We start from the raw sequence: 70,414 nt of genomic DNA, 5'->3' as shown, positions 1-70,414 counted from the left end.
AGAACACTGTTTTATAACTGCACATTAACCATGGTAATTCCATGCTGTACCGCATGGAACCCTGAATAAAGTTGAAATGTTAATTAAAGAACTCTCAGCAGAGAAAGACAGTCTCAGAAAAAATCACTTTTTTTGACCACTAGGAAACATCCAACTTCCAAAATATTTGTTAACAGCTGCACTTTCAGCTGCTGTGCTCTCACCTTTAGCCCAGCTGCTACATGAGGAGGTGTGTCCACAATCTGTCTCTCATCAGAGGAGCTGCCTCGTTTCAGGTCAATCACTGGAGCAAGGACTGTGGTTTGTTTTGTTCTCTGACTCTGCAAAAATCACCAAAACACACAATGTCTAAAAAAAGATAAAGCAGTTTTCTAAAAATCACCCTACTTGATACACTTTGCAGTGGTAGGTGAATGGTCCAAGGTTTTGACTGGGACCAGAAACACACTTTAAAAATCCATCCAATCACTTCAGGTGAGTTTGAATTGAGTTAGTTTCTAAGAAACTCTGATTCATTCCAAAGATCTACTGTTCTTCCCATTTACCATCAGATAAAGTATTTTAATATCTTCTGAACTCTTGAATTTTCTAATCCTATCCTACTCTTCTGTTAGGCTATGGATACACTGCACATCAGTCACATGGACAAAGAATATAACTAATACAGCAGCCAGTAAATTTCATCCATGCAGTTTGTTCCAATTATCAACTAAATCCTGCCCCCAATTTCAGCAGCATAAACTGCGATTAATTGCAGTCAAAAAAATGCTGTGGTTACTTAATTATCTGGAATCAGTGCTACTACTGCTTCTTCTTTTAATTAAGAAGTCTCACCACAGAACCTACACACCCCAAAGAGCACCTGTGTCCTGAACCAAAATATCAACACTGCTCAAAGAAAAAGGGTGAAATAAAAAGAAGCAAGACAGCAATAAAAAGAGAAAATGGCTCTGTCACAGTCTAATAAGAATCAGCTTGCACTCCTCCCTTTCATCTACTCTGGAAATACTTGCTGTAAAAATTTCTGATACATAATGATTTGCAGGTTAGCACCAAGAGCCTTTTAAATAACAACGATAAAATGATCTGAACATGTAAATAACCAATCACAGTGTGACCTCTACTTATATTAAAAAAAAAAATTATAAAGCTGAATCTCATTATCTTTAAAGCTAAACTTCAAGATCAGCTTTTGGCTCTGCTGGTTAAAAGCTCAGAGGTTTGCAGCACATACATCAGTGCTTCTTTCAGCTTTAATTTTGCAACACTCCCTCTAAGAGACATCAAAAATAATGCTTTTTTCCCTTCTTCCCCTTCAGCTTTGCCAGGGTCTTTGCTACAAACTCACAGACAAATGCCAGCAAAGTTCCCCCAGATCAGTATTCTGAGGTCACAAACACAATGCACTGAACACGAAAGAAGTCTGAAAAACAGGAAGGAAAACCACAAAGGGACTGTACCTTTGCTTGTGTGAGAGCTGCTTTCTTCACCTGCAGCTGAGACTGCAGCAGTTTGAAATTCTTGGACCAGCCTTCTGTTTTGGAATCGCTGGTCTCAACCCCCAGGTCATCGTAAAGTGACATTTTCTCTTCAATTTAAAACTGAAAAACAAAAAAACCCCAAAACCTCCAGATGACACCACAAACCTATTTCCAGCTTATTTGCTAATAGTTTGCATATATGGATACAGCACCTTTTATTGACTTCTCCCTAAAGCCAGAGAAAATTGACTTGCTTCTGGCTAGTGGTCAATACACACATCTAGAGCAAAGCTGTATAAAAGTAACAGTTTGAAAGGGAATGAAAACTGTTCAAGAATTAATTAACTTAATCCTTCAGTGGAATATGAACAATTCAGGCTCAACAACAAGAAGTTTACTGCAAAAATAAAAAGGAGGTTTTGAAGATTATTAAACATCTGGCCTCGGGATGAAACACAGCAGGGGTTATAAAGGCAGAAATTCACAGGATGAGGACAGGGTGTTGCAGGAATTCCCACCTGCCACAGAGCAGGGGGATTCTGGCAGCAGGAGTGATGCTGTCCAGGAGGAGACAGGATGCACTGGGGCAATCACAGAATCAATCAAGTTGGAAAGGCCCTCTGAGATAATCGAGTCCAACCTGTGACTGACGACCACCCTGTCACCCAGACCACGGCACTCAGTGCCACATCCAGTCTTTTCTTGGACATCTCCAGGGATGGGGACTTCACCACCTCCCTGGGCAGTCTGTCCAACCCTTAACCACCCTTTCTAATAAGAAATTCTTCCTAATGTCCAGCCTGAACCTCCCCTGCCGCAGCTTGATGCCGTTTCCTATTGTCCTGTCGCTTGTCACCTGTGAGCAGAGCCCGACCCCCTCGCGGCCGCCCCCTCCTCGTCAGGGAGTTGTGGAGAACAAGAAGATCTCCCCAGAGGCTCCTTTCCTCCAGGCTGAGCCCCCCCAGCCACTCCTCCTCAGACTTGTGCTCCAGGCCCTTCCCCAGCTCCGCGGCCCTTCCCTGAACAACGCAGGGATGTAAGGATGAACGCAGGAAGGGCGCAGTCACCGCGGGGAAGGACAAGGGAGCGAGGCACAGGGGCTGCCCCACGGTAAAAGGAAGGGTGGGCTGCGATCTCCGCGGCTCCGGGCACAGAGGGGGCGAAGCAGGCCCTGACGCCCCCCCCACCTTCCACACACGCCCGGACCCCTCCGAGGAGCCGCTGAGCGTGGCACACCCGCCCTGCCCTCCCTCCCCACACCCCGCGGGGCCCGGAGCCGCCTCCCCACACGGCCGGGCCCGGGCCCGGGCCCGGCCCCGCCACTGACCCGTCCCGGCGCCGCCGCCGCCATGAGCCGGCGCTGAGCACGCCGGGAAGGGCCGCGCCTGCGCGCTGCGCCCCGCGCCGCCGCCGCGCCAGCGCCCCCCGGCGGCGGGAGGAGGGAGCGGCACCGCCGCCATTGCCGCCCCTCAGAGCCGAACCAGGGCGGACCTGAGGGACTGGAAGGGACTGGGAAGGACTGGGAGGGATTGGGAGTGCGGCACGGCTGCTCCCGGGGGTTGGGACAGACGCGGCAGGGAATGGAGGAGCGGGCTGGAATGCTGCCCCCGCCTCCGTTGCCCTCCCAGTGGCGAAGAAGAATGCCTGCCCGAAGGACGAGAAGCCCAGGTTCCTTCGCGTTCTCACAGCGCACGTCGGGCGGCATCTGCGCTCGGAGCTTTTATTTAAATCCTCGATTCCCTGAACCACGGACAGCGTCCGAAGGAGGCCACGGGGATGGGGAAGCGTCCGGAGGGGAAGCCCTGAGGGCACTTGAGGGAGAAGAGGAGGCTGAGGGAGGACCTCGCTGGAGTCTTCAGCATCCTCCTGCGGGCAGGGAGACAGGCTCTGATCTCTGTGGTGACAGTGACGGGAACCGAGGGCAGGGCTCTGTTTATGCCCATCACTATTTGATGATGCAAGTGAACATGCAAGACCGTCTGCAAACCCAAGCACAACTTCCAGCCCTGAAGCCGATCTGGCACCTCAGCCTGAAAATATTACAAGCACTATCTCTGTATTAATCGGTCTTTATCTCCAGAATTGCTTCCGATTGTGCTGCTGTGCAGTTTATTTCCCCGTGGTTAGCTGACAAAATAAATAAAGATACTACTTCCCTTCCTACTTAGGTTGTTCTCTATTAACCCAATCCTTCTAAACACTTTTACAGATATGTTTATTTTCATAATGACAGTGAAAGCTTCTTAAATATAAGAAGAAATTATCTTCACTTTATTTATAGAGGATCGCCCAACATCTTCCTATGGTTTCTTGCTTTAGCAATGCCTGCATTTTTTGAAGGAAGGATTGATACAATTCAGATATCTGTAACCTTGTGGAAGAAAAGGAAAAAAAAAATCAACAAGGCACTGCTTCAGCGTAAGAATCCCACTGAGAAAAGAACTATGTATCCTATGTTGAAGGAATCAAATAATCAAATAATTAATTGCATCAAAAGGTACTGAGAGAAATCCCTGTGGATTGAAATGTCACAGAAATATCACAGCATGACAGCCACTGGGAGAAACTCTAAGGAGATTAGAGTCTGCAAAGGTGGAAAACACGAGCGCAACAGGAGATTTCAGTTCCTCCTCAAAACAAGTCATAACAGGGAGGGTAAAAGTTGAATTATCAGACCTGTAAATAACTACCTATTAAAGCCATGAATCAGATAAGTCACAGGGGGAGAAGCAGCTCTTTGTTAAGACTGAAAAGTGCATTAGGCATAAGTCAAAACCGAGCCATCACTGTTTGTAATAATAGCCACAATGTATTTGTACACACCCATTTAGGAGTAAAGGAGCCAAGAATCCTTCTCATTAAATTCAGGGAGGCTGCAGGCAGATAAACCTCACCTTGCTGCCAAGGTCTCAGACAGAGTAGAAATGGAGGAGAAATATGTGAGGTCATCCCCTGCACTACATATCTTGAAGGTGGGTTAATTGTGCCTGAAACCTCCTTTTCAGCTACATCTGCAAAGATGGGGAAGCACTGGCCAGCTCTGTGCCTCCTACAGACCCTCACAGATGTTGAAGTCTGATCTTCCAGCTATTTTAATTTTTTTTTTTCCGTTTGTATTTCAAACCTTTCCATGTTGGTGCTTTTCCTCTTGAATCCCACTCATGACTGGTGTGTCACCAGTTCTACTTCTGTACCTGCCTTTCTAATCTCATGTGGCTCTGTCTTAACGTTTTCTGGCAGCTCTTTTCTCCCAGCTTCACAAATTTCTCATCATTTTGAGACGAGTTTGATGCAGCTGCGTCTCCTGAACTAAGAGAGGAGATGGGATTAATTACAGGAAGGTCCAAAAAGCTGTGGATAAACTGATTTTCCCACTGTGAGAAGAGCCACCAGCCTCGATTGGAACCCCTCATTGTACCAACAGCCCACCTGGAAAAGGTGAACAGCCAGGGTGGTGAAATCTGCTGCAAATCCCGATTTTTTCAGAGTAATCAGCCAAAAGCTGGAAGCAAGAAGTTGCAGAAGGATGGCGTGACACTGGCTGGGGGATGAGATGGCAGATGGGACCCAGTGTTAATGAATGCAAAGCAATGCACACAAGAGAAAATAGAACTAACAAAACACACACAGCGGCAGCACTAAATCAGCTGCTTCCATTAAGGAAAGAGATGCTGCATTCATTGTGGATAATTTTCCAGAAATGCCTACTTAGTGAAGGAAGGAAGCAGGAAAGCAAACAGGCTGTTGGGAAGCATTAAAATCTTAAAAAAGGAAAAAGTATCGTCATAAATCCAACATGCACATGCACATTTGAGTGGCCACCTGCACTCCTGGGTATCTTATCCTCTCCAAGAAGCAGCAGTGCAATAAAAAAAACTAAAGAAATCAGATGTGTTGGGTGAAAAGAGGCAGCTGAAGGGGACCCTGGAAGAATCAAGCACCCAAAATGGTCCAGAAGAGGTAAATAGGGAGTTCTCATTTTTCTCTCTGATGGCGGTCTCTAAGAATGTGTAAAATAAAGCAGTGTTGGGATGGGGGGGAAAGCAGCCTATAAATATCTCATTTCCCTAAAGCATTGGTAGCCGTTTTTGGTGGATGTGGATGTTTTGTTTTATGTTACAGATCTCGTCTGAGGGTGAGGGCTGCTAATATGCCAAAATGGCATTAGAGGGCAGTGCATGGCAACCTAACTGGAGTTTTCGGGGTGGCTGTGAGAAACCACCCTTCAGAACCTCTCAGGATCAGGACAACAGAGCAGCTCCCACGCACACAGGTGGGAAATGTTGGGGACCAGCACGTGGCACAAAAGCAAAACATGAGGGCTGATCAGAGCAGTGTCAACCTGCTCAAAAAGTAGTTAAATCCCATTAAATGGTGGTTTTCCAGGCAATGGTGGAGATCCCAAGCAGAGAACCAACCCTGCTACACACCACACTTTTAGTGGTGACCCAGGCAGAACCTCCAAACCTTTCTGGATTTTTTTTTTTTTCCCCCTCAGAAAATCCTTGCTGTTGTCCTCCTAATGATCTTCAGCTTTTCCCACAGGGCAAAATGAAATATGGGGAGGAAAGTCCCGTTGGAAAACTTGTCCTGGTTTGGGAAGATTGGTTTAGGTTTGCTGCCTAAAAAAAAAAAAAAAAAAACAAACCAAACTTCAAGGAGTAGCAACCTGAAGGAATTGAAAATGGTTAGAAAGGCATTTAAATATTCTTTCTTCTACTAAGCTGAAAACGTGTCTGTGAAAGCAGTGAAGGAAACAGTGCCTTTTGTCATATATAGAATGACCCAAACCCCCAGAAAATTGTGGGGGTTTTCCCCCTATTTTACTTCACATCTTCACCTGGTTTCATAGTTTGGCTGAGTTCCATAACTAAAATGAGTAAGAAATGTCTCAGAACAGAAACATTTCAGCACAGATGAAGTTTCCAACACACATACTTCAATATTTTTGATGACAGCTAAAGAAATTCCATTGCTTTTGACACTGCACAGGGAGTGTTTTCATTTGGCCAGCCATGGAAAGGAAAAACATGATTTAAATGAGGAAATGACCATTTTGTCCTACCACCACTGTCTCAAGCTTGTTTGAAGAAGCGAGAAAATGTCAAAAACATAGCACTGAAAATATTACACATGACTGGACTCAGTACATGTGGGATATCTGCCATCACCGAGGAAAAAAAGTGTGTTGCTCTGCTACAAGAAGGATTTGGATAAGAAATTATTCAGAACTCCCATGTTAGCCACACAGTGGTTCTCTGTGCCAAAAATGCAGGTTTCTTACATGCTAAAAATCCCACGGCCTGAGAAACTGGATGGGTTTCAGGAGGTTTGTCTTTTTGGGATTCTAGAAGATCCTGAGTTGAAAGGGACCTACAAAGATCTGAATTAAGAACCATTGCTGGGAGTTGGACTCAGTCATCCCATCTTAAAATGTTCTGTGATTCTGTGCTTTTATGAAAATGAAGGGAATGGGGCGAATCAAACCTCTGTTGCATTGGTCACCAGTTTTTAAACTAATAACTGAGAAAGATACTAGAATCCAAGGCAAACAGTGAGGGAGGATTTGGAAGGGAAGAAGAAAATCAACTTTACAAACATCTGAATGAAAACTCCGTCCAAATTTACAGGTAGTCTTTTTGGACTGAAATAAAATTCTGCATATGAGACAGAATTCTAAGAACTGTGGGTTGTTACAGAGCGGAGCGACATCGCTCTGGAAATGCTTCTCTCTGGTGATTCACAGATATGTGAGGTTACCCCTCCACTTGCTCAAGATTTATATCAAGTTCTCATGAACTGATATAAAGCTGAACCACTGTTTTCAGCTGAAAACAGCTGAGTCCAAGAACTTGAAGTTCAAAGAGAATTCTCTGCTGTCCTGTCGTGGTGGCTGTCTTGACGTTCTTGGCATAAACAGAGCTGTTTGGTGTTAAAAGCACATTGATGGGCACTGAGATGCTCATGGATAGTAACAGGTTGCCCAGAGAGGATATGCAGTGTACATTCTTGGAGGTTTGCAAGTCCCAAGTGAATAAATCCAGGTGGGATCTCATTACCAGCCTTGTTTCCAATCTGAACTGTCTGATGAGTCTGTGATTATTTCAGTGGCTTTGTTACTTGCTGTACTTCTCAGGAGAGATGAAGGAGAAGATTTAGCATCCAGACTTGCTCTGGATTTACTGTCCAAATGATCTGAGCACTGTGAAAATGTCAAAGCGAGTTCTCCTCCTCCATTAGGGATCCCCAGCTTTTAAACAGAAATTCAGCTTATTTTCCATGGAGAATTTTGTGCTGGGATGTGGCCTCATTTGTCTTTTTGTGTGGATTTCTTCCCATGTGGATCATGTGCAGCATCCTGGACCCTGAAGTGTGTCCAGTGACATTGATATTCCAGATGAATTTTTGAAGATAAGTCAGATGTTCAGAATCTGTTGAATGAAGAAATGCTGGTTTAGGGTAGTCTTAGAGGACTTACATGCCAACCCTTCCAGATTGTGTCTGCCACAGAGGTGCATGATGCCAATAGAGACAGGAGCACTGGAAAATCCTCATCCCTGACCAGTCTGGTCTAAGGGATATGACTCTGGTTTAGGATTTGGAACTTCCTCAAGCCCCAAGCAGCATTTTCCAGCTGTTTAGAAGTTACACTTTCCACTTCACAAGAGGACCATGTATATGGATATACACACTCAGAGATGTTGTCTTCTACAATTATAATATAATTAATCTCATCCAAGTTTAGCTTTCTAAAACTGAGATGCCAAATAAGTTTTCAAGCACGGGCTGGGGCCAGGTGGTCAATCATCTCTAGAACACAATCTTTGGTAAAACAGTTTTCTAATTTACTGGGACACTTTCCATATTCCACTTTATATCCTAGGACTTCTTTTTGGTCATAGTTTTAATTTTATGGAAATGCATAATTGTTTGCCATGCAGTTTTTATTAACTTTACAATTCACAAGATGCTGCTCGAGTAAGAAACAAAGAGCTGTGTGTTTCTTCTGAGTGTATATCTCATTCAAGGCAGAAAAGCTTTTATATGTTATAAAATAACCTGATGACTGGAAGTTAAAACAAGATTAGGAACAAAGCTTGATTCTGATTTTTTTTCTGGGTAGGATTTCTTGCCTCTTCCTTCAGAAATATTATCCTGATTATTGCAAAGGGGCTGATACTGGACTACCCTCACAGGTAATGTAGCCCAACCTGTCAACTCTTATATTTCTTAAAAACACAAAAGCAGTGTAGCCAGAGATAGAGTCCTCTAAAGTCCTTGATGATCTGATTCCCACCATGGATCAGATCATTGTATCATGGAAGGTAAATGATGGAAATTGAACACTGAGCTTTCATCTTTTTCAATCTGACAATGTTCACCATGTGCCTTGTTTTTCCTTCTACACTCATTCCAGTGCCCTAACCATAAATGAGCAGTGGCCAGATGTGAGCATTGTCCATCCTTCCGTTCCTGAAAAACAAGGAAGACATAAAAAATACCCACCTCAAACTTACTCTTCAGGTAAACAGCATTATCTCCACCATCAGACGAGACCACATGTGCGTAAAAGGATGTGTTATCAAAAATATCTGTAATGGTGACCTTAAAAAAGTACAAGAAGTGCTAATGAATTTCTTGTTATTTTAGAAAGGGACTTTCTTCTCCGTTGGCGCAGAGAGCTTCCTGAGGCAAAAACAAATGAAGCTTTTCTCTCTTTCTTTTTAAATGTAAGGTAGAAACATTTTGACTAAACTTCTGCTCTGTTGTTTTCTAGTTATTCAGAGTTAGGAGATGTTTTCAATGATTCTTCAGCCCAGAGAAGAGAAGGATCTGGGGAGAACTTCAGACAGCCTCCAGTACCTAAGCAGTCTCCAAGAGAGCTGGAAAGGGACTTTGTGTGAGGGCATGGAGTGACAGGACAAGGGGGGATGGCTTTAAACTGACAGAGGACAGCATTAGACTGAATATCAGGAAGAAATTCTTTACTGTGTGTGTTTGGTGAGCTCAGGCACAGTTTGCCCAGAGAAGCATTTCCATCCCTGGAAATGTTCAAGGCCAGGTTGGATCAGGCTTGGAGCAAACTGGGATAGTGGAAGATGTCCCTACCCATGGCAGGGGAGTGGAACAAGGAGATTTTTAAGGTCCCTTCCAACCCAAATGATTCTGTGATTCTAAGACAGAGTCCTCTCTTAGCTCAAAGACTGCACATGGCATCAAGCAGGAGAACATAGAGACGTCTCTGCAGTTAACATGAAGGTTTTTATCAAGAATTTATTGTAATCAAGGGTTTACAGGTGTTGGGCAGGGAGAAAGCCAAGGAAATTACTTCCCCAATCCACATTTGGAGTTAGTGGAGGAGCCAAAATTAGGATGAGGTGCCCTTAGGTCTCCTCTGGGCTCCTTCTGATTCTTGTTGGCAGCGGGTCCTTCTCATGAAGTTCTCCCTCTCTTAGCTCCTCTGGTTTCCCATGTATCAGAAATCCCCATTTGTCGGTTATGATTTCTCATTTCAAAGCCCCACACTGGAGCTGGATGTTGCCAGAATGGAGCATTCCAAGGGCAGAGCCAGGCTATGCCACCATGGGGAGCTCACAGCATTGCCTGGGACAATCAGTGAGTGCCAGCAGCCCTGCTCAGACAATGTCACTTTTTGGGGAGTGTGAGAAGCTGAGGTTTGGCTGTGCATGGATGTTTGAGATGCCACAGCAACCAGGGCAAACCCAGTTGCATTAAAATGGGTGCAGTTACTGTCTTTGTGAAAACATTTAATTTTTGAATTTTCTTGATCCCACTAAAGAGAGATGATACAGATGTAATCATGTTGGTGAGTACTGAACAGCCAAGCAGGTAGATACTATAATTCTATTATGATTTATTTTTTTTCATATTATCTTTCATCTATTCTTTTATTGTCTAAGCTGCACATATCTGGCAGAGCATCTAGGGTACTTTCCACTTCTAACTTTAAATGACCTGACAAAAACACTCCAAATTGAGAAGGTTCAGTGTACGGCTTTTATTAGTCACATCACATATTTCAGGTTTTCCACTTTCTCACCGTGAAAACGGCTAATGAGATTTTTTTTGAGTGCTACTCTTTGTATCATGCAGGTGACAGATATAATGAAGATGGTCATGAGGGCATCTGAGCGAGGGGCAGTCTGGCTGATAGGAAGTAAATCAGCCTTGGAAATTGTCCTCTCTTTGTTCCTTCAAGTGACATCAGCCTCTTTGTGACATGGGGACATGTGAAACTCTTTACCCAAAATAATCTCACTTTCAGAGACTTATTTAATAATTCTCTATATTAAAAATATGCTGCAATTCAAACTATTGAGATGAGGGAATGTTGCTCTCTGGGAACTAGAAATAAAGAAATGTAGAAGTTGGAATCATCGACCTTAGGACAGAGTCTAAAATTTTGAGATTGTTTAATGCTCTCTTCAGAAGACTGTATAGGGTTGTCCCTGGTTATCCCCATGCAGTGATCAACATAAAGGGGACTTCAGAAGGGCTGCACTGCAATAATCAGAGGCATCAATAGAGAAGAGGGTGAGTGTTCATCCAGAAAAGATATAAAAGATCCCACATGTTGGGTTTTTTTTATCTGATTTCCTGCCTGCGGTGTCACTGTACCCTTTCAAAGCACAAGACCATCCCACACATGATAGAATTCTGCTGGATGAAGGTGACCTCCAGCAAAATTTGAACATTTTGTGCAGTTGTTAAATACAATCAGATTTAAAACCAATTGCACTCACCATCTGAGCTCAGCATTTTGGGGTGAGGACCCCTTTTCAGCACTGAATGTCTTTAAGTTACAATAAGCTTTGTCCTGATCTCTGGGAGAAATTTTGAGGCCGTTTACCCCACATGAATGATTGCTCTGCAACTTCTAAAGCCAACCACCAGGGCAGTTCCCTCAGCTGGATGGATGCAGGTGATGAAATAAGGTCTGGCTGTATAATGTGGACAGTTTAATTCCGTAGGGTCAGAGGAGAACTTCCTCAGGGTAAGAGTACTTGTGTTGAACAGCCTGATATATAGCTGCTGTTTTCTTGGAAGTACAGCTCCAGGGCATGAAATATGAATTGCTTTATGGAAATAATTCCTGCATTTCATTAGCATGCTTTACAGTCAGCTTGATCCTGTGCAGGTCACCTTCCCCTTTTCTTTTCCTCCCAACAGTAGAGAGGCATTCATCCATTAGAGGTGTTGAACAGAAGAGGTGTTTGGACTCATGTGGACATCTTGGACCTTTCCATGCTACAGGTTTGCCAGCTGCAGTCCATTGCTTTCACCTTTAATTGCATTACCCTTCAAGAATGAAGCTGTCCAGAATTCAGCCCCAAACCTGCTGTGCTCCAGCATTTCTAACCTGTGCACAAGAGTCAGAGAGATGGTGGAGTTGGTGACAGGATCTGGATCTAGGACAGCTGACAAATTTCTAGCTCATCTGATCAAAGAGGTTAAACCTGATGGTAAGGAGGCTGTTTTTGCCAAGGTCTCTAAGCACTGGGAGACTGTTATGGACACTAAAGCAACACAGGGCAATGTTTGGTGCTAATTGCAGCAGGCAGAGTCTGTTCGTGGCAGTTGAATGCCAGGTGGGAGGTTTGGTGGGTATCCTCAACCCAAATGTGACATCTGCAGCATTTGGGTGTTCATAGCCAGTGCAGAGGAGCAGCCACTTCACAGTGGAGCTCATTTCACCCCAATGCAGACATCAGAAATAGGTCATCTGAGCTGCTGCTTCTCCTCTGCTTTCACCATGACAGCAGATGGGTGACTAACTCAAAAGTCTGTGTCTACACCAACACCTCATTAACTGAGAATATGTGAAAACCACCTTGTTCCAAAATTCTTGTCTCATCTTATCTCAGCAGCTGAGCTCCCTCAGGAGAAAGAAAGTGCCCTGGAATCCTCCACAGGCCTATCAAGTTACTCAGAGCTTTGCACCTCAAACATCCATCATCCCATGGTCAGGGAGACCTTAAAGCAGCATTCCAGAATCTAAAGGAGGGAGAGACACTTCTCACAAGGGCATGGAGTGATAGGACAGGGGGAAATGGTCTTAAGCCAAAAGACAGTAGAGTTGGATTAGGTATTAGGAAGAATTTCTTTACTGTGAAGGTGGTGAGGCAATGGAACTGGTTTCCCAGAGAGACTGTTGACTCCCCATCCCTGGAAGTGCTCATGACAGGGCTTGGAGCAGTCTGGGATAGTGGAATGTGGCACTATCCACAACAAGGGGGTGAAACTGGATGATCTTTAAGGCACCTTCCAATCCAAACCATTCTGTGACTATATTTGCATGATTTGATGATATAAGGATCTCATCCCAACCCCACCCTTCTCCCCTGCACAAACAGTGCTCAATCAATGAAAATAGTTTCAGGTTAACTGCACCAAAACAGGCCATGGAGATCTGACCCAATGGAAAGGGCACCCACCAGTGAGCTGTTTTTTTTTAATATCTCACCCATAATTTTCTGTCTTCTAATGTCCAGCTCTGCTGAACATCAGTGCTCTCTCATTAATGCTTAATTGTCCCATTTTACTTTGCCTCATCTACAACTGCTCGAGCACTGGTGTCACTGCAGTATTTGAGAACCACTGAATGTGCATTACCTACTGAGAAAATCCTACAGCAACCGCAGGAAATCATGGTTTTGAATTTCTGTCCCAAATCATCAGGTCTGACTTTTGTAACAAATCTCAGCCTGAGTTACTCTGGCAATAATTGGAAGGATTGCACTTGATTCTGTAAGAAGAGGATTTGGAATTCATCACAAAGATGTTGGACAAAGTCCTGAGCCTCATTAGAAGCAAAGAAACAAGGCATGAACCCTTATTTTGCACTGAATAAAAGGGTCAGCTTTAATAATTTCTGCTCAAGAAGGAAAAACTTCTATTTTTTTCTGGTTTTTTAGCCTGGCTGAAGCAAAATGCATCCTGAGCTTTCTAGACAGCTTTTCATTTTCTCACTCTGTACTTGTTTCCTGAGTACCACACCAATTTTCACATTTGAACACCAACTTTTCTTGGTTAGTGGTTAGACCTAGAAATTTTCCAAGTTACTCAAGATGAAGAACTTCTTGAAATAGTTCTCGCTACTATTTGCACTTAGAAGTTCTAAATTTTTTGCATTTTTCTAAGTAATTTTCAAAATCCACCCAGTTCAGAAAGTTTTTTTCACTCCCGGGGTAAGGCATACTACATTAGGGTCTAAGAACTGAAATGCAACTGTTTAATTTTCATTTCTGTGGCTGAGAATTCACCCCCAGTTCTTGAAACATCTACATCAGCTTCCTATGAGGTGGTAAATCCAGAGCTGACTCAACAAAATTCATACAGACAAGATTAACTGTGCTTTTGCTGAGCTGAAGGAAGGCACTGAGCTCTGCCTTCCTAAATAGAAGCATCTACCCAGCCCATGAAGGTAAAGAAGGTGCAGAAAGGTGCCTTCTGACCTGCAGCAGAAAGATTTCTAATGGTGATCTTCAGCCATGGGGAATTCACTTGGCAATTTAAGGGCCAAAGGTGGGATGGGAATAGTGGGATGTGCCAAACTGACCATTAAAACTTGCTCACATTTGTCTCTCTTGAGTTTAGATGCCTCTAATAAAGGGGATGTGCCCTATTTAAATAGTTCCTAGACTTCAGTGCTGGAAGGAGACTTGAGGGCTCATCTGGTCCATGCCTAGACAAGCTCCATCACTGCCTCTGCTAAGGCTCTTACCTTGTCCCCTTCTCCATCATCATTCCTCAGACAGCATCAAGTTATTTGGTCCTTTCTTTTGGAAAATGTCTTCTAGGCCCTTTTTTTATTCCCATTGCTGCTCCATGCTTTTCTCAGTGTACAGTGCCCACAAGCAGTGCCAACATCCTATCCATGGCTTCACTGTCGCAGCACAAAACAAGGGATTTCTTTGCATGTGCTGTACAGTTCAGAGTTAGATTTAAGTTTTTCATGTGTGACATTGCCAACTGGTCTTCATCATCCAGCGAACTGCTGGAAATACTGAATGACCAAAGACTCACCTGGGCATCACCTTTCAGTGCACCCTTCTCTTCTGGCAGTTGACCAGTGCCTCTCAATACACTCTTACATTTGACACAGTTTTGAACCATTTTAAGGGCACTTTCTTTTCGGGGATTTCCAAATGAATTTCATACTCACCTCATAATTCATCTAGGTTGTATTTCAATAACTTTACAAATAATGGAAAAAATTGTTACTGAAATCAAGCACAGAAATGGTACCTTGGGTAAGGAGCTTACTGCAGGAGCTGTCTTAAGACTTGTGAACTTTACAGGATTAAATATGCTTGATTCACTATAACTTCCTGGTAATAAAAAAGAAAAGAAGGAGCAAATATGACCATGCAATAATACACTTCATTTACTAGTTCCTCAATTTTTTTTTTCCCTCAGGCCAAGGGAATGATTGCAAATAAAAATAGGAAGGAAGTTATCTGTGCCATTCAGCTGTATTTGCATGGGGAAATATTAAGGAACCCAGTCTATGCATTGGTGTGTTGAGAACATTGTAGCAGTACTCACTACATGGAAACTAAATGTATCCAAGAGTTTTTCATGTTCTTCACATATTTATCTTACAACTCAGCATCAAAGAAAGGAATAGTTAATATGAGCCATGATGACCCATATCCAGGATGTTTGGCAGAAAAGACTGTTCTCAGTCACTAAACAATCGATTCAAATTCTATTTTCAAGCTCGGTATGGATTCTCAGGATGGATTTGTCTCATCCAGCTGGGGCTATCTAAAAGACCTGTTGTGCTGGTTTAACAGTCATGTGCAGATGGAAGGAAGAGAGGGAGAAAAGATAAGAGTGACTCATCTGGTGGATGTAGATGTTCAGAAGAGGTGAGTCACTCTCTAGATGCCCTGATTGACTCTCCACTGACTTAAGGGGGAACACTGACAACTGTACTGACCATACAACTCTCTCTTGAGCTGAACCCTGTGGACATGGTAAAGATGCTTCATCTAAGGTGTGAAATCTGTGTGCCTTATGTCAGCTCTATCTCACTTTTATGGGAAATAAAAAGTGATTAAAACCTGTTTGACTTTTATAGATAATTAGGTTGGATGAAAATTTTCTGATGGTAATTTTGAGGACACAGTATAACTTGGGCTTCCCCAAACCTCTGCCCTGCAGCAGAGCTGGATGCTGCTGTGGAGGTTGGGAAGGGCCCTTGTGGGTGCATAATGTGAGTTCACAACCACCCTTACTGTAATTTTAAGGATGCACAAGCAATATGCTGATTAACAGAGTTTAGGTAGCTGCTAGAGCCACCCCCACACCCTCCCTGGGAAGGTCCACATGAAATGTTATTCCCTTGAATAGAGGACCTGTGTAAGAGTGATTCACAGCAGAAAAGTTGAATAAAACAAAAAGCTTGCTTATATCACCAAGTTACATAGATGTTTACAACTGCTTTGAATGGGAAGGGCTGCAATAAAATCACGGTGTTGCCCTTTCTTTAAGCTGAGAGACCAGTTTAAGGAAACGAGGACACTCCTCCAGACCAGATGAGTTTGTGCAGAGTTTTAAAAGCACTTACAGGGTTTCAAAATGCCTTTGTTAAACCTAGGCCTAAGAAGGTTCTAGCTGTGTTTGTGGTTTACTCCCTGGAAACTCCATTTTTGTACTTGTGGTCTTGTGAATAAAAATAATCTTTATAATCTTGTCTGTGGTGTCCTGAGCTACGTGACAGGCTCTTTTCCTCCCAGCTCTCTGCTGAAACAGAGGACTTACCTGAGCAGCAAAACTCTGCTGATCAGTAGAGGAAAGTCAAGGAGCAACAGATATCCCAGCACCTTCTTTTCCTCCTACATCTTCCTTAATTCTCAAAATACCTTTTTTCTTCTTTTTTTCCTCCACCACTTCCCAGATACCCACTGAGTTTTCACAGCACCTCCCTTCCTTTATTGCCACACCTAATTCTCTTGCTAACATCTCATGTTAATCATCTAAATTATAATGCTAGTTATGCTTTTTTTCTCATAAACCCCAGTTTTTATCTGTGCCTGGATGCCTTTCCTCCTTGCTGGGTCTCTCTGTTCTCACTCTCCCCTTCTCTACCTCGCCCTGCTTTGGGTCTGTTCCCTGCAGAATCTGCACTATTTTTTTTCATAGAATCATTCAGCAAACTGATTTCCCAAAGTTGATCTGGCTAATTCCTCTCACAAACCATAACCGTTTTTTCTGACCTTTAAGAGGTGTAAATGCTGGGTGTCACAGGTCTTTCTCATGCCATCTGTGTTTGTTGCAATGAGCCACCTAAAGTCACCATTCCTTCCAGTACAACTGATGGTACCTTCCATTCATCCCTGGATAACACCTCATCTTTTCTGATAAAATCTTAGTGGCTGTTACTCACCTGTGCTGAGGTTTGCTACCTGAAAGCAAATGCCTGCATGAAAGATTGAGCGAGAGGACTGCAGGAAACATCCCTCGTCTCTGTGTCCATCAGTAAACTAGCTGTGGAATTAAATAGTTAGACCAAGCAAGAAATCAAAGCAGATGTTGGCAAGCAAATCACTTCACCTCAAAATAACAGACCCCATATTTAGTAAGGAAAGGATAAAAAGTTTGGGATTTCTTTCCAGGCAACATAGTAAATATGTTTTACCAGCCCAGATGACTGCAGGGTTCAGGCAGTTACATGTCTCCAGGCATCTTGGTAAAAGGGAAAGGATTGGGGTCTGAGACTTTCAGGCCGATTTTTCAGGAGTGAAAATCTTTAAGTCCTTCCGAGGCCTTTGGCGTGACCTTTTCTTATTACAATGTTAAATATGGAAGATGATTTGATACTAAAGCAAAGGCAGTAAATATCTGTGGAGCATGAAGCAGCCCTGGGGTGTGCAGAGCATTTTACCCACAGAAGTTGCTTTAGAAGTCTTACTTCTTCTCCATGCCCTGTTGCATTTGGATTTGAGAAGTAATCTGGCAAAGCCTCGCAGCTGGCAAACCCTGCGGGAGGATTTGTCAGCTGCATCACAAAGCTGCGCAAAATCTCTCATGGAAAGAGCAAAGGGGGCTTTAGCAGGAGAAAGGTGGCAGACTGATGGATGCAGCCGTAGCAGCAGTTAAAAATGTATCTTATATAGTCCTTAGCTTGCCTGTTAAGAAGGTTTAGTTCCTTGAGGATTTATAAAGGAGAAATAAATTCCCAGCATGTAATAATCATGATAGAATACCAATACAATACAAATAGTTTAAATCTATTTTTTCTCTAGTCTGTCCCAATAAATTCTCTAGTTACTAACAGGAAATAATTTCTGTGGAAATGGCAGAAGAAAAACTACATAAAGTGTGATGCTTCCTTGGTAATTTCCAGTTTTTTGCTGGCATTTGGAAGAATTTCATGAAGCATGTCACATCCAGACAATTTAAGAGTAAGGGAAACATTTTCCAAACCTGCCAGCCACACCCTCATGATTTTTGTTTGGTTTTATTTTTTTAATCAAGCTGTCCATCCCTCAGAAGCTCAGCTGTAATTCAGAGAAATTGCACACATGCTTCCATCAAAACCAAATGCAGTGTGGCTTTATCCTCACTAACAGAAGACCTCTGAAAGGCCAAAAGGATAAGCCATGGAACCTTTTTTTTTTTTTTTTTTTTTTTTTTTTTTTTTTTTTTTTTTTTTTTTTTTCAGGTAGAGACCACAGATGATGCCTGAGATCCATTGTCATACACCAGACATCGATTCCACAGCCATGGTCCCTCTCTAATACCTGTCCAGCCACAGTTTTGGGGCTGAGTGCCTGAACAAACTTATTAAAGCCCCCCTCCCCGCCCACTTCTACTGACCTCAGCTGTAGTGAAATGTGAAAGAGCTCTGGAACCAGGAGCTCTGATGTGTCAAACCACTTCCTACACACGGTGGCACGCTCCTCCACACCGAGCACTGAGTTTGGTTTCCTGGATAACAGACTAATACCTGAACAGAAAGCAGCCTTTGTTCTTTCCCGTGGAGCCAGCAAAACGATGATTTGCTGACCGAAGCCCTCGCTGCACACATGGGTGTTGCTCCCAGACACAATCAGGCATGACAGACGCCTCATCAGGCATTTATCAGCTCCTTGGCTTGGCTGGCAACAGCTCATCACTTCTGAGAAACTTCACCATCCTCAGTGGTGCGGAAAAAAGATGTGGACAAGTCCTATGGAGCTCAAGTGGCTTTTGATGTGGCTCTTGTTTGGATTCATCAAGGGGAAGACTCCAGGTAAAAGACTCTTTTTGCCATTTGCGGAGGGAAAATCTTACTTGGGTTTTTTGGTGGCTGTTAGAGGGTGTTCACAACATCCTGAGTCCTTTCAGCAAAGGAAAGATGTTAAGGAGCTTAAGGAATTTATTATTCTAAGGAAAGGAGAGAAATGGGTTCTGTGCCCACAAACTGGCAACTGCAGAAAATCCAGAGCTTTAGAGGATATTTTTTGTCTGACTAACGTATGTATCCTCCAGCTCATCTTTGGAACAGTGGGCAGATCAAAGCAGCCTGAGGCAGCCCTTTGAATTTCCTTTTTCTATTTTGCTTGTAACTTCAGGAAACAAAAATAGACACTGAAATGCCAGTACCTCTGTAGGTAAAATTGATGGCAATGCTGTTAGTTAAAAGGTACCATCCAAATTTGCATGGGTATTATGGATATGAAATATTTTTTCAGCCATGCCTCTCAATCAGCAGTGCCTATAAACTGTGAATGGAGACAACTAGTCCAATTCAGCATAATTTTACACATTTATAAATGGTGACATTGCTTATTTGGCTTCTTTATCATGACAAGTGTGTGCATTGAGAAATGGTCTGCTGACGCATTAGTGTATTTAAATTTAAACTGCTTTGTTCAAAGGCAGGAAAAACAATCTTCCATTCTCAAGAGCTCCATAAATGTGTTATTTCCTTCTGTGTCTGATGATGGTGTCCAGGCTGAGAGGTATGAACAGGCACAGCCTGAGGCAGGTTCTCAGATATGCTGGTACTGTAACTGCAGATGGATCACTTTTAGCAGAGCTGGGAATTTTCCTCGGGGCTGGCCATCCCAAGGGAAGAGTGTGTTGCTACTGACTGAACTCATTAATGCAGGAAGGACCTTCACAAATGTTGAAGGTCGCAGGTGATTTTATTCTCGTTATTTTGCCAGTAAATGCTGCACCTTCTCCTTCATGGGGCGTTTTCACTGCCAGAGCCCACGGGAAGTATTTGGTGCTGCGTGCAGGAGCAGCACCACAAAAACGCTCAGCCAGAGATGTGTCAGTGGGATCAGTTCTGGAATGAGTCAAGTTCCCCATACCACACTTTCTGTATTACTCTGCCTGGAACATGTTGTGAAATTTCTTGCTGGCAGGTCTCGTTTATAAGAAACCTTTCTGGTTTTTTGGAAAAAAAAAATCGAGGGGTGTCAGAGCAGTTGCATTTTATGCTATTTGATGTAATTTTATTCACCACTGAATGAATAAATGCACAGCATCGCATTCCCCACTGTATCTCTAAGCTCTTCTTTCCTCAACTTCCTGTACTTATTTTCAATGTCTCTCCCAATGTTTAAACATAATATTTATATATACATTTGTAATTTCTCCCTGAAAATAATATGCTAAGGTAGAAACACCACCTTTTACCAATTTAGGGGGTTTTATCATGGAGACACTTAAGGCATTGTGGCTGTAAGACCTGTTGGTTTTAATTCCTTAGGGGGATCAACAAGGAGACCTGGGAATAGACATAAGCAAAGCAAAGGGAAAGGGGCTGGGTCAAACTGGTCAAAAATCAACCAGTCTTAATCACATACGGTGCTTATTTTATTATTTTGCCTCAGTATTTTCAGCTTGTCCCAGCACTGCAAGTTTATTTTTGTAAATAGATCCAGCCCTAGATGGTGTTTGTCAAAATGCACTATCAGGAATAAATATAATTAGAGGGAAAAGGAAATAAAAAGCATTTGTTTTGCAGAACAGTTTCACTGATAGTTCTCAAAATGTTTTAAGAGGGCGAAGTCCTGGGGGACTGGGGAAGTTAAGGCATGGGATGACCATTCATTTAATAAAAATTAAACTACACCTTAGTGCTAAAAAGAAGAAAAATACTGGTTTTCCTGTGAAGAGTACCAAATTTATCTCCTTTATTCTGCACAGAGCAGTGCCCAGAAGCTGCAGGCATGGGTGAAGCTTGAATTGAGGGTCAAACATGAGGTAAAAGCTGGGCTGCACTCCTACAACCTTTCCATCGTGCTGTTCATCATACAGGGATACACTGAATAGATTTGCAACTTAAACCTGGAAAGGATTAAAACTCACAAAGGAAAGAAATTGATTCAAGTGAATTTCATTCACACAAGATGGATACCAGATCTCAGTCATTTAAATGAGAGGAATTTCTTTCCCATTATAATTGCATATTAGTGCTGGCTCCCATGGATTTGAAATGCAATACAGAATACATTAAAGTTGTCAAACACAGACAAGTGCTTCTTGTAAGGTCAACTAGAGAGCAAATACCTTTATAAACCTTTCAGCTACAGTGGCCTTCAGCAACAAAGGGCTCAGTATAAAGCTGCAATTTAAAAAATGTTAAAAAAATGTTTAACAAGTGTGATTGTACTGAGGAAAAGCAGATATTACAGACAGAGGTCCTGCAGTACCTGCTTCTTCAGCTGGAGGAATTATTTTCCCACCTCATCAGAGGTGAGATGTTATGTCCTTTTTCCTTCTATTGCAGAAAAAAATCCACTCTTTATCTACTTCAAGAAAGCCACTGCTTCTGACTTTGCTCACTGTTGCCTTCAGAGTGTTGATATTTTGATCTCTGTACCCCCTCGATGTTCAGCTTTGTCAGCCCTGTTTTCCTTGTTGCATTAATGCTATTTCAAACCCCAGCTTCTGGATATTTTCTACCCACGGATTCCATTCCCTGACCTTGGTCCTGAATTTTGGAACAACGTGGCTCACCGAGTCGTTGCTGTATCTCCTCCAATGCTTCCCCAAAACCCACATTTCCAAAGTCCTTCCATGACTTTCCTCACTTGACTCCGTGTTCCTCAGCCCTGCCAGAGGAGCAGCACTCTTTCATCTGCTGCTTTTTCTTGATGTTCTTCATTTGTAAAGCGTGAGCCCTCACATGAAGAGTATATAACCCTTTCTATGTGGAAAAATACTTCATGCATGACATCAGAAAAATCATTGCCAGGTGCAGAAAATTTCCATCTCACTCTTGAGATTTTCAGGGCAAAGCTCCATGATCATGCTAAGTCCCTAAGTCAAGTGAGATAAGTCCTTAGGGCACATTTGAAATCAAAATTTCCTCACTAGACCTTTTTTTTTCACTTTCCCAAGACTGAGACACACACTTGTCAGACCAATTATTTCAGAGAGGATATCCTCTACTTCCCTTTCAGCCCTACAAAATGCAAGGCTGAGAAAGTTCCAGACATGGGAAAGAATCTCTATCTCTGCTGCTGTTTAAAAAGATTTTTGTTTCCTTTTAGATGAAAATATCAAAGAAATGTGCTTTACTGAGGTTGTCTATTTAAGCAAAAATGTCACACACCAAAACAAAGCTTTCACGTACGATATTCTTAAAACTTGGCTCTGTGTTCTGCTACAAAACCATGTGCTGTGGTTGCATTCAGAGAGTCTGAGCTCTGCGGCTTTACCACGGAACCAAGGATGTTACAAACACCCAGAAACAAAAACAAGTGTTCCCCTTTCTTCACTTAGTGAAATTTCTATGCAGCACACTGTGCCCAGGCTAGTTTTTCTCCCTCTTTCCTAATGTTCTGTCTTCTGATTCCACATTTTGAGTGCAAGTCCCCTGCCCAGGCTCCCTGCTAGGCCAGGTGTGAGATCTATCAATGCATCAGGTAAACCACCCTGATTATTAGCGTAAGCATGTAAGAACGTTCTTCCACCATTGATAAAAAGAAAGAAGCACCTTATAGCTTTGCATTGGAGAGGGTAAATTAGGTGTGTGACGTCCTCTAGAGAGGTTTGCTCAGTTCCACTTCTCATAGAAGGAGCTAAAAAGGCACATTCCTGAGGATAAATTATGCTTAGCATGAGAAGCTTAGTGCACTGTGCAACCCACTCCAGCCTTGCTGTAAATGGAATTTTTTTTTTTCTGCATTAGATTCTACTGCCTAGGTCAATGGCAAACAGCTGGTCAGCAGGATTAAACCAAGAGGTAAGAGAAGTGCATTTCTCCCAAACCCAGTATTTTATGGTCCTAGAGCTCCTGACACTTCATACTCCACTTTATTTTAGGCTGTTTTTCGAACAGAGACATCTGGTACTGCAAACTCAGCAGGGACTGAACTGCCAGATCCTTAGAACAGAATATTCTTCTTCTTCAGTGCTGGGAATATTGAAACGCACCTCCATCCCCCTAAAGCTGGTCTCTCCTCCATTGCTGTTTGTATTAAAACTTGTGCCTGGTCATTTTATCTGCGCTGTATTTCTGTCACACTGCAGACTCACTACTACTTACATTATTTTTTAAGATAATTTCTCTATAAAATACAGCTAAATATAATCTCACAGGCAAATTACAGTAAAGTTGGGGTCTGTACCCCAACCCCACATCTGTGATCTATTCCTATCTTACAAATTCACATAAGCAAAAAATGACATTAATGGGGGAAAGAATCCTGCAGAGCTGAGGCTTGCTTGTTAAAGGATCCTTTGGGAATAAGTTTTGAAGGTAGAAAAAGTTCATTACCATTTCAGTCCTGTTGTCGGTATCAGTTCCTTCACTTTGGCTGTATCAGTTTCATCTTCATGCACCATTTAGAGAGCCCAGTTTCACACAGCACATGAATCCCCAGGGCTGATTTAGCTTTTCAGGCACAGCTGGGGAAATATCTTCATTTTGGCCTGGTTTGATTTGTTGTTGTCTCTGGGGAGAAGCGCTCTTCATCTCTGAACTGGGCAGGTGTGTGCAATGCCTTGTTTCTGCCACTGCTTCTGCCCAAAACTTCAGAACATTCAGTTTCCTACCAATCCCATCCTACTGCCTTTTTAGTAAGGGGAAAATCACCCTATTTTTGCACCTTCCTGCTTTAACTTGACATCAGAATAATGTCAGCGCTGGTGACACACAGCCACGTGACAGGGGAAGTTCTGAGTTTAGGTTATTGAGGCATGACTCACTGTCTGTGTTTTACCTAGCACTAAAAATACCTGTTAGGAATTTTCCCCACTCACTCCTTGTGGACTAAAGGTGATGTCTTAAAGCTTCATCTATCACTGCTCTGCCAACTCAGACATGGAAGAGAAACAGGAGGGAGGGTTTCATGAAGCCTGGTACTGCCAGCACACCCACCAAGAGCAGTTTTGTGGTTGGGTGAGTAACAGACTTGAATGGGAAACGTGAGGGAGGAAACCTGAAAGAACTGATGTTGATTTAGATTCGGGGTTTCTTTCCCTCCAATATCTCCTGTGTGATATCTGACAGCTCGTGTGGAAATCCCAGATGCCCTGAGACTTCTCAAATGGCATCAGACATCCCGGCTCACACCTACCTGTTGGCTCAGATGACAAGGCTTGCAGGTCTCAAAAAACTTTTCAAACTTAATTTAGGGTGCACTCCAGCAGAACCAATAACAACGTTTTCATTTTTATGTTTCATGGCTGACTATCGTCTCAACACACAAGTCTCCTTCTAATTCCAAGGGTTTCTCTGCATCCATTCCATCATAATAATTGAAACCACCTCCAGAATTTCCACAAATGCTGTAGGCACCAAAAATCCATGATTATGGGGAGAAACAGAAATTCCCATCTGCCTTAGGAGAGCTAAGTGTTCTCATAATTCTGCAGCTGACAGAAGGGCTAAATCCCTGTGAACACAATTACACCAACCTCTCTGGCCCACTTAGTATCTCTAAGTGCAGAGAGATGGAGTCCCAGGACACTTTTGGGGTGTGGGAAGGGAGAATAGTTGGTAGAGGCTGATGGATTTTGTGAATGAAGGAAAGAGAGAACAGTGGACATCAGGATAGAAAGAGAAGGAAATAGTGGCACACAACACCTTGTCATGGGGACAAAAAATTGGAATATGTGAAGAGGGAAAATGAGGAGGCAAACAAAACATCAAGACATCTCAAAGTAATGTGAGGGCAGTATTTCAAACCAGCAATAGCAGGAGTACAACCCTGGAGCAGCTGTGGAGTGATGCAGAATCCAGGGAAAGCTGGGCTGTGCAAAACTAGATCACCACAGGCTGTGAGGCAGGTTATGCTCAGATGTACTGGCCCTTTGAGAGATTGATATTTTCATATCATGCCAACTTAAACCAGTTGATTGGCTAATTACCAAAACAAAGCTAATCTTCTCTAAAAATGTAAAAAGTCAGAAATCTAGTGCAGGAAAAAAAATCTACCCTGCCATTCTCTGTTCCCTGGATTCTTCCAATCCCTTGGCTATTTTACCACTGACACAGCAAAGATGTTGATTTTTTTAGAGGCAAACCATGCAGTTTCCTTGGGCACAAAGATGGAATGAAGTTTTAAGCACGATTCACTCCAGATGTCAGTATGGTCCAGACCTCAGCAGGTCTGTGTCCTCTCTGCAGTCTTCCCAAACTATTCCAGGAGGTGCCATGACATGAAACCAAAGAAAGACATGGAGATGCTGGAACAGGTCCATAGAAAGGCAGTGGAGCTGGGGAATGGTCTGGAGCACAGGTCTGATGAGAAGAGGCTGAGGGATCTGTGGGAGCTCAGCCTGGAGAAAAGGAGGTTCAGGGATGACCTTTTCCCCCCTACAACAGCCTGGCAGGAGGGTGCATGGGTTACATGCTGAGTGCCTACTTTTTCTAGAAAGAGGAGTAAAAACCACATAAAGAGAAGCACTTCTGAAGGTATATAAGATTCTTCTAGCTAATTAAGGGCAATCATGGCAAAGGGTATTTTGCAATATCTGTGTTCATGCATGGCTTTGCCCAGTGTGAGGACTGGTGCAACAGTAAACCCAAAAGCTGATGACTGATACCAAACACACTGGTGAGGAGCTCTAGTATGAGAGGAGAAGCCAGTGTTTTAAAAGGTTATGATGGTTGCAGTGGAGAAGGTTCTTGAAAATAAGAACAAAGTATTTTATGTGAAAATAGAGCAGTTAAAAGTCAAAGGGAGGCAGGCACAATGTCACAACATGACCTGGAAAATTCATCTTCCAAAATTCTTTCTGGATCAGAGAAAGGAATATGGTTGTAAAGGTCAAAGAAGATACTGCAGTTATTTAGATGTGAGAAGACAAGATTTTGAGCAATGTGGATGAAATTAAAAGGCTGGATCCAAGGAAGGCTGTGTGGGATCCTGCTGCAGTGTGGATGTTCACTATCTCCCAAGTGCACCATTTCTGCACAATCCTTGTCTGATGTGTGCAAGTTCAGAAGAACATCTGATCATCAATTAAAAGAATGTTTGCCCTTTATGATGGGTAGGTTAAATGTTGTGGGTTTTCTTAAGAAGAGACTAATGAGCTGTAGGTTTGAGTGCCTTGTGCTGAGATTCAGATCTGCAATCTGCTTCAAAGAGGCTTTTGAAGTCTTGAGGGAAACAAGCTTTTAGCTTTCAGGGAAAGTGAGAGTACATGATCTCAACTTGCTGCTGATCTGATAACTCTTTAATTTTAATCACCCTGACAGTCTGTGGTAAACCATGTGGTTAACTATTTCGGGTGCAGTCGCTTCTCTCAAAGCCACAGTCTGATGTAGTTTACAAGGCGAATCCTTTGATAGCACAAAGGTATAAGGGGATTAAAACAACCTTTATGCAGATTAGCTGTTAAACTGCTCAGATGCTTTGTGTTGTTGCTTTCTTCAAACTTCGTGACTTTTTCTAAACAGCAAGACAAAGTAAAGTAAAAGGGGCAGAAAATACCGAAGGGCTGGGAGTCAGAGGTTGAGTTGTTGTTGGTCTTTCAAGAAGGCTCTTTGGGAGTCAAGGGCAGACGCCAAATGATGAACAGCTCTCAGGGACTTGAAGTGTGTTGGGAAAGGTGAGACGATGCCCCTACAAAGGTGCACCCAAAGATCCAGAGTGCCAGTCCTGGTTCAACTAGACTATTTGATCCTTTTATTTCTCAGCCCTTAGGCCTTAAATAATCATTAAGTTGTGCCTTTATCAACTTCTGGGTTCCCAGCTCAGTTTGAGCAGGCTTTTCAAGTGCACTGAAATGATCTAACTTAATTCATCACAACTGATTGAGAAGTATATTTAGATATGATTTGCTGATGACACAACACTTCACGTCCTTGTTTTGGGACAAGTTATATTTAGGATTGCAAACTTATTTCACGGTGAGCTGCTCTTCGGTGTCCTCAGAACTGAGAGTCTACGTCCATCCCCAATGTTTGTTTATAGGTGATTGCAACTTTTAATTGCTTACTTTTGCCTATTGTGCCTCACTCCATAGACTGAGGGCTGCACACTCTGGTGCTGGTAGCTGCTCTCCAAAACAGTTGTGTACAGCTTTATTAAGGAAATGTTGATAGTGTTTCATGTTGTCCATCTACTGGACATGTCTGGTATTGAGAACAGGGAAGTCCTTGATGCGTAAAGTAACGTGCCAGGCTGTCCTGATTGTCAGGCTTTCTATTTGCAGATAAATGCCCAGATCTTCCAACGACTGAATTTGCTGATGTTACTGCTGAAATGTATCCACTGGAGACCAAACTGTACTATGAGTGTGACCCTGGCTATCGCAGAAAAGCTAGTATGTACCCAGGAATTCAGTGTGAGAGTAAACAGCAGGGTGCTGTTTGGACATACAAACTATTTGAATGTAATGGTGAGTGTTATTTTCTTTCTATACATAGAGGTGTTCCTCCAAAGTGTTACTTGGTATAAAACAAATCTGGGCATTAACAAAAGATCTTTTTGTGCTTATTTTTCTATGTTAGGACTTGAAACGGTTCTATCCAATCCATAAAAGCTTGGGTGCTCTGGCACTTTTTTCTGATATTTGTCCTGCTGTAACTTAACAAATGTAGCTTCTCCACAGATGAGAAAAAAATGTTGTCAACGGCTCTCACAATGGAGTTAGAACTTACACAGAAGCCAGAAGGAGAACCAAGGAGCCCTGCACCCCAGGAGCAAGAAGACTTTTCAGAGTCCAAACAAAAAGGTAACTAAGAGCTCATTCAATGCTGTAATGCTTCTCCTGCTGATTTCCATGGAAGGAGTGTAAAAATGGTGAGTAATATTTAATTATTTTGCAGACAGAGGGAAAGAAATTATTTCTGTAATATCTTGGCTGAATAAGTGATAAGGTGTAAGCACGAGTGTTTATATCCTAACAAGAATTAGAAAGGCTTGTCTATATTTTCTCAGAACACAAGATTTTCAAGAACAGAAGCAGTACGCAAAATCTGTCTGCTTTAACCATGTGCTGCCTTGTGCTCCCACAGATTTCTGTGGTCCTCCCAAGGCTATTCCACATGCCTCCATAAAGCTGCCCCAACAGCATTACGTGGGACAAGTCTTACATTTCAAATGCCAGGCAGGTTATGATAAGAGACCCCCCACCTCTGGCAGCAGAACGTGCAAGGAGGAAAATGGCAAAATCATCTGGACCCCCCTCGATATGATATGCACCAATGACAGCAGCCAGTGGCCACCACAGACCATGGGGCCAGGTAAGATGGTTGTGATTTCACCACAACAATGTCCTGACCTGCTCCTGTGGTGTTCAGACCCCCCAACTGTCATGGGGAGAGTAGGAGCTTCAAAAAAATTTACTAAAGAAGCCCTGCCACTGAGGGGAAGAAAGAGCTCCCTTTCACAGAAAGAGGTTTAAGTGAAGGCAAATCCTTCCTTAGCCTCAGATTTTGCCAACAGTTTAAATTTAAGGAACCACTCTGCCCTGCAAGTTCTATTTGTGACGTATCAGATGTATTTATATAGAAATTAATTGTTTATTAAGACTAATGAACAGGAGGTAACAGACAAAAGATCTTCATCAGAATTACTTATTACACAGTATAAAAGAGCTACTAGCAGATTATAGTATAACATAAAACAGTGCACTGAATCAAGATACCTATATTTAAGCCAACAAAAGAAATACTATTGATTAGGAGTCAAATGGAACTTATCACTGAAATGATGGTAATGTACACAGACAGATTCCTTCTCTTAATCCCCTGGGAAGTAACCGTGAAATAGGTGTCCCTACTCACGGGAGAAACTCCACACATTTCCAGGAAAATGTACAGATTTCTCCTTTGTGAAGGTTTGCTGTGGCTTTTATAGCTGTAAAATTAATGGCTGTCAGGGAGAAATTCAGCCTGTTTTGTCATTCCAGCCCTTGGGACCATACCAGACCACTGCACACACTGTTTCAGCATCAGCCCAGGACTTTCTCCCCTATTTCGGGGATCTATTTCCCTGTGGTGCCTGGTTTAGAGTGTTCCCAGTAGAGAAGTCACAATTTGCTGTCTGGTCTTTCCTCTTCCATCATGACACTATTGAAAATTTCACTTGATGCTATCAGGATAAAAGCACTTCTTGCTGTGATGGATATAACCCATCAACAAACCAGTCCTAGAAAATAATGCAGCCCATTGAAATTACATATATGTAAAAACTACAAATATTTTTAAGTTGGGATTGTAAAAAACATGCAATTGGATAACAAAAGAAGCCCCCTCAGCCTTTAATTCAACAAAACAGTAATTCCAGTTTCCTGTAAAATGCTCTTGATCCTCAGATAGGTCAGGTCCTTTCAAATAGAGCACCAAATATTTATTCCCCTAAAGTGTTGCCTTTGTATTTGTTATTATGTGATGTCTAAAATGAGGCTGGAACTTTCTCAGTTCTCCTTCAGCATGCAGCACAAAGAAATTTATCAAGAAACCACTATTACAGGATGTCTTGTTAAAAATCTGTCCTTATCTCATACTGGGGCAAGTTCAGAGCTTCTTTTTCAGGATGAGAGAGAAATTCAATTAATTTCTTGCACCAGGGAAGTTTTAGCTTACATTTCTGGGCAAAACCAGGTCCTGGTTGAAACCATGTTTCCAAGTACTAGCTTGACAGCTTGAAAGTCAACCTTCCAGTCTTATATGAAGTAAAGTTCTTAGGTGGATCCCATTCCAGTTCACTTCATGACCACCAGGTATCAGATATGTTGGTATCTGGGCTGGAAAGATCTATTGATGGCCAAGAAACAAACATGGCAATTTTGAAGTGTTCTGTGCAGAGGACGAGCTGTCAGATTCTGCTTTGGTGCTGGAATGAGCTGGCTCTTTTCCTGACTCTGTCCTCATCACTGCTCTGGTGTTCTTCATCTGAAGAGCAAATTGATACAAAAATCAAGAACTTCTCTCTCTTCATAGGTTTGACTCTTCTGTCCTCTTCTCCTTCCTCATCAGGGACACGGCCAGTGACAGGTATGCCGTTTTATTAAGGACTTCATCACCAAGAGCACTTAGTTGGTCTTTCAGTTTGTTTTTATATTCCAGAGAGATCCATTTCTGTTAGAAGAGCAACTAAATATAAAATACAGATCTATATCCATGTGTTGTATGAGAACTTAGTAAAGACAGTATAAACAGACTCTTTAAGCACTTAGGCTTTTATAAAGAAGTTTTCAAAGATTTGAAAGGAATGTAAAAGAAATCAGATCAGCCAAAAGTCTGGTTTTTAAATAAAGCCATTTTCATTTTCTTCTCTGAGACTTTCTGTGAATTCAGCAAATCACTTCAACTGGAAAAAAAAGAAAAAAAAAGTAAATATTTAAATGCTGAATTTCTTTTACATTTTCAAAGGAATAAAAAATATGGGCAAATAGAACATTTGTTCACAACTAAACCAGTGCATTTAGATCAGTCTGAAGAGATTTTCTTCTCCCCCGTCCCCATTTTCCACTCAGCCATTAGCTGATGAAATAGAAATTGTGTCATACTGTGCATACGCTCAAGACTTTGCACAAGGGCTCTTGATTCCAACTGGAGTCCGTCGAAAACTGTGGTGCACATTATGGTGATAAGGAATAATGGAGTGAGATGAAGGAAGAGGAGGAGGAATTTTGCAAACTACTCCAGAGACCACAACAACAGTGGTCCCTGGTTATTTGACTGTGGTAAATTTCTAATTGCCCAAGTTCCCTCTGGCTGGGTCCTGGGAGCAATGGGGCAACATGGAAAAACTCCTGCCTCAGGGCAGAGGGCCAAGATGAGACCCTATCCGTAATCTTTCCTGTTTCTCCCAGCTGGGGAAATGCAATAATTAAGATAACTCCAGGTGCTAACCATATTGATTTTCAGGTTTTACAGCTATCTGGTTTGTTCTGCTGATCATTCCCACTGCCTTTGTGTGACTCACCAAGCAGACAATAAGGTAAGTGGGACAGAATGGGAAAAATGTGAAATCTAACAAAAAAATCCCTAGAGGTGAAAGAGTTATCAACTGGATCAACCTCTCCCTGTTGCACTGCTTAGATTTCTGGATATCTTCTTTGGTGTTAAATATGACCCTGGATTTTGGGATTGTCTGATTCAGCCATTAAATACTGGCACAAGAAAAGGAGGAATTGGAGCTTTCAAAATCAAAAAATCCCAGAACAAGTTGCCCAGAGAGGCTGAGGACTCCTCATCCCTGGAAGTGTCCAAAGCCAGGTTGGATGGGGCTTGAAGCAATCTGGTCTAGTGGAAGGTGTCCCTGCCCATGGCAGGGGGATGGAATGAGATGGGCTTTAAGATCCCTTCTAACCCAAATCATTCTGTGATTCTATAATTCTAAAGAGCAGTCTTTGTCCCAGCCATTGTGGAACTGAGAATGGCAGTTCAAATAATGGGTGGGAGATTAATTCTGTTGGAGGTTTATTATGCAAATACATTGTTTCAGATAGATTATGCAATCAGTCTTTTTCTCTCTGGCCAAACTGTGGGAAGTCTGGGGGAGCATCTGCCACTACAACCACATAATTCTGTTTCCTTCATCCCCCTGATTTCAGAGTTGTGTCATGACAACTTTATACTTCAGATTTATTTCTGTCTGGCCTCCTCCCTGTTTCTGTTACTACACTGAGGTGCAACAAGGCTGTTCCTGTTCACAGGCTCCCCAGCCTAGTTAAGCCAAGATGTCCTTATTTAACATTTGGGAATTCTCTTCTTCTCCTCTCTCTTTGATAATCCCTGTACCTGTTTCTCTTCATGTTCCTTACTAATTACTGATACTTCTTAGCTGAATGGGGATTTTTCTTGAGAAGGGAGGACCTCATGAAATCACATCACAAGTAGACTTTTTTCAATTCATGGCTGGATAAAGCCATATGAAGTGTAAACAATGCTTTGAAACATGCTTTAGTGAAGATAGTCAACCATGGCGCAGCTTGCCTGAAGCATTGTAGGATTTCTGAAAATATGCTATGTTGATACAGTTTAACACATGGCCAGAGAATTATGAACCACTTGTAACTCTATCAATCTCTGAGGGTCCAGCCCTTGCAGATTGGCTTAAAATAATTTTAGCAAGACTGCTCTTCAGAGGTGTTTTGTAAAGTAAAAGGTTTAATAAGTGAAAAATAACAAACATTACAGAAAACAAATGAAAAGCCGCTCACAGGTGTCTGAGAAAACCCCTAACATCCTGCTAGAAGCACTCCAAAAAGCCTCTTACTTCCTTTGTGCTCCTTCCTAAATACTGAATGTTTTATGAGGGACAACCTGGCCTGCTGCCAATAGGGAGAGATACATGATTTGAAGAACGGTGACCAGGTGCAACAGGTGCTTCTGTCTTGGCACTGAGCCAGTTACTGTCAGAAGGGTATCAAAACTTCATGGTAAACTTCCTAAAATGTCTAAAGGTAAACTGAAATTCTTTCTTTATACAGAGATGCTTACTCAGGCATGGGGGATGCCTAATGACACTATGTGAAAAAGTGTCAAGAATAATCTACATTATACTGGCTCTGTGGTGGAACAAAGGTGAAATAGCCAATGCCAGATGAAATAGTAACTGGCAAATGAAAGAGTAATGGAGATCCTAAATGGTGTCTTCTGCAAAAAATACTCTGTTGTTTCTCATAGTAAATACAGAAGAAGCCATAGAAAATCTGCTTTCTTCCCACCTGTAGTAAAGTCTTTTTCCTGTTATAGGGAAGACTTCTCAGGGAATTGTGGCATTCAGATGCAAAATCCTGAAATTAATGACCTACCACAGAAGAAACCAGACTGTACCAGCGACTCAAAGACCCACAGTGGCAAATGAGGAGGAAGCCTGGACACTCAAATCCAACATGTGAAGGAGGCAGAAGATGTTACAGCTTAACTCTTATGGGGACAGCATGACTTTCCACCTACAGAGTGGTGGTAGGAGGACTGCACCCCATCACTGGCAGATGGGGAAAGAGCCCTGCCTGAAACTGCTTCCAAAACCCCCTTCTCCTCCTCCTACCGTGCAACAGATGTATTTCTAATATAACTGCAGCCCCTCCCAAGCCACCAGGAGTACATATGGACCATTCTCCCAAGCACATTAAATGATGCCACCATCATTTCAGCCCACACACCACCCTCCCCACAAACAGAGCAGCTTTGCTGGACACCTGATGTCCCCCTGCCTCTTCCACACCCAGGTGGATCAAGCACAGGCACACTTTTCTCCTCAAATTGTTCCCCTTGGAAATTAAACTCCTGCACTGCAGCTGAAAATCTGACTGGACTCCCTTGTGGCTCACCATATACATGCATTCCTCATCACTCCCCTCTTCCCAATTTTTTTGGATTAATGCTTTCCGTGACAGTTCCTACATCATTCCTCCAGCTCAGACGAGGATGCTGCAGATAGTGGCAGCTTAATTTGACAGCTCCTTTTGTAGCTGCAGAGTGTGAGAGAGCCCAGCACAAAGCCATCTGAGGACAGGCTCAAGCACACATAATACTTGACATGTTCTTGTATTATTGGGACTTTGCAAGGTCTGGATATTCTTCTGCCTCGTTTTACCCACGCTTAGCTGGGTAAGATGGCTTCACCTGGCTGAACGCAAGTATCTGTGTCTGAGGCAGGCAGTGGGAAGGAACAAGTCCCTTTAGAGAGCAGTTCATCTTACCCTGTTGCCTATATGTATAATAATAAAAAATATATATTGTGTATAATATATATATTATTATGTTTGTGAATATGTATTTATTTATACACACACATACAGAGATATAGTTATTTATGTATATATACAGGTCAAATGACTCAGGGTCATGACCTGTTTCTCTGCATTGGCTTTAACAATGCCCAGATTGACCAGATTAACTACAGATGCTTACATGGCATATGACAAAAACCAAATGGGATGGATCCCTGCCTTATAATTCAGAAGACATGAAGAGGTTTTGGTCTAGTTTTCTATTTCAAGATAGAGTGTATGTGTCATTGCTTTACTGGTTAGTATTCCTGTTGAGTTATTCTGACTCTATAGCCTCTATTTCCCATGGCTTTTTTTATTCCTGTTGGAAGAGAACTTATTTGTACCATGTATCTTATCCCATGAACCCTCAGTAAGTTCATGGATAACATCAAGCATGCTGGGAATGTTCATCTGCTGAAAGGTAGGAAGGGTCTGCAGAAGGGTCTGGACAGGCTGGATGGATGGTGGGAAGCCAACGGAATGAGGTGCAACAAAACCAAGTGCTGGGTCCTACATTTCAGCCACAATAACCCCAGGCAGTGCTACAGGCTGGGGCAAAGTGGCTGGAAAGTGTCCCAGTGGGAAAGGACCGGGGGGGGATGCTGGTGACAGCAGCTGAATATGAGTCAGCTGTGCCCAGGTGGCCAAGAAGGCTAATGGCATCATGGCTCGTAACAGCAGTAGTGTGGCCAGCAGGTCCAGGGCAGTGATTGTCCCCCTATACCTGGCACTGGTCAAGCCACACCTCGAGTCCTGTGACCAGTTTCGGGCCCCTCAATTCAGGAAAGACATTGAGGTGCTGGAGTCTGGAGAAGGACAATGAAGCTAATGAAGGGTCTGCTGGGCAAGTCTTATGAGGAGTGGCTGAGGGAGCTGGGATTGTTTATCCCAGAAAAAAACGGGCTCAGGAGAGGCTTTATGGCTCTCTGCCACTCTGGTGAGGGTCTGTCAATTCTCCCAGGCCAACAGAGACAGGATGAGAGGACACAGTCTCGAGCTGCACCAGGGGAGGTTCAAGTTGGACCTCATGAAGAATTTCTTCACTGAAAGCGTTGTTAAGCATTGGAATGGGCTGCCCAGGGAGGGTGTGGAATCATCATCCCTGAAAGTGTTCAAGAAATGACTGGACATGGCACATGGTGCCACAAGGTGGTCAAAGATTGGATTTGATCATCTTGGAGATCTTTTCCAACCTAACTGCTTCTGTGATTCTGTGACATGGCTCTTCACTCTGAATTGAAAGGAGAGTTTGAAAAGTACGGGCAGAAAGGGTAATTAAGAAGCCATTTCCTCTTCAGGTGTCCGTTTTCTTCTGAGAAGGTCCACAGGCTTGGATGGCAGTAGAGGAGACAAACCCTGAAGAGGTCAGTGTTGTTGGAAGTGAGGGGATTATCTATTCACACAGGCAGTGGATATTCAAAGAGAAACTCTCCATTTGACAGTGCTGTCCTTTAGATTACTTTGAAACATGAAAACACAACTTGGTTTTAAAAGAGGGCTTTTATGTTCAATTTGGAAGTACCTGTTAGTTTAATGTGTGCTTTGCAAACAGAGATATGCTCTAAGACTAGTTCTCAGATTTCCATTTTATGAGTTTACCTGCCATACAATGCTTTCATATAGAAAATTCTGGCACTGAGAAATTTTTACGTGCATTGTGTAGGAGCGCTCCTCTTGTGCCACATGAGCGGGAGCTGTGTCCTGGAGTGATCTGTGACACTCACTGCACTTCATGGGGTTAAAGATGGGCAGGTTTGGATTCTCTGTCTGCAACGATATTCCAGGGAACACACTGAGACAGCTGGGGGTGTTCAACCTGGACAACAGATGACTTCAGAGAGACCTTGCAGCCACTCCCAGTGCCTAAAGGTGCTCCAGGAGTGCTGGAGAGGGACTTTGGACATGGGCATGAAGTGACAGGACAAGGGGGAATGGCTTCCCACTGCTGGAGGGCAGGATTAGATGTTAGGGATAGACCGAATAGGTTTGGTGGTTATTGTATACATGGGGAGTAACTTCACAGGATCCCATCCAGGTACACAACAGATAAGTAGTTCCTCAGAAATCAAAGGAGGTTTAATCTTATAAAACTATCATAATAGGTGTGGCCTTTGTATCCAGAGGCTAAGAAGGTTAAGCAAACATCTAAATGTTGACTTAATTTCTTTACCTCACTTTCGATATGAAAATAACACATGAAAATAAACATTTGGGTTTTGATAATTTTAACCTCCCTCTCTTCTAATAGCTCCCTGCAAGATAAAGCAGTTAGATTAGTGAAAGTAGTCTTTTAATTCCTTTTTCTAGATTAGCATTTAATTTAAGACAGGAAACCCCCAGCGGGACCTCCCATGAGACTTAGGAATGACCCTGATGTCTTTGGCCATCCTTTCCCAGGAAAAAGCCTCTCCCTGCAGGGTGAGATGAAGATATGTGTATTTTCCCTGGATGAGCAGCAGGAGATTGGCCTGGCAGTACCACTAACGCAACATGTTTCATCCAGAACCACACACAGTACATTTGCTGCCTACATGAGAGAGATCTGGTAGCTCCCATGTGTCCAGTCCAGCAGATGGGGATGGCATCTCCTTTGCCCAGGGGATGGCAAAGCACCAGGAAGCAGTTCCCAGGCTGCCTTCCCAATGAGCAGCCAAAGATACTCCTGGGTGGACCAAAGGAGTTTTGCCCAGTAGAGGCCAGGTTATGCCAATGTCTTAATTTTGTTGTTTCCCTCTCTTCCAGAACAGCACTTGACAACTGGTTCATTTAATGCAATCTGAATCCTTGTTGTTATTGGAAAAACGCTGAGCAAGCAGCATGATCCAACACTTTCCAGTGAAGTGAGTTTAACCCCCAGCATCCCCTCAAAGCTCCCAACAAAAATATTTTTTCCTTAGTGTCTAAATGTCTTAGAGCTCTCCCCAAAGATGGATATACACAAAGCAAACTGCAAAATTACCCTCCCATGCCAGTGCAGCTGCATCTTCCCAGGGAACAGAGGTGCTTCCCACCCCACCGTGGGCATGGGCCAGCTCTGGGCTCGGCAAAGGGCTGCATCCCTATTGCCCATTCACATCAGGCTCAGCAGAAAGCAGAGGCAATCCCAGATGAAGGTGTCTGGCAGCATGCCTGTGGAGCTGGGGCAGCCCTCTGCTCAGCTGCAACCTGGGCTCCTGTGAGAAGCTCTTCTAATACCTGTGGGAAGGCAGCAGTCAGGCTGATCCTTTTCTTTGTGTTTTCCAAGTATTTCACCTGCCTGCTGTGGAAGGCAGGCCATTTCTACCAAAGTGGCACAGGGCTCTCAAATGCCTCTGCTGCAGTCTGAGACAGGTTATTTTAGTAATGGCATCAAGAAGGAAGATGTGTGGGATTTTCCAAACAGGGTTTAGAGTGAGTTTGTCCAGGAGTTCTGCCAGCACCTGTGCTTGTCTGGAGGACTTTTGCACCGTCTTGGCAGGGATTTTGGTATTCACAGTGCTCCCCCTCCCTTCTAATTAAAATGATTGATGTTAGTTCTCAAGGGGACTTGGCCTAAGTTTTTTCCCAAGAATAAACTAAGCAAATGGAGGGAAATGTAAATTCTGTTGTGATTGCAGTACTGGAGAAAGGGGATTTTGAAGTGACTCAGATGATTCCTTTCTCTATTGGGCTTCTTAGGTGTTTCACAAGCTTGCTGTGGAGGGCAGGGCTTTTCTGGGTACTGCCATGGGTAAAGGTCCTGGGAAGAGCCTGACAAGTTGATAAAGCAGGGACTGATGGAGATGATCAAGAAGCCAGTGGTTCCAGAGCCTGGAAAGTGGGAGCAGTGGGCATGGGATGAACAGTGGTGAGGATGAGTATGGTCTCAAGCCCCAGCTGCTGTGAAGAGGTGAGGAAGTGAGTCAGAGGGGGCCCCCTGAGGTACAGCAGAGGAGTCTGCACAGGTCCCTCAGCCTGAAATAACACTGATGCTTTCATCCTGTCAAGGGCTGTGTCAGCATTTGACTCCAGGAGAAAAAATCCATCCAGGCAGAGGACCTGGGATCACAGGAGCTGTCCAGCAAAAGGGGGTGAGAGTGATGTCATCACTTTGATCTCATAAAAAGCAAACTCTTCTCCTAGGTGTCTGTGCAGCCCAGCTGGCACAAGGCAGGGCTCTTGCTGCTCTGGCAGCTGCAGGCAGCAGGAGGAGAACTCCATGGTGCTCCCAGGCAGTGCCCCGTGTCTGTGCTGGGATCTAGTTCCCTGTGCTCAGCTGTGCAGAGCCCCCAGAGCTGCCCCTGGGGAATGGGCCTGGCCTGTGGCTGCCGGCCCATCTGAGGGTGGGTTTTGCCCAGGATCCTGCAGCACATCAGGCAGCCCCAGTGGGGCTCTCCAAGCCTCAGGGCAGCTGCAGTGGCCCAGGCTGCATCTCTCTATGCAGCTGAGGCAGGCCTGGAGCTCTGCTGGCTGTGGTCAGAGCTGGGAGCCCAGCACAGCTGGAGACACCTGCATGGGGCTGCCTCATTCTGCACCTCCACCAGAACCTCTGTTTTAGTGCAGCCCCCAAACAGGTTGGTCCTGGCTGAGCAATGAGACCCAGGAGGACGATGAACAACAGCTCCTGAGCTGACAAGTCCAGTCCCAAGCTGGCACCTCTGGAAGTGACACAACTTGCATTAGCCTTTGGCACTCTGGCCCATTTTGTTCATCTCCATTCCCAGGAGAATAACTGGTGTCTGATGCTGACAATTGTGTCGGTGTTATTGCATCCTCAGATTGCATTTGGACACCCAATGTCCTGCAAGGGTGCTCTGAGCACTCTGACATTCCTGGTGATGGTAGAAATTTCAGGGAGAAGGAACTTGTTGATTATATAAGATCCCTGCACAGATCCAGTACTGCAGCAAATAACTTTTATTGTAAGCCATGGCAAACTCAATGATGTGGCACACATTGATCTTTTCCAACCATTGAATACATTTGCCCAAATCAGTTTCCCATAAATCCACAGAAAAGCTTCAGAAGCAGAGCAGAGAATGAAGGTATCCAAGGAGTGCATCCCAGGAATTTAGCTTTGGCTGCTCAAAGCTTTCTATATATCTGATGACAAAGCCTGCCTGTCTGATTCATCAGGTGCTGCTGTCAAGGTGCAGTTTCAAAAGCAAGCAAAGAAAAGCATATTCCAGAATCACAGAATCACTGAATTGTTGGATTTTGGAGGGACCTCTCAAGATCTTCTGGTCCAGACTCCAGGCTCAAGCAGGATCTGCTAGAGCAGGTTGTCCAGAATCATGTGATGTTGGGGTTTGGGTATCTGCAGACATGGAGATCTCCAGACAAGATCTCTGGGCAATGTAAGGTGCCCTGGTCCCACAGCCTTCCAAAGGAGATGAGGGACAAGTCAGCTGCACACCCTCAGGGACAGCTAAGGAGGAGGAGACTCATCCCTAAGAGCTCTGTCCTGAGATGGGCAGCAAAGCAAAGCAGCTGGAGGCTGTGCCCACGTGTTTGTGCCTTTGAGCAGAGGAGGAGGTGCCCTGAGGGCAAGAACTGGAAACACAGCAGAGAAGGAAGCAGCACAGACGCTGCACAGGACATTTGTCCACTTTTACTCTGCTCTGCTGACACCCTCACTGCAGTGCTGCCTCCAGCTCTGGGGCCCACAGCTCAAGCAGGATACAAAGCTGTTGGAGTGGAGTCCAGAGGAGGCCATGAAGGTGCTGTGAGGGCTGGAGCATGTCTGGTGTGGAGAGAGGGTGAGAGAGCTGGGGGTGTTCAGCCTGGAGAAGACTCCTGAGAGTGCAGTACCTAAAAGATGTCTAAGAGGGCTGGAGAGGGTATTTGGACAGGGCTATGGGGTGACAGGAGAAGAGGGAATGGTTTCACAGTGAGGGAGGGCAGGGTTAGATGGGATCTTCTAAAGAAGGAAATTATTGTGAGCAGGCTGTGGTACAAGCAAAAAGTTCCCCAGAGATGTTTTGACTGTCCCATCCCTGGAAGCATTCAGGGCCAGGCTGTGGAGGGCTTGGAACAAGCTGGTGTAGTGGAACATGCTGCTCATGGCAGGCAGGTCTGAGTGAGATGATCTTTAGGGCTTTAAGGTCCCATCAAAATCAACCCATTCTGTGATTCTGTGACACGTGGCAAAACCACTGAGCCTTTTCCATCAAGGATGTTAGGCTTATTTCCGGGGACAAGCATTGTTGAATAGACTGGCATTCTTGAACTGAGTAAAATTCTTATGCCTGTTATACAGTGTGGTCAACCTGTCCTCCAGATCCCCCAGGCTGAGGATCTCCCCTCGGTTCACGTCATTATCAGCAATGGACCCCCAAGCCCTACCAGGCTGTGTGCCCACCAAGCAGCAGGCAGCTGACCAGATGTGGCTGGGTCTGTTAACCCTCCCTTCAACAATGTAGGTGTTCCCAGGCACAGCACCTGTGATGACACAGGTGATTGTACAGTTCGTGCTATATTTGTGCATAATTTGAGTCTCATAGGTATTCCACCAGCCAGTGTACATACTGCTGTCCTGGGGCACTACATTGGTGAGGGTGAAGGTCGCCGTCTTGCTGTCTGTAGTATCCTGATGTCCACTGGGGCTCAACTGGCCACGGTCCAAACCAGTCATGTTTTCATAGTCCTCAAGGACAGCCTCGCTCACTTTGATTTGGTCTAAGGTGAAATTGTATTGATCTATGAGGACCCACGCTCTTTCCATCTCTTTAAAACTATTGTTCCCTATCAGCTGGACAAGGAAAGAGAAAGAGGTGTTAGAATGGGGAATGGGAGTAATGGAGAAGATTTCACTGGAGCAGAAGTCTCTGATGGTCAATAACCAGTTTTTTGTCATCTCAGTGCATAAAAATTTATGAATCTGAGAGAAATCATACACATGCACCTCCTGCATGAATGCAAGAGCTTTAAAGAGAGAGCAGCTTAGAATCTGACTGCTCTCACTCTGACTTGTGACCCTTGTGATCCAGCCTGCAGCCTGTGCTGGGAGCATGGATGGATGCCTGAGACAAGGAGCATTTTCCACTCCTAGGACTGAAAGGTGACTTTGGTGAGAAGCCTCCCCCACCAAACCTGCTTCCCTTTCCTCCTGTTTCCACAGCCCAAATCTGCCCAGGGCTCTCCCTGGATCCCCTCATGCTACACTGTGATTCTATGATTCTATGATTCCGTGTTTCTTTTGTGTTGTTGCTACAAGTGTACCCCAGTTCTGGAACACCAGAGGTTGCCTCCTCTAAGCCCATACACAGGGAGATGTGTCAGGAAATCAGTCCAGGAGCTGAGGTTTCCCTGGGAGGGGGGCTACAGTTCATTGAAGGATGAACATTTTTGCTCAGGAAGCAAAAAGATTTTAATGTAAATGGAATCTGTTACAGCAGTGCTAAGAATGTGTCTCAGAGCAGCTCTGGGCCAGGGAGCATCTTCTGCAGCATCACTGAAAATGATCTACAAATGATCAGCCTCTGAGAGGGGCCTGCAATCCCAAAAGAGTCCTGGGGAAATGAAATCCTCCCAAAAGGCCTTTGGAGAAAGTTAACACAATCAAAGGTTTTGGGTGGCCTGGGTGTGAAGTCCAGGATGAAAATGCCAGGTTGGATAGGGGTTGGAGGATACTGGTCTAGTGGCAAGTAGCCTAGTTCATGCAGGGTAGCTGAATTGAGATGGTGTTTAAGGTTCCTTCCAACAAAAACCATTCTATGATTCTACAAAAAGAGAGGAGTTTTAACCCTCCCTTATCTGGAGGCTGCAGTGGTGCAAGACCAGATTGATTGCTCACCTTGCTATGCATAATAAGATGAAATTATTATCCTTTTCATACCTTCAACATCTTTCTATTCATCTCTAGGGAAACATATTTAGCCTTCCTCTGAAGTAGGGCTTGTAGCTTGCTTCTTTGGCTCACTTAAACCCAAACCTTCCTGCTACTCTGTCCATAGCAATGACAGGAATTGCCTCTTTTCTCTTCTGCAATTGGCCTGGCCTATTCTACTGAAGTTTGTCTAAAAGACAAGGGTTCTACAGCTTGTGGAGTTCTGTCTGTCTGCTGGATCCTTCTAGACCATGCCTGAGGCTGCCCATGGATGGAGATCATGCTCTTCTGACTGGACTGACACTGATGCTCCTCAATTTTCGCTGCCTGAAAGTCACTCCACAAGTCCCTTCACTGTTAACCTGACACATTCATCTTCAGTGCCTTTTCCCCTGAGGCTTTGTCCCTGGGCCATCTCACCCCCTTCTGAGTTTCTCCTCACTTCTCTCACACCACTCACAAAGCCTGTTGGACTCTTCACTGGGACCAGATAAGCTCTATCAGGGATGACAGAACAGCTCAGAGCAAAGTGGGGATCAGATCCCAGCAGGACTGTTGATCCCTCAAGTGCAGCCTCTCTTGGAGGCCTTTTCCCCATCACTTGGCCACGCAGCACAGCAGGGCACAGGGAGGGGAATCGTTTGACTTTGTCATGTATTGCCGAGTAATCTGATTTGCTGTTCCTGTCAGGTGAAGGCAGGAAACTGGGCACCTTTGGGATATGATTCATCTCATTCTCCTGCTGATGTCTCAGATGCATCAGTGGAACCATGTAGTACAGGTGTTTGAAGTTCAATGAGAAAATTCCCATCCAGTGTGTCTAGTGTGTGTGTGTGTGTAGTGAGGTGATGGGAAAGAGAAGTGGTAATTTAAATGCTACAGCTAATCTCTGAGTGGCTGAAGAGTGATGTGCTGTGAGAGAGACACTCACCTGGGGCTCAACAAACGACCACGTATGGGGTCTCTTGAGAGATCCAGGCTTGTATTTGTAAGCAGAATAGACTGGAATTCTCTTCTCTTTGTCGTACAGGGTGGCAAAGTGATAGGAGTTGCTGTAGCGCTGGCAGATATAGGCTGGATTCAGTGGCTGCAGGACGTCATTTGGGATGGCCCCCACATAGAAAAACTGAGGACAACTTGCAAAGGGTGTCACCACCTCGCTGTGTCCCAGCCAGAGGCAGCTGGCCAACACCTGCAGCAGCAGCAGCAGCCCCTGCATCGTGGAAGGATTTCAGTGAAGGGCTCTTGCTCCCCTGGAAGGCAAATGTAGGAGGACACTGAGCTTGGAGAGAGCTGGTCATGGCCTGGAGCCTTCTTGTGCAGGGGGACAGAGCTGGCAGAGGAGGGGATCATGAGAGACCAGGAAAGTAGTCATTTCTGTCCTCCAGGATATGGAAAAAATCATGAAGGCAATTAAGGGTGAAACCTAAAAGAGGGTTTAGGTGTCCAGAGGAGGCAGCAGAGGGAGAAGTCAGCCTGTAGGAGGAAGTAGCCAAACCCACCACAAGTGTAATCAGCTCTCACAGCAACGGTAGATTGCAACTGAGGCACAGCCCTGGGACAAAGTCACCTTTGCCCACCTCCCTCCTGCTCTGAGCATCTTCCCACAGCAGACACCTGCAGCTGGGCAGGGACTCTGCTCAGCCCCCTGCAATGCTGAGCTGGGCTTTAATCTCGTGGGACATTGGGCAGGGAAAGAACAGCAATGCCGCACTTCCTTCATGTCTCTGGCCCCATCCAGGTTCACGGAGACACGCAGCTCTTCCAGTCAGACCCAATCTTGAACCCCAAATGATCCACTTGGGGTCGCCTCTCAGCTGATATTGGCCAATGGGGGTCCTGCTGCTCACCTTGCATTTCCACAATATCCAACCCCAGACTCTGAACTTGCAGACACATGGAGAGAGAAAATGAAGGGGCCAAGCAGATGGTAGCAGCAAGCACAAGGGATAACACCTCTATCTTACCAGCACAGTGGTAATTCTGCAGTGCAAGCACTGAGGGGCACCTCTTCCTGAGGTTGCTTGGGATTCCTGCTGATGCCCATCTCAAGCTTTGATGATTGGTTTTCCTGTAAAGTCAAAGGCATCAGTGCAGGAATTTCTGTTTCTTGGACAGCCACCTGTCCTCTTTTGTCTTTCTCAGTGCTGACATGATTTTCAGCAGTCAGTAAGATCATTCCTTTATGACAAAACTGCTGAAAAGCTCCCTGGGATGCTGGCAAGCAAGCAATGGGCTTTGTCTCCTTTCAGAGGCAGCACAGGTTTGGGATAGCAGGGATGCTTCCATTTGCCTTGCCAGACACTCAGTGGAATGATTTAAAATCATCAGCATTTGGAATAAGGCAGCTAGGACAGGCAGTTCCAAGGGTTCCTGGGAGAGAAAACTGCCACAGCCCCTAAAGCACAAAGCCCACATCTGGCTGGGAAGGGTCTGAGCTGAGGACTGCTGAAGGCTTGACAAGTCACTTTGCACATTTGCTCATTTCTTATCTTTCTCCCTGACCCTCATCTCTCCATTTCCATTGGATTCAGGATGTTGAGTTGCACACAGCCCTGCTCTGACCCAAGATATGTAGTCCTTTTTCTCTTTTCCAGCCCTGGATCAGGAAGGTGCTGACCAATGAGCTGGAAATTGAGAACATGAACTGGAAGTAGGGACTTTTTACAGTAGTGGGCAGAACATGCCCACAGCTGCCACAAATCAAGCAGGGAAGTCTCTGTGAAGTCCTTCTGCATCACCCACTCCATGAGATTCAAAATGTATCTAACTATCTAAATATCAAACTTAATTGATATATAGAAAACACCTACCGTGAGAAAGACCAGCACAGGATTCTGCTCACAGCCCCAAAGTGGCAGAGCACTCTCATATGCTTCTGCTGCATCTAAAATGCCTGGGTTTATATACTCTCCAGGAAGAGACTCTTGTTATATTTCCCAAGCTGGGATTGGAGTGAATTTTCACAGGAATTCAGGCCCCACCTCTGATTGTCCAGAGGTTTTTTGCAATGTCATGGGTGGAGTTCTGGTACTCAATAATTTCCTGCTTACTTCTAATTCAACAGTTCGATGTTAATTTTCAGGTGATCTGGCTTGAGTTGCTTTCCCAAATCATTCCTTCTGACCTTGCCCTCCTGACTGACAGAAAACACAAAAGTGCTCCAAAATTCAGGGCATGCATAAGCTCCGATTGCTCCTGGGAGCTCAGCAACTCCAGCCTAGGCTTTGTCTATAGATAAATATATATATCACAATGCTCTGGAACGACTTTGGATATTGGAGTCAATTGTGAGGAAGGAGCAAGAGCTTACCTTGAAGCAGTGTCTCAGAACTGGCAGCTGAACAGTTCCTTCTGTCTTCTTCCTGGAGAAAGGACTGTTTGAATCTGCAGGAACACCACTGAAATATATACCCAGTCATAAATTTACCTCTTCTTATAAACAGAGAATTCCACAGAAAAGAGAAGTTTTTCTTTTTTTTTTTTTCAGGGGAATTCTTCACACCCATCCTGAAATGGGTTGACAGTTGTTCTGTTTTCCTCAGAATTTCTCCCAAATTTGCTGACTTGCAGCATGGTAGGTCAGGATCAGTTAACAGGGTCTGGGGAATTCCCTGATCATTTCATCAATCCCACCAGCGGCAGCTGCTGCTACTCCAGCAACTGCACTTTGTTCTGTTCCCAACAGAACAGCTCTGGTGATATTAGGTGGACTGGCCTGTCTCTGAGGACACTCAGATATTCACAGGCTGCTCTTCTGCAGCCTCCCATTACATCCTTCCTATGGCCAGACTACAAATATTCTCTTGCCTGATTGCCATGGCTTGTAACAGTTTCATGCCAGCAGCCTGGGAAGGAGAAGGCTCTGGGGATAGCTCCGAGCACCTGGCAGTACTTGAGGAGTCTACAGGAGAGCTGGAGAGAGAGACTTTGGACAAGGGCATGGAGTTGCTAGGTGTGCTGGGTTCAGAGTTGATTTTCTTGAAAGTGGCAGGTATGGGCCTGTGTTTGGAGTTGTGCTGAACGCTGAGTATAAGACAGAGATGTTTTTGTTATTGCTGAGCAGAGCTTTCCCAGAGCCAAGACCTTTTCTGCTTTCTGGACTGCCATGCTGGCAAGGAGGCTGGGGGTACTTGGGGATTGGGAAGAGACACAACCAGGACAGGTGACCAGAGAGATATTGCAGACCATGTGACATCATGCTGATTATATAAAGTGAGGGGAAGAAGGGGGAAGGAGGGGACATTTGGAGTGGTGGATTTTGTCATCCCCGGAAACTGTTAGGGGAGATGGGGCCCTGCTGTCCAGGAGGTGCCTCAACACCTTTCTGTCCATGGGAAACTGGTGAAAGAATTCCTTGTTGTGCTTTGCTTTTGTGCACATCTTTTGCTTTCCCTGTTAAACTGTCTTTATCTCCACCCACGTGGTTTCCAGCTTTTACTCTTCCAATTTTCTCCCTGGTCCCAGTGGCAGGGATTTGCGAGGGAACCCCAAAATAATGGGAAGTTGGCGAGAGCACAAAACGCAGATCCGATCAGTATGATTAATGCTACGTTCTCCGTTTATTCTGTCCAAGATGGCAGGTTTTATACAGTTCTACATAGTTTACATTTACAGCTGTATTCTCATTGGCATACAGCACAGGGAAGAATGCAAACACTCGTTGTGTTTAAGGCAGCTACTGTGTCCACACTAATTACTGTATTTGGTAACTACTAGAAAACCCTCTGACTCTTGCTAACACCTTAAGTTGTAATTCTAACTGTGCCACACTCTTGGCACTGAATTTCTACCTAGGCCATGAGGCCCAGTCTGGGTGATTCAACTACAGTCCAAATACAAATCTTGCCCACCTTCTCTAAGAAATTCTTCAACAGCAGGGGAGTGGGGGAGCAGCTGCGTGGGGTGTGGCTGCTGGCTGGGGTTAAACCACAACATTAGGACAAGGTGGAATGGCTTGGAATGGAAGGAGTGTACGTTTAGATTGGATATTTGGAAGACATTTGTTACTGTGGGGGTGGTGGAGCCCCAGCACAGGTTGCCCACAGAAGCTGAGACTGCCCCATCCCTGGAAGTGTCCGAGGCCAAGTTGGACGGGGCTTGGAGCAGCCCAGGATAGTGAAAGGTGTCCCTGCCCATGGGAGAGCATGGAACTAGCTGGTCGTTAAGGTCCTTTCCAACCCAAAATGTTCTATGATTAAATGATCATTCATCCACGCAAAACTAAACTGGATTTATTTTCTTTCATTTCCAAAGTCCAGGAATATGAGAATGATGAGTTGGTTGTTACAACCTGAAGTATCCAGAAGAGTGTGTTAGACGAAAGTTTGTTTAAACAAACTGGTTGAATCCTGTGGTTTCTTTTGTCTTTGTTAACCTGGAACTGATGACTTAAATCAAGTGGGGTTTAGCCAGAGTGAGGAAGAAGGCCAAGAAGCAGCAGATTGTGTGGAGGTTGGACAAATTCACAAATTCCTCCTTTCTGATGAGTCCCAACTGACATAACAAAGCAGGGCCCAACAGTGGTCCCATCATTAAAAGAGTCCATAAACCATCAAAGAGCCCCAAAGTGTCCCCCAATTCCACAGTGCTGCATGACACACTGTAAAACCCACCTGAAGGGAAAAGTGGGGCAATCCCACATAATCCTGAACGCACAGAACCCATTGAACTCTTGTTTGTGCTGGCGCCCACCCCCAAGGATCAAGAGTAAGGATATCTGAAGTCGCAGGGGAACCACGAAATAATGAAGGGAAGTTGGCAAAGCAAAAGCAGGTCCGATCAATATGATTACTGCTACGTTTCTCCTCTATTCTGTGTAAGATGGCAGGTTTTATACACTCTATATAGTTTACACTTCCAGGTACATTTTCATTGGTACATGGCACTGGGAAGAATGCAAACACTTCTTGTTTAATAAACTGTTTAAGGTAGCTACTATGTTCACACCAATTACGATACTTACTAACTACTATGAAACCCTTTGACCCTTGTTAACACCTTAAGTGGAATTTCTAAATGCGACACACTCTTGACACTGAATTTTTAACTGTGCCACAAGCCCCACAGGCCTCAGTGCCACGGCCTAGAGGCCTCACCATTATGGCTCAGTCTGGATGACTCAAGTACAGCTTATCTCCTACAGATATCAAAGTTGCAAGTCTCATTGCTGGAGCCATTGGGGATATCTTGTATGAGCTGTTGGCTCTCTGGCCCACTTTGTTCATGCCCATTCCCAGGAGAATAACTGGTGTCTGATGCTGACACTTCTCTGGGTGTTATGACATCCTCAGATTACATTTGGACACCCAATGTCCTGCAAGGGTGCTCTGGGAACTGTGACATTCCTGGTGGAAATATCAGGGAGAAGCAACTTGTGGCTAATAGAAGACGTGACCCTGCACAGATCCAGCACTGCAGCAAATAACTTTTATTATTAGCTGTGGCAAACTCAATAACGTGGCACACATTGATCTTTTACAACCATTGAATACATTTGCCCAAATCAGTTTCCCACAAATCTACAGAAAAACTTCACAATCCAGCAGAGAACGAAGATATCCAAGGAGTGCATCCCAGGAATTTAGCTTTGGCTGCTCAAAGCTTTCTGTATATCTGATGCCAAAGCCTGCCTGTCTGATACACCGGGTGCTGCTCTCAAGGTGCATTTTCAAAAGCAAGCGAAGAAAAGCATGTCTCAGGATCACAGAATCACGAAATTGTTGTGTTTTGGAGGGACCTCTCAAGATCTTCTGGTCCAGACTCCAGGCTCAAGCAGGATCACCGAGAGCAGGGTGTCCAGAATGATGTCTGCTGAGTCTTCATGTGTGTGGCACACTACTTGGGCAGCAGCATTCCTGAACACCTCCTCACCTGACCCTCAGAAGTCCATGGCTGATATTCCTGTGCCAAAGTGCTCTTGCCCAACAACAAGGGGCATTTTCCCTAGGTACAGCAAGTGAGAACCTCAGTGCAGGGAGTGTATCAGAAACCCACCAAGATAAACAAGAGATAAGTAGTTCCTCAGAAATCAGAGGTGTAAGCTTACAATGTGACCTTATTAAAGTTGCCTGACAACTAACAAAGAAAATTTTGGCTCCTGGATGGACCCAAGAAGCTTTGCCCAGCTGGCCTCTCAAGCAGAGACCAGATGATGCCACTGTCTTGATTCTCCCCTTTCATTCTCTTTTGGGACAGCACATGGCAACATGTTCAGACCTCAGAATGTGAACCCTTGGTGTTACTGGAAAAGGACCAAGCAAGCTGAACGGTCCAAACGACTTGGCAGTGAAGTGCCCTTATATAGCAGTGTCTCCTCACAGCTCCTGGCAAAAATAATTTTTCCTTAGTGGCTAAAATCCCTGTAACACCCTGAAGCCCAGAGCTCTCCTCAAAGATGGACAGACACAGAGCAAACTGCAAAATTGCCCTCCCATGTCAGTGCAGCTGCATCTTTCCAGGGAACAGAGGTGCTTCCCACCCCACCGTGGGCATGGGCCTGCTCTGGGCTCAGCAAAGGCCTGCATCCCTATTCCCCATTCACATCAGGCTCAGCAGAAAGCAGAGGCAATCCCAGATGAAAGGTGACTGGAAGCATGCTTGTGGAGCTGGGGCAGCCCTCTGCTCAGCTGCAAGGTGGGCTGCTGTGAGAAACACAGAATCATTTCTGTTGGAAAAGGCCTCTGAGATCATGGAGTCCAACCTTGGACCAATCAGTCCCTTGTCACCTGGACCATGGCGCTGAGTGCCACATCCAGTCTCCAGGGGCTGGGATTCCACCACATCCTCAGGTAGTCCATTCCCATGTTGAATCTCCCTTGCTGTTGAGAAATTCCTCCTGATGTCCCAGCAGAATCTCTCTTGGTGTCAGTTGAGGCCTTGTCTTCTCATCATCTTGCTACTTGCCTGGGAGAGAATGCTGACCCCCAGCAGCATCCTTTTCAAGAAGATGTAGAGAGAAATAATCACTCAGGGTCCCCCTCTTCTGGGCTAAAGGACCTCAGGAAACTGCGATCCAAAAGACAGGACTGATTGCTTGGATGCAGAAGTCAGTTTATTGATCACAAAGATTCAGTATATGCACCTTTTCAGCTGTTACTAATAAATAACTGCTTGCTTAAGCAATAATAACTGTAGCAACCATATCTTATGTTTCTCAATAACGTTGCTTAACTAGAGGCAAGGACAGACCCCTACAAGCATGTATGGGCTTACATAAGCTCAGTATAATCAGCATATCCTTATCTTCTGCTTCCCTCTTCAGGGTACGGTCTGCCACGGCCCCACTTCCTGCCAAGGCTTCTGGCCTACCAATGCTAACATGTCCACATCTGCGATGAGCTCAGCAGAATGCTCAGTCCTGCTCTAACTGCATCATTAAATCTCCCCCTTCTTTTCCAAACATTCAAATCTTTTTTGTGGACTTACTGATCCGCCTCTGAGCACATTGCGAAAAACAGGGCAGGCAAATCATCACAAGCGACAGTATGGCTAACACATAAATTCCCATTTTAACTAAGTGCTTCAGCCAGCCAGTAATTCCCCATCCTCCAAGTATATGTCCAAGCCAGTTGCTATCATCTACAACTCTTAATTTCTGTAACGCTGTCTCAAAGGGCCTGTATGCTAGCATGGATAGACTGAGGGTTATCAGGTAGGTTCATAAAGCATAAGCCTTCAAAATCATCACAACCATGCCCATGTGCCAGAAGCAAAATATCAATTGCAGTTCTAATCTGCAGTGTAGCATGTCTCATGCAATCTTTGTCTGTTAATAAGCCTTCTAAAACTGAGCTAGTAGCATTAGTTTGTTTTGCAACACAACAGACAAGGTTTTTTAAAGTTCTTAGTGCATGTGCTGTTCCAATGGATGGAATAATTGAGGCAAATACTCAGTCCCTGAGGTTGCAAGCTTTGATATTATCATTACAATCTGGGCTATATGTTTGTACACTACATTTTGCTTGTACTAACTCATGCAAATATGGTAAGTTGTCTTGTAAAGAGTGAAACATGGTTAGTCGCTCAGAAGTACAAGGGCCTCCTACTGCCCTTCCTGGTATTCCTTTCCAAGCTCTGTTTCCACATATTAAAAATATGTTGTCTAATAATCCAATAGCACCACTTCCACATATAACTGATGGAGGCACGGTATGATTGCACCAGGCAGAAATGATGACAACAATTGCTGTATCTGAAACATCAAGGCCAAATCTTCTCTCAGTAAGGGGCTGGCAGTATAATTTAGAAAGAAACATGCAAAAGACTGCATGGATCCAAAAATGTCTAATTCTTGAGGCTGAATGGAGAGGGAAGGAAAGTTCCCAACTTTATTAATCCCTTAACTACGGTCATTAGAAAAATACCATCCAGCTGGTTCACCTGCTTTTTTACACCAACTTTCATTGCAGCACTATGCAGGCTCAATGTGGCCTGCGGCAGTACATTCTTTTTGAACTGTCAGATTGTAGAAATTATCCCAGTCATTTTTTCTCTAAAGGCATAGCTTTTAAACAAGTTTGGAAGAATCACCTGGGGAGGGCATGGATAGGCACAATACAGTTTCATATAAAGCTTTGGCTTACATAAGCCAAACATTACGATCTGGAAGGGGTGGTATTGCAACCACTCCTCCATCACTGAGGCTGAGTCCTACCAAAAGGACTAGCTTGAAAAGGCAAATCTGATCCCCAGTAATGTCAATGTAGGAGCCAGCCATACTCCTGCCCACACAGAAATCTTAAAACAATATGATCACCATATGAATAGCATAAAGGATCACACTGCAGGCAGTTACTGTGGCAGAGATTTGAGATTCAATACTACTGTTTGTGAAGCTTTCGACACTGACACAAAACACACACTTGATGAGAATAGTCTATGCAAATGAAGCAAGTAATGGGGTTGTCCTCAAGTTCAAGTCTTCCCTTAAACGGTTCCAACCTGTTCGTGAAGAGAGGCTTGTTCTGCAGTAATGGCTTTCACTGTCTCTGGAGTGAGTTTGCCACAGAATTCAAAGAGCGGTGTAAAATCAGTGAGTCTTCTTGAATCAAGTAGAAGTTGGATGAAATGGCGGTCGGGCAGAGACAGCCTCAACGGTCTCAGGAACCGAGGCTGCAGTGCCTGGAATTGCTGGTAATGGAGTACCAGGGTGATCAGGATTCTCAGGAGAGGTATTGTCAGAGAGAATTCTCTGAAAGGTCTTACATTTTTGGCTGGGACCCACCTCGGACCACTCTCTGCAGAAACACAAGCAAAACCTCTTCCCCATGTGACAAGGGGTAAGGTCCCATAATCTTACTGGTTTCTGAGTCCCTAATAACTGGACTGGGGCCTTCTGTTTAACTTCTAACTGGGAGTTGTTGCTTAAGTGCCTTACAATTGGAGAGTTAGGATCCATAAGAGAACAATTTAAAAATTAAAAACATACCATGCTATCTGTAATTGCTCAGCTGCATTGCGTTCCTCATTCCTCCTTTTTGTTGTAATAACAGACTCTTATGTGAACCGTGGGCCCTCTCAATAATAACTTGGCCTCTGGAGGAATGGAGAATCTCCATTACGTGTGTTAGAAGGGCAAGGAAGTTAGCAACGCCCTGGGAAATGTATGCTGGGCCATTGTCAGTTTTGATTTGTGAGGGAATTCCCAGAACTGCAAAGGCACTTGCAAAGTGACAGCAAACATCTTTCACTGATTCACGTGTGTGACAGGATGCAAACAAGGCACCTGAAAAATTGTCTATAGAGGAGTGAATAAATTTAAATCTGCCAAATTCAGGAAAGTGCATAACATTGTTTTGCAAAATTTGAAGGCTTTGGAGTCCTCTGAGGTTAACACCTCCAGCAAGAGAGGGAAAGGAATGCCTTTGAAAGTCTGGTTACACAGACACAATTCCAGAACTCGGTGCTGAGTCAAATCACAGGTGCATGCCAGCGCTGCAGCATTCTGGGGAAAAAAGAGTGACTAAGTTTTGCTTGGGAAAAACAATCAGGTAACACTTACACTGGTAATGTCAGTCAATCTGCTTGTAAGTTCCCTTCTGCAATGAAACCAGGTAAAGTTGTATGACACTTAACATGCATTACAAAGTAGGGGTGTTTCCTGGCATCTAACAGAAAAATAAGTTGTTGTAACCACCAAAATAGTTCTTTGTTGGACACATCTTTGAGTACAGCAGCTTCAGCTGTCTTGACAATTCCTGCAACATAAGCAGAGTCTGTTATTAAGTTGAAAGGGATAGCAAATGGCTGAAAGGCTCGCACAACAGCTGCCAATTCAGCAATCTGAGGAGAACCTGAAACAGTAGTTACATCTCAATCCCATCAGTTGTGATCTATGTTCCACCAAAGCATCACTGACTTGCAGGCGTGGCCAGATCCACCTGTAAAGATAGCTACAGCTTGCAATGGAATCTTACTTCTCTTGGGCCCCATCAAGAGATTAAAACTGGCTGCTGTGAGCTTGTGATTTGGGGCATGAATAACAAGTTGTCCAGAGAAGTCAGTCAGGGCTATTTGAAATGCTTCAGATTGTTGTAATAGCCTCTGTAAATAAACAGTAGTAGCAGGTAAACAGATTGAACAGAAAACTATACCTGCAAGTGTGGTTAACCTTTGTCTAGCTTTTACAATAAGCAAAGCAAACATTTCACATTAAGTGCTTATAGTTTTAAACATCTGGTGTGGCAAAAATATCCATTCTATGATCAACAAAGGGTCTGGCACTTTAGGGTCTCACTGGTAAATTAAGCATGGGGTTGCTTGATTGGGTTCAAGATTATCAAAGAAAAGGGTAGCTCAGGGGCCCATCTGGCTGCTTGCTGATGTGAGATAGCATCAGCTACTTGTTGCAGTGCTTGGCAAGCTTCTGGTGTAAGCTTCCAGGGTGATAGAAGATCTGGCTCACCGTTTAACAGATTAAACAAAGGGCTTAGATCTGCATTTGAAATTCTTATATAAGGAGCAAACTCATATAGGGTTAATTGTCCCTAAAAGTTTTTGGACAGTACAAATGTCTGAATTTACAAAGGCTGAGAAGAAATAAACTCGTTCTGAATGCACCAGCCAAGGTATTTCCAAGGGGGTTGACACTGGATTTTTTCAGGAGCAACACAGAGTCCTGCTTGAGTTACAGCAGCAATGACAAGGGCTAGGGATTACTCCATAACCTCTTGGTTTTTTTCTGCAATCAAAATGTCATCCATGTGGTGATGCAAAAGGACATCAGTCATGTTTTGGCAAATGGGACTGAGGACCCTTGCAACAAACCACTGACACACAGTGGGTGAGTTTTTTGTTCTGTGAGGTTGAACTACCCAGTGATACCTTTGCAAGGGAGCTTGCGTTGTAGTGCTTGGAACAGAACAGGCAAATTTAGGAACATCGTCAGGATGAAGAAGGATGTTGAAAAAACTGTCTTTGAGGTCAATGACTGTCAAATGCCAATTACAGGGGATGATGGTGGGAGATGGGAGACCTGGCTGAAGGCTTCCTATGTCCTCTGTTACTGAGCTGATTTTGCAGAGGTTGTGGAGCAAGCACCACTTGCCAGTTTGTTTTCTGATTACAAACACAGGCAAATTTCAGGGACTGGCAGAGGGGACTATATGCCCCTTCTGAAGTTGTTCTTTGACAAGTTTAGTGAGTGTGCTTAGCTTAACTAGTGGCAGGGGCCATTGGTCCACCTAGACAGGTGTCTCAGTTTTCCAGGTTAATTTCAGACTGTCACATGCCACAATGGCCCCAATTAAAAATCCAGTTAAAACAAATGGCTCTACAGAAGCTACGTGGGCTTCTGGTCCCATCACTTGAATGAGGTGGTGACTTTGGTAACTGCAACTGCTTCCCCCAGTCCCAGTGAGAACTTGAAGCACCTCTGTGAGCGCCCAGGTGGGGGGCCACTTGGCTGGAGAAATGACAGTCACATTGGCTCCGGCATCTTAAATACCAGTGAGCATTATCTGTTGCCCCTGTAATGATAGGGTACATTTGCAAGTGCAACGTTTGTCAAAAATTTCTTGCACCCATAATATTTGTGGGGCTCCTGTAAAGCGAAATCCTCCTACCCTCGTGTTGCATTCATTTACAGGAGATAGTGAATTTTGTGGAAGAGGAATCAAGTGTGCAACACGGGTTTCCTGGAAGACACTACAGGGTGGCAAAGGGGTCCATGCCATGATCTTAATGCCATCATTAGAGTCTGAGTCTATGACTCTGGGGAGTACAAAAAGTCCTGGAAGGGCAGTTGAAGATCTCCTTAAAAGGAGGATGCTTTTCTGGGGCCCAGTGGTCTGAAAATTCCTTTAGGATGTAGATGAACAGACAAATTGACTAATGTTGCAGAAATTGTGGTTGCCAAGTCCAATTTGGTGCTGCTTGCACTTGCTTGGTGAAGACTTGAGGCGACCCTCTGCTGCGCACATGCAGCTGGCATCTGTGGCAACTGAGGCATTTGTGTCTGAGTGTGGTGCCATCCCATGCTCTGGTTCTGGTTTCTCTGGATCTGGTGACCTTTAGAATCATACTTACAGCAACATTGGTTAGAAAAATGCAGGCCCCTACAGCATTGTGAGCACACGACTGTGGATTTGGGCTTCTCTTGTTTTAAAGCAGGGCAATCTCTTTTGAAGTGGCTGGGTTTGGCCACAGTCAAAACAAACTTCTGCAGTCCTAGAGGGACCTCTAATGGCTGCAAAAGCCACGACCACACCTTCCCATTGATGTTCTGATGTGCCAATATGGTTACACTCTCCAGTCATTTCAGTCAGGGTTGGGTCTTGGTTAGGTAAAGACTTAAGGAGTTTTTTACAGTCTTTGTTTGCATTTTCAACAGCAAGTTTTAAAAGTAAAATTTCACAAGCCTCTGGGTTATCAGTTTGATGTTCAAGCACTTGCTTAAGGCAGTCAATAAACTGCATATAGGGCTCCTGGGGCCCCGGGACGATGGTTGTGAATGCTTTCTGAGGTGTTTTTGCATCAGGGACCTTAAAAGAAGCCTGTCGAGCTGCATCCCAGACTCCCTTGAGGGCTTCCCTTGGGCAGTCCTGAGCCCGGTCAGTGGGATTTGAATATGGTCCCATTCCCATAAGCTGTCTGAGACCCCCCAGGGTCTGATTAGCATGACCCATATAAGATACAAGAAGGTTCTGCAAGCTTTTCTCCGACTCCTTTTCCCATAAAGCATATTGAGCCGGGCTTAGCTGCAAGTGAGCTAGTGTTCTTAAATCATGCCGCATCATTATGTGGGCTGCAAACGCAGAATCCTGCAAGCTCATAAAATATGGTGAACTGATGCCATGCTCTCTGACTGCCTGTCAGAGCTCTTTCAGTTTTAAGAAAGATAACAGTTCCCAATGGGCAGTTTGTTTTCACGGTCCCAAATATATGACCGGTGCAACAATTCTTTCAGCGGTGTCCAAGTCCCCCTCCCTTAGGGCCTGCTGATTCAGGTGAACCCAGGTGTCATTGGGATCAGGATCGGGGGCATAAAGGTTTGACTCTTTTTCAGGGTCAACAAGTCCAGGGTCAAAAGGATCCCATTCATTGTCTTCATTGTCATCTGGGCAGTAGCCAGCAGCAAATGCCCCTACAGATTTTGAGGAGTCATTTTCCCTCTTAGTTGCAAGAGGCAGGGCTATGGGAGCTAAAGTCTGTACTGGGAGAGACAGAGTCTCTTCAGATTGTAGAGTTCTGAGTCTCTGCAGCAGCAGGAGGGTAAGCGGCGTCCCCTTTATCTTTAGCATGGAATTTTTCTTGGGTTTTTAAGGGCTCAAAAATCACTCTCCAGGAGGGGAGTCATTGTGCAGCAGTTTTATTTCCGTTTGTTATGGTATTCCACAGTTTACGTCTCACATTGTCCCACAAATCTGCCATAAAGATTGTGGACAAGGTAACTTCTTGGACTTGAAATGCTGTCCATTTGAGCATAGCTTTTAAATCATGTGCAGGCAGACAATTGCTGTGCTCGCCTAGGAGCTTTGTAATAAGTTCAAATACATCTTTCTCATGGGCAGTCACCCCCTGCCCCATAGTTCCCCACAGCTCACCTCCCATTCCTCCAAGGTGATCATTGCCTGCTGGACTCCCGCTTCCCCACTGTAGTGACTGAAATTCCGTGGGCCATCACCGCCTGCCACTCACATTGAGTGGCCCTCGTCATGCAGTGTGCACCAATTAAAGGCAAACCAAGAGATGGGACTGATTGCTTGGATGCAAAAAGTTGGTTTGTTCAACACAAAGATTCAGTATATGCACCTTTTCAGCTGTTACGAAAAATAGCTGTTCTCTTCAGCAGTAATAACTGTAGCAAACATATCTCATGTTTCTCAATAACATCGCTTAACTAGAGGCAAGCACAGACCCTACAAGCATGTATGGGCTTACATAAGCTGAGCATAATCAACATATCGTTATCTTCTGCTTCCCTCTTCAGGGTCTGCCAGGGCCCCACTGCCTGCCAAGGCTTACGGCCTACCAATTCTAACATGTCCACTTCTGTGATGAGCTGAGCAGAGCCCTCAGTCCTGTTCTCTGCCTGCATCTCTACATTCAGCTACCTCAGCTTCTCCTCACAGGCCTTCCCCTCCATGGCCTTCCCCAGCTCCATGGCCTTTCTCTGCACTGGCTGCAGACATGGCCTCGGCCCATGGCTCCATCCTGTCCAGATCCCTCTGCAGAGCCTTCCTGCCTTCCAACAGGCTGAGTCTCCCACCAAACCTGGTATCATCTGTGATCATACTGGGGGTCCACTGGATCGCCTCATCCAGATCATCAGTAAAGATATTAAACAGCACTAGGCCTGACACTGATCCCTGGGGGACACTGCTTGTGGCCGAACACCAGCTGGATGTGGCACCGTTCACCAACACTCTCTGGGCCTGGACATCCAGACAGTTCCTGAGCCAGCCAAGAGAACACCTCTGCAAGCCGTGGACTGAGGGCTTTTCCAGGAGAATGCCGTGGGAGACTGTGCCAAAGGCTTTGTTGAAGTCCAAGCAGACACTTGCACAGCCTCCCCCCTCATCCAGTGTGCCGGTCATCTGGTGATCAAAGGAGATCAGGTTTGCTGGGCAGGACGTGCCTTTCCTAAAGCCCTGCTGGCTGGGACTGATGCCTTGGTTGTCCTGTATGTGCCGTGTGATCCCACTCAGGACAATCTGCTCCATAACCCTTCTGGGAAGCCAGGTCAGGTGGACGTGCCTGGAGTTGCCCAGATTGTCCTTGCAGCCCTTCTTGTGGCTGGGTGTGACAATGGCCAAACTCCAGGCCTCCGGGACCTCCCCAGTCACCCAGCACTGATTAAAAGTGATGGAAAGCAACACTCCTCATATATGAAATCAGGCAGAATCCAATCTGATCCTTTTCTCTCTTGGGCTGCCCATGTATTTCACAAGCTTGCTGTGGATGGCAGGGCATTTGTGATTCCTGCCAGGGGTCAAGGTCCTGGGAAGAACGTGGGAAGTTGATAGAGGTGGCACTGCTGGGGTTGGTGTGTAGGTTTTGCACAGCCTGGGTTTTGGTAGCGGGGTGGCCAGAGAGGTGGCTTCTGTGAGAAACTGCCAGAAGCTTCCACCATGTCTGGCAGATCCATTCCCTGATGGCTGTTAAGATGGACATGCTGCTGGCCAGGGCTGGTCCAATGAGAGATGCTGGTAATGCCTCTGTGATAATGCATTTCAGAAGAAAATCCAAACAAAGTGGGGCCTGCAGTTTTAATTCCATCCAGAGAAGAGGAGGAGGTGAGAACATGTGAGGGAAACAACATGGAGACACCAAGGTCAGTGGAGAAGGAGGGAGGGGAGGTGCTCTAGGCACCACAGCTGAGATTCCTCTGCAGGCTGTGCTGAAGACCATGGTGAAGCAGCTGTGTCCCTGAAGCCCATGGGGATCCACAGGGAATGCAAAGATCCACCCGCAGCCCGTGGGGTAGGTGCCCACACAGGGGCAAATGAATGCCTGGAGGAGGCTGTGATCCAGTGGGAGCCCCAGTAGAAAAGGGCCTGCTGCTCCCAGCCCTCTCCTTTTAGGATGGCACTGTATGGAAAAATGACCCATGCCACAGCAGTTTTGGGAGGTCTGCGTGCCTGTGGGAGGGACTCACGATGCAGCAGTTTTGGTAGGACTGCTGCTCGTGAGAGTGGAGCCACACTGGAGAAGTTCAAGGAGAACTGTCTCCCATGGGAAGGACCCCATGGTGCAGCAGGGGAAGGATTCCTCTCTCTGAGCATCAGAAGAGAACCTTGGGTGATGAACTGACCAAACCCCTCACACTGTTTCTCTCTGCTGATGGTGGGAAGGAGGGAGGGGTAGTGCAAAGAAAAGATGTTTTTAAGGGCTATTTTACTTCTCATTATCCTCCTCTGATTTTGTGAGTAATAAACTCCCATTCTATCTCTATGTGGAACCTGTTTTGCCCTGGGAGTGTTTTCTCCCAGTCCTTATCTCAACTCATGAGCCCTTCATTAATTGGTTTTTTCTCTCCTCTGTCCAGCTGTGGTAGGCAAGGGTGAGTGGGCAGCTTTTGTTTCTGCCTGGTGTCTGTCCACTGTCAAACCACGACAGTTGGTCAAGCAGCCAGTGGTTCCAGAGCCTGGAAAGTCGGGGCAGTGGGGCATGGGATAAGTAGTCATGGGGATGAGTGTGGTCTCAAGATCCACCAAGTGTGCAGAGGTGGGTGAACAAGTCAGAGGGAACCCCCTGAGGTACAGCAGAAATGTCTGCAGAGGTGCTTCAGCCTTAAATTGCTCTGATGTTTTTTCATCCCATCAGGGACTGTGTAAACATTTGGTCCCAGGAGAAAAAATCCATGCAGGCAGACAACCTGAGACAGCAGGAGCTGTCCAGCAAAGAGGAGCTGATGTGCTCATTTTGTACGCTGAAAGAGCAAAACCTTCTCCTAGGTGTCTGTGCAGCCCAGCTGGCACAAGGCAGGGCTCTTGCTGCTCTGGCAGCTGTGGGCAGCAGGAGGAGAACTCCATGGTGCTCCCAGGCAGTGCCCCGTGTCTGTGCTGGGATCTAGTTCCCTGTGCTCAGCTGTGCAGAGCCCCCAGAGCTGCCCCTGGGGAATGGGCCTGGCCTGTGGCTGCCGGCCCATCTGAGGGTGGGTTTTGCCCAGGATCCTGCAGCACATCAGGCAGCCCCAGTGGGGCTCTCCAAGCCTGAGGGCAGCTGCAGTGGCCCAGGCTGCATCTCTCTATGCAGCTGAGGCAGGCCTGGAGCTCTGCTGGCTGTGGTCAGAGCTGGGAGCCCAGCACAGCTGGAGACACCTGCATGGGGCTGCCTCATTCTGCACCTCCACCAGAACCTCTGTTTTAGTGCAGCCCCCAAACAGGTTGGTCCTGGCTGAGCAATGAGACCCAGGAGGACAATGAACAACAGCTCCTGAGCTGACAAGTCCAGTCCCAAGCTGGCACCTCTGGAAGTGACACAGCTTGCATGAGCTGTCGGCACTCTGGCTCACTTTGTTCATGTCCATTCCCAGGAGAATAACTGGTGTCTGATGCTGACACTTGCCTGGGAGTTATGACATCCTCAGATTGCATTTGGACACCCACTGTCCTGCAAGGGTACTCTGAGCACTCTGACATTCCTGCTGGTGGTAGAAATTTCAGGGAGAAGGAACTTGTTGATTATAGAAGACATGACCCAGCAATCCAGCACTGCAGCAAATAACTCTTATTTGTAAACTCTTGCAAACTCAATGATGTGGCACACATTGATCTTTTCCAACCATTGAATACATTTGCCCAAATCAGTTTCCCATAAATCCACAGAAAAGCTTCAGAAGCAGAGCAGAGAATGAAGGTATCCAAGGAGTGCATCCCAGGAATTTAGCTTTGGCAGCCCAAACCTTTCTATAGATCTGATGCCAAAGCCTGCCTGTCTGATTCATCAGGTACTGCTGTCAAGGTGCAGTTTCAAAAGCAAGCAAAGAAAAGCATATCCCAGGATCACAGAATCACTGAATTGTTGTGTTTTGGAGGGACCTCTCAAGATCTTCTGGTCCAGACTCCAGGCTCAAGCAGGATCTGCTAGAGCAGGTTGTCCAGAATCATGTGATGTTGGGGTTTGGGTATCTGCAGACATGGAGATCTCCAGACAAGATCTCTGGGCAATGTAAGGCGCCCTGGTCCCACAGCCTTCCAAAGGAGATGAGGGACAAGTCAGCTGCACACCCTCAGGGACAGCTAAGGAGGAGGAGACTCATCCCTAAGAGCTCTGTCCTGAGATGGGCAGCAAAGCAAAGCAGCTGGAGGCTGTGCCCACGTGTTTGTGCCTTTGAGCAGAGGAGGAGGTGCCCTGAGGGCAAGAACTGGAAACACAGCAGAGAAGGAAGCAGCACAGATGCTGCACAGGACATTTGTCCCCCTCTACTCTGCTCTGCTGACACCCTCACTGCAGTGCTGCCTCCAGCTCTGGGGCCCACAGCTCAAGCAGGATACAAAGCTGTTGGAGTGGAGTCCAGAGGAGGCCATGAAGGTGCTGTGAGGGCTGGAGCATGTCTGGTGTGGAGAGAGGGTGAGAGAGCTGGGGGTGTTCAGCCTGGAGAAGACTCCTGAGAGTGCAGTACCTAAGGGAACTCTAAGAGGGCTGGAGAGGGTCTTTGGACAAGAGTATGGAGTGACAGGAGAAGAGGGAATGGTTTCACAGTGAGGGAGGGCAGGGTTAGATGGGATCTTCTAAAGAAGTAAATTACCATGAGCAGGCTGTGGTACAAGCAAAAAGTTACCCAGAGATGTTTTGACTGCCCCATCCCTGGAACCATTCATGGTCAGGATGCGGAGGGCCTGGAGCAACCAGGTGTAATGGAAGGCATGTTTCTGCCCATGGAAGGCATGTGTCCGCCCATGGCAGGCAGTTCAGAATGACTTTAAGGCTTTAAGGTCCCATCAAAACAAACCCACTCTGTGATTCTGTGATTCTGTGATATGTGGCAAAACCAGTGAGCCTTTTCCTTCAAGGATGCGAGGTTGTTTGCCGTGGACAAGCATTGTTGAACAGAGTAATGATTCTCCCCCTGTAGAGCGTGGACAACCTGGCCTCCAGCTCCCCCAGGCTGAGGTTCTCCACCTGGTTCTTGTCGTTCTCAGCGATGGCCCCCCAAGCCTTCTTGGGCTGTGTGCCCACCAAGCAGCAGGCAGCTGACCAGATGTGGCTGGGTCTGTTAACCCTCCCTTCAACGGCGTAGGTCTTCCCAGGCACAGCACCCGTGATGACGTAGGTGGTTGTACACCCCTTGCTCATTTTGGCCATCGTTTTGGCCTCGTAGACATTCCACTGGCCAGTGTTGAGTCTGCTGTCCTGGGGCACTATGTTGGTGAAGGTGAAGGTCGCTGTCTTGCTCTCTCTATTATCCTAATGACCACTGGGGCTCAAATGGCCACGGTCCAAACCAGTCATTTTGTTGTAGTCATCAAGGACAGCCTGGCTGTCTTTGATTTGGTCTAAAGTGAACTTGTATTGATCTATGAGGACCGACTCTCTTTGCATCTCTTTAAGATTATTTTTACCTATCAGCTGGACAGGGAAAGAGAAAGAGGTGTTAGAATGGGGAATGGGACTAATGGAGAAGATCTCCCTGCAGCAGAGTCTCTGATGGTCAAAATTATATTTTTTTATCATCTCAGTGCAGGAAAAGGTATGAAGCTGAGAGAAATCATACACATGTGCCTCCTGAATGAATGTAAGAGCTTTAAAGAGAAAGCATCTCACCCCATTCTGAGTTTCTCCTCACTTCTCTCACACCACTCACAAAGCCTTCACTGGGACTCTTCACTGGGAGCAGATAAGCTCTGTCAGGGATGACAGAACAGCTCAGGGCAAAGCGAGGATCAGATCCCAGCAGGACTCTTGGTCCCTCAAGTGTAGCCTCTCTTGGATGCCTTTTCCCCATCACTTGGCCACCCAGCACAGCATGGCACAGGGAGGGGAATCATTTGACTTTGTCATGCAAGGCCAAGTAATCTGACTTGCTGTTCCTGTCAGGTGAAGGCAGGAAACTGGGCACCTTTGGGATATGATTCATCTCATTCTTTGAAGTTCAATGAGAAAAATGCCGTTCAGTGGGTCTATTTGTCTGTGTGTGTATAGTGGGGTGGTAAGAAACAGAAATGGTAATTTAAATGCTGCAGCTCATCTCTGAGTGGCTGGAAGGTGATGTGCTGTAAGAGAGACACTCACCTGAGGCTCAACAAACCACCACGTATGAGGTCTCTTGGCAGATCCAGGCTTGTATTCGTAAGCAGAGTAGACTGGAATTCTCCTGTCTCTGTCATACAGGGTGGCATAGTGATAGGAGTTGCTGTAGCGCTGACAGATCCAGGCAGGGTTGTCAGGATGCAGGACATCATTTGGGGGGGTTCCCTCATAGAAAAACTGAGGACAATCTGTAAAGGATGTCACCACCTCGCTGTGTCCCAGCCAGAGGCAGCTGGCCAACACCTGCAGCAGCAGCAGCAGCCCCAGCATCGTGGGAGGATTTCAGTGAAGGGCTCTTGCTCCCCTGGAAGGCAAATGTAGAAGGACACTCAGCTTGCAGAGAGCTGGTCATGGCCTGGAGCCTTCTTGTGCAGGGGGACAGAGCTGGCAGAGGAGGGGATCATGAGAGACCAGGAAAGGAGTCATTTCTGTCCTCCAGGATACGGAAAAAATCATGAAGGCAATTAAGGGTGAAACCTAAAACAAGGTTTAGGTGCCCAGAGGAGGCAGCAGAGGGAGAAGTCAGCCTGTAGGAGGAAGCAGCCAAACCCACCACAAGTGTAATCAGCTCTCACAGCAACGGTAGATTGCAACTGAGGCACAGCCCTGGGACAAAGTCACCTTTGCCCACCTCCCTCCTGCTCTGAGCATCTTCCCACAGCAGACACCTGCAGCTGGGCAGGGACTCTGCTCAGCCCTCTGCAATGCTGAGCTGGGCTTTAATCTCGTGGGGCATTGGGCAGGGAAAGAACAGCAATGCTGCACTTCCTTCATGTCTCTGGCCCCATCCAGGTTCACAGAGACACGCAGCTCTTCCAGTCAGACCCAATCTTGAACCCCAAATGATCCACTTGGGGTCGCCTCTCAGCTGATATTGGCCAATGGGGGTCCTGCTGCTCACCTTGCATTTCCACAATATCCAACCCCAGACTCTGAACTTGCAGACACATGGAGAGAGAAAATGAAGGGGCCAAGCAGATGGTAGCAGCAAGCACAAGGGATAACACCTCTATCTTATCAGCACAGTGGCTGCTGCAGTGCAAGCACTGAGGGGCACCTCTTCCTGAGGTTGCTTGGGATTCCTGCTGATGCCCATCTCAAGCTTTGATGATTGGTTTTCCTGTAAAGTCAAAGGCATCAGTGCAGGAATTTCTGTTTCTTGGACAGCCACCTGTCCTCTTTTGTCTTTCTCAGTGCTGACATGATTTTCAGCAGTCAGTAAGATCATTCCTTTATGACAAAACTGCTGAAAAGCTCCCTGGGATGCTGGCAAGCAAGCAATGGGCTTTGTCTCCTTTCAGAGGCAGCACAGGTTTGGGATAGCAGGGATGCTTCCATTTGCCTTGCCAGACACTCAGTGGAATGATTTAAAATCATCAGCATTTGGAATAAGGCAGCTAGGACAGGCAGTTCCAAGGGTTCCTGGGAGAGAAAACTGCCACAGCCTCTAAAGCACAAAGCCCACATCTGGCTGGGAAGGGTCTGAGCTGAGGACTGCTGAAGGCTTGACAAGTCACTTTGCACATTTGCTCATTTCTTATCTTTCTCCCTGACCCTCATCTCTCCATTTCCATTGGATTCAGGATGTTGAGTTGCACACAGCCCTGCTCTGACCCAAGATATGTAGTCCTTTTTCTCTTTTCCAGCCCTGGATCAGGAAGGTGCTGACCAATGAGCTGGAAACTGAGAACATGAACTGGAAGTAGGGACTTTTTACAGTAGTGGGCAGAACATGCCCACAGCTGCCCCAAATCAAGCAGAGAAGTCTCTGTGAAGTCTTTCTGCATCACCCACACCATGAGATTAAAAATGTATCTAACTAACTAAATATCTAACTTCAAAGGTATAGAGAAAACCACTTACTGTGAGAAAGAGCAGCACAGGATCCTGCTTGCAGCCCGAGAGTGACAGAGGACTCTCAAATGCCACTGCTGCAGTCTCAGACTGTCCTGGGTTATATACTCTTCAGGAAGAGACAGTTGTTAGACTTCCCAAGCAGAGATTAGAGTTCAGACCACACTTCTGTTTTTCTAGAGGTTTTTTTGCAAGGTCATGGGTGGAGTTTTGGTACTCAATAATTTCTAGCTTACTTCTTATTCACAGTTTGGTGTTAATTTTCAGGTGACCTGATCTGAGTTGCTTTCACAAATTGTTCCTTCTCTCCTTCCCCTCCTGACTGACAGAAAATACTCAGGTGCTGCAAAATTCAGTGCATGCATAAGCTCTGAATGCTACTTGGAGCTCTGCAACTCCAGCCTAGGCTTTGTTTATATATATTTATTCTGAAATTCAGGAAAGACTTTGGATATTGGAGTCAATTGTGAGGAAGGAGCAAGAGCTTACCTTGAAGCAGTGTCTCAGAACTGGCAGCTGAACTGTGACTTCTGTCCTCTCCCTGAAGAAAGGACTGTTTGAACCATCTGTAGTGCCTCTGCAATATATATCCAGTCATAAATTTGCCTCTTCTTATAAACAGAAAATTCCAAAGAAAAGAGAAGTTTTTTTGGGTTTTTTTATTTTTATCATTCAGGGGCTGTGTATATTTCACAACCATACTGAAATGGCTTGAAAGTAGTTTGTTACAATTTCCTTAGAATTTCTCCCAAATTTTCTGACTTGCTGCACGGTAGGTCAGGATCAGTTAAATATATACCGAGTCGTATATGAGCCTCTTTTTATAAACAGAGAATTCCACAGAAAAGAGAAGTATTCTATATTTTTTAGGGGAGTTTGTTCACACCCACCCTGAAATGGGTTGACAGTTGTTTGTCACAGTTTCCTCAGAATTCCTCCCAAATTTGCTGACTTGCAGCATGGTAGGTCAGGATCAGTTAACAGGGTCTGGGGACTTCCTTGATCATTTCATCAATCCCACCAGCGGCATCTGCTGCTGCTCCAGCACCTACACGTATTTCTGTCCCCAACAGAACAGCTCTAGTGACATTACATGGACTAGCCTGCCTCTGAGGACACTCAGATATTCACAGGCTGCTCTTCTGCAGCCTCCCATTACATCCTTCCTATGGCCAGGCTACAAATATTCTCTTGCCTGATTGCCATGGCTTTGTAACAGCTTCATGCCAGCAGCCTGGGAAGGAGAAGGCTCTGGGGATAGCTCCGAGCACCTGGCAGTACTTGAGGAGTCTACAGGAGAGCTGGAGAGAGAGACTCTGGACAAGGGCATGGAGTTGGTAAGTGTGCTGGGTTCAGAGTTGATTTTCTTGACAGTGGCAGGTATGGGCCTGTGTTTGGAGTTGTGTCGAAGACAAAGTTGATAACACGGGGGTGTTTTTGTTATTGCTGAGCAGAGCTTTCCCAGAGCCAAGGCCTTTTCTGCTCTTTGTACTGCCAGCTGGCAAGGAGGCTGGGGGTACTTGGGAGGCTGGGAGGAGACACAGCCAGGACAGGTGACCCCAACTGACCAGAGGCCAGAGGGATATTGCAGACCATGTGATATCATGCTGAGCATATGAAGTGAGGGGAAGAAGGAGGAAGGAGGAGGCATATAAAAATTGAGGGAAGAAGGTGAAGGCAGGGACATTTGGAGTGGTGGGTTTTGTCATCCCAGGAAACTCTCAGGTGGGATGGAGCCCTGCTGTCTTGGAGGTGCCTCAACACCTTTCTATGCATGGGAAATGGTGAAAGAATTCATTGTTGTGCTTTGCTTGTGTGCACAGCTTTTGCTTTCCCTGTTAAACTCTCTTCATCTCCACCTATGACTTTTCCAGCTTTTTCCCTTCCAATTCCGTCCCTGATCCCAGTGACAGGGGAGTGAGGGAGCAGCTGTGTGGGGTGTGGCTGCTGGCTGGGGTTAAACCACAACATTAGGACAAGGTGGAATGGCTTGAAATGGAAGGAGTGTAGGTTTAGATTGGATATTCAGAAGATATTCGTTACTGTGGAGGTGGTGGAGCCCCAGCACAAGTTGCACACAAAATGAGACTGCCCCATCCCTGGAAGTGTCCAAGGGCAGGCTGGACCAGGCTTGGAGCAGCCCAGGATAATGAAAGGTGTCCCTGCTCATGGGAGGGCATGGAACTAGCTCGTCATTAAGGTCCTTTCCAACCCAAAACGTTCTGTGATTCAATGATCATTCACTCAAAACTAAACTGGATTTATTTTCTTCCATTTCCAAAAGTCCAGGAATAACAGAAAAATGAGTTGGTTGTTAAAAGCAGAAATACCCAGAAAAATGTGTTAGACCAAAGTTTGTTTAAAAAAAACTGGTTGAGTCCTGTGCTTTCCTTTGTCTGTGTTAACCTGGGACTGATGACTTACACCAAGTGGGGTTTAGCCATGGTGAGGGAGAAAGCCAAGAAGAAGCAGATCCGGTGGAGTTGGGGTAAATCCCTCCTTTCAGATGAGGCCCCAGTGACATAACAAAGCAGGGCCCAACAGTGGTCACATCATTAGAAGAGTCCATAAACCATCAAAGAGCCCCAAAGTGTCCCCCAACTCCACAGTGCTTCATGACAGAGTGGAAAACCCATCTGAAGGGAAAAGTGGGGCAATCCCACATAATCCTGAACACCCAGAACTGATTGAACTCTTGGTTGTGCCGGCACCCATCCCCAAAGGATCAAGTGAGGACATGAAAGTTGCAAGTCTCGTTGCTGGATTCATGGTGATATCTTGTATGAGCTGTTGGCACCCTGGCCCACTTTGTTCATGCCCATTCATAGGAGAAGTAAATGGAGTCTGATGATGACACTTGTGTGGGTGTTGTGGCATCCTCAGATTGCATCTGGACACCCAATGTCCTGCCAAGGGCGCTCTGGGAACTCTGACATTATTGTTGCCTGCAGAAATTTCAGTGGGAAGCAACTTTTGGTTTATATATGATGTGACCCTGCAGTCCAGCACTGCAGCAAGTAAACTTTATTCCCAACACCTGTATTGGGTCTGACTGATATAGAGTTCCTAGCCCTTACTGTGCTGTTCTTTGAATTGCTCACTGGGTGGGTTTTTAAAGCAGACCAGTGTTTTGGCTACTGCCAAGGCTGTCCCTCTGACATTCCTTCTGGCATCAAAGGGAATGGGAGTGGGGAAGATCCTGGGAGGGGATGCAACCAGGACAGCTGACCCAAATTAACCAAAGGGATATTCCATACCTTATGGCTTCGGCTCAGATATATAAGCTAAGGGAGAGAGGAGGAAGAGGGGGAATTTGTGAGTTTTCAGTGTTGGCCTTCTGGAGGAATCATTATGTGTGCTGATGCCCTGCTTCCTGGAAAGTGTCTGAACATCACTGCTGATGAGAAGTAGAAACTGACTTTAGCTTTCTCTAGCTCTTGCATACACAGACACACCCCTTCCTGGAGAGTGTGCATGTGTGGAGATTCCTCTTTGGAGTGGAGATGCCTCTCAAGGTCACTTCTCCGGGCTGAGCCAAAGAGATTTGACCATGGTCAAATGGTCATTTGACCATTGGCATGGGAGAGTAACACCAATCTCGACTTAATTGTTTTTGCTGGCTTTAATATAACTGCTTTAATATATTTGCTTCAATACTGCTTCATAGTGCACAATACTATACTAGTAGTTATAGCTTCTATACTGTGAACTAAATCTGATTAACATATTTTGCCTTATCATTATCATTATAAATCATATATAATTATGTAAATATGTATGATTTGCAATCCTCAAACCTGTGGGACAAGTTGTATAAAGTTTCAATTACATCTCTATAATACTTTAGACATAAACAATTGACAAAATCTGGGGCTAAGATTGGATTCAGCTGAACCCAGACTGCTCCCTAAGAAGGAGCTTACCAAGTAAGGGGGTCCTTTCTGCAGCTCATGACTCAACAGGAAGGTTCCTTTATTAACCTTTGCCTGAAGCTCCCATTCTGCCCACAAAACCACCCTCAAGGCAAAGGGACCCCTCAAGATATCCTAAATGTTCAGGGTCAAAAGAAACAACAAAAATCAGAAAGATACGTATAATTTCACAACGTTTTATTAGTAAATTACACACTTGGCATGGAAATTGTTATGTTAGTCCCTAAACTACTCTGTATGTTCATGGCAGTCAGTACACTTTTATGGATAAATTTCCCTGACCTGAAGACAGGCTTCTCACTTCCTAATGGAAATTAGATATTATGTGAAGTCTGTTCTCTCAGACCTTCCTGGAAATGAATCAGAAGCCTTTGGGAGTCTTGCATTGTCTTGTTCCCCTCTACTCTGTTCTGGTGAGACCCCACCTGCAGTGCTGCCTCCAGCTCTGAGATCCACAAGAAAACAAGGACACAAAGCTGTTGGAGTGGAGTCCAGAGGAGGCCACAAAGATGCTCCAAGAGCTGGAGCACATCTGCTGGGAGAGAAGGTGAGAGAGCTGAGGGTAAAAGCTTAGAGAAAAGAAGGCTCTTAGGAGAATCTGGACTCCTTCCAGAGCCTAAAGGGTTTTTAAAGAGAGAGGGACTTTGGACAAGAGTATGGAGTGACAGGACTAAAGGGAATGGCTTTAAACTGAAAGTAGATGGGGTCAGATTAGTTGTTAAGAAGAAATTCTTTACTATGAAGGTGGTAAGGCCCTGGCACAGGTTGTCCAGAGAAGTTGTGGCTGCTCCATCCCTGTAAATGTTCAAAGCCAGGTTGGACAGGAGCCACTGAGGATCATGGAAGGTGTCCCTACTCACAGCATGAGAGCTGAGACTACATGAATGGTCTTTGAAATTCCTTCCAGCCCAAACCATTCTGTGATTCTGTGACATGTAGCAAAAGCTCCTGAGCCTGTTCCACCCAGGGTATGAGGCTTATTCCCGGGGACAGTCACTGTCAAACAGGGAAACCTGTCCCCTCCCATAGAGCTCAGTTAAGGTGTCCTCCAGCTCCCCCAGTGTGAGGAGCTGAACCTGGTTCTTGTCATTCTCAGCAATGACTGCCCAAGCCTTTATGTAGTTGTTGTCCACCACGCAGCAGGCAGCTGACCAGAGGTGGCTGGGTTTATTAACCCTGCCCTTGGCAATGTAGTTGTTCCCAGGCACAGCACCCACGATGACATAGGTGGTTTGGCATCCCTGGGTCCTCCTGATCATGGTTTGCTGCTCGTAGTTGTTCCAGGCGCCGCCATTGAGTTTCTCATCCTGGGGCACTATGTTGGTGAGGGTGAAGGTGGCAATCCTGCTGCTGTAGTCATCATGGTGGCCATTAGGATTCAAATGGCCGCGGTTCAAACCTGTCAGGTTCTTGTAGTCATGAAGGATAGCCTGGCTCTGGCTGAGTTTCTCTAAGCTGACATTGTAGTGATTTAAGAGTGTCCACTCTTTTTCCATAGTTTTGGGATAAGCTGGGCCAATCAGCTTGACAGGAAAAGAAAAAAGAGGAAAAGGTGTTAATATTGAGGATGGGGATAATGGAACAGATTTCCCTAGAGCAGAAGTCTCTGAGTGTCATGATCCCATTTTTTGTCTGGTCCTGATGTGGTACAATACCAGATTAGTTGCTTGAGTTCCTATGAGGAACAAGTACAAATATTTCTCTTTTTTTTTATTATTTCAGAAATTCATTTCACATTCAGTGCAATATATCTATCTTTCCTTTGGAACACTGTATATGGGTTTCTTCTGTGGTTCATTTTCACCTAAATCAATCCTGCCACTCTGTCCTTAGAAATGACATGAACTTCATCTTTTTGTGTCCGTTTTTTCCTTGGCCTGTTTTCTTAAAGTTTTGAAGTTTGTCTGAAAGATGTCTGGAAGAGCTCTGTAGTTTGTGGATTTCTGTCTGTCTGCTGGATCCTTCTGGACCAAACCTGAGCCAAAGGTGCTCAAGGGTCACTACCC

The 70,414-nt window shown here is 45.2% G+C and overlaps 4 protein-coding genes and 1 pseudogene across 6 annotated transcripts in view; 1 reads left to right on the top strand and 4 right to left on the bottom strand.

The window, feature by feature from the left end:
- RBM17 (RNA binding motif protein 17) overlaps positions 1–2,880 on the bottom strand; it is a 12,419-nt gene extending 9,539 nt beyond the window's left edge. The window contains exons 1-3 of the mRNA XM_066182665.1: positions 2,809–2,880; positions 1,461–1,601; positions 204–320 (exon numbers count right to left, since the gene is read on the bottom strand). Of these exons, the coding sequence (XP_066038762.1) occupies positions 204–320; positions 1,461–1,583 (240 nt within the window). The 5' untranslated portion in view covers positions 1,584–1,601; positions 2,809–2,880. The remainder of the gene's footprint in view (positions 1–203; positions 321–1,460; positions 1,602–2,808) is intronic.
- A 15,523-nt stretch (positions 2,881–18,403) lies between these two features.
- LOC136290100 (interleukin-2 receptor subunit alpha-like) lies at positions 18,404–33,617 on the top strand. 2 transcript variants are annotated; one of them, XM_066184535.1, is made up of 8 exons: positions 18,664–18,744; positions 22,645–22,698; positions 27,120–27,305; positions 27,519–27,641; positions 27,925–28,152; positions 29,854–29,907; positions 30,784–30,856; positions 32,617–33,617. In XM_066184535.1, exons 3-7 carry the CDS (start codon positions 27,170–27,172, stop codon positions 30,834–30,836), a joined length of 594 nt encoding a protein of 197 aa, XP_066040632.1. In that variant the 5' UTR covers positions 18,664–18,744; positions 22,645–22,698; positions 27,120–27,169; the 3' UTR covers positions 30,837–30,856; positions 32,617–33,617. The 2 variants fall into 2 exon arrangements, with proteins under 2 accessions (XP_066040631.1, XP_066040632.1); XM_066184534.1 differs by lacking the exon at positions 22,645–22,698 and having other exon boundaries at positions 18,404–18,744.
- Positions 33,618–39,783: 6,166 nt separating this feature from the next.
- On the bottom strand, positions 39,784–42,646 carry LOC136290064 (endonuclease domain-containing 1 protein-like). Its single transcript, XM_066184506.1, has 2 exons — positions 42,359–42,646; positions 39,784–40,350 (listed from the first exon to the last, which is right to left on the bottom strand). Exons 1-2 carry the CDS (start codon positions 42,644–42,646, stop codon positions 39,784–39,786), a joined length of 855 nt encoding a protein of 284 aa, XP_066040603.1.
- Positions 42,647–60,780: 18,134 nt separating this feature from the next.
- LOC136290063 (endonuclease domain-containing 1 protein-like) lies at positions 60,781–62,892 on the bottom strand (annotated as a pseudogene).
- A 5,692-nt stretch (positions 62,893–68,584) lies between these two features.
- The window catches only part of LOC136290099 (endonuclease domain-containing 1 protein-like), a 23,453-nt gene continuing 21,623 nt past the window's right edge, over positions 68,585–70,414 (bottom strand). For both annotated transcript variants that reach the window (XM_066184533.1, XM_066184532.1), the window contains one exon: positions 68,585–69,931. In XM_066184533.1, coding sequence (XP_066040630.1) covers positions 69,386–69,931 — 546 coding nt within the window. In that variant the 3' untranslated portion in view covers positions 68,585–69,385. The remainder of the gene's footprint in view (positions 69,932–70,414) is intronic.

Source organism: Chamaea fasciata, unplaced genomic scaffold (assembly GCF_029207755.1).
Source record: "Chamaea fasciata isolate MVZ Bird 193981 ecotype frontalis unplaced genomic scaffold, bChaFas1.0.hap1 SCAF_5, whole genome shotgun sequence".
NCBI lineage: Eukaryota > Metazoa > Chordata > Aves > Passeriformes > Sylviidae > Chamaea > Chamaea fasciata.
Note: the sequence above shows the minus strand (reverse complement) of the source record. Positions and strands in the feature narration are given on the sequence as shown.

What these genes read in the sequence shown, in the direction of transcription:
- LOC136290100 (XM_066184534.1), top strand. Translation starts at nt 18,669, where the DNA reads ATGTGGACAAGTCCTATGGAGCTCAAGTGGCTTTTGATGTGGCTCTTG. An exon ending in ACCACAGACCATGGGGCCAG is followed by an intron (nt 28,153 to 29,853) that starts GTAAGATGGTTG and finishes CTCTCTTCATAG; the next exon opens with GTTTGACTCTTCTGTCCTCT. An exon ending in AGGGACACGGCCAGTGACAG is followed by an intron (nt 29,908 to 30,783) that starts GTATGCCGTTTT and finishes ATTGATTTTCAG; the next exon opens with GTTTTACAGCTATCTGGTTT.
- LOC136290064 (XM_066184506.1), bottom strand. Translation starts at nt 42,646, where the DNA reads ATGCAGGGGCTGCTGCTGCTGCTGCAGGTGTTGGCCAGCTGCCTCTGG. An exon ending in GGTCGTTTGTTGAGCCCCAG is followed by an intron (nt 40,351 to 42,358) that starts GTGAGTGTCTCT and finishes TTCCTTGTCCAG; the next exon opens with CTGATAGGGAACAATAGTTT.